We start from the raw sequence: 72,089 nt of genomic DNA, 5'->3' as shown, positions 1-72,089 counted from the left end.
CACCATGACCCACTCGTGCTGGTCCTCTTGCTGCCAGCCTACGTGCTGCAGGACCACGTGCTGCCGGACCACCTGCTGCCAGCCCAGCGGCTGTGGGTCCAGCGGCTGTGGGTCCAGCTGCTGCCAGCCTTGCTGCCGCCCAGCTTGCTGTCACACCACCTGCTGCCGGACCACCTGCTGCCAGCCCAGCTGCTGTGGGTGTAGCGGCTGTGGACACAACTGCGGTGGGTCTAGCGGCTGTCGGTCCAGCTGCTGCCAGCCTTGCTGCTGCCCAGCTTGCTGTCACACCACCTGCTGCCGGACCACCTGCTGCCAGCCCAGCTGCTGTGGGTCCAGCGGCTGTGGACACAACTGCGGTGGGTCTAGCGGCTGTGGGTCGAGCTGCTGCCAGCCTTGCTGCTGCCCAACTTGCTGTCATACCACCTGCTGCCGGACCACCTGCTGCCAGCCCAGCTGTTGTGGGTCCAGCGGCTGTGGGTCCAGCGGCTGTGGACAAAACTGATGTGGGTCCCGCTGCTGCCAGCCAGGTTGCTGAACCCCCGTGTACTGCACGAGAACCTGCTACCACCCCACCTGCTGCTGCCTGCCTGCCTGGGTGCCTAGCCCAGGGCTCTGGATCCTGCTGCCAGCCTTCCTGCTGCTGACTGCCTCGCCAAGAACCACCATCTGACTTGCCGCTTGGGAATTGGTCACCGCCAAGCGTTGCGGAAAGCCAGCCCGCAATCCCCAACATCTCGGTTAGTCGCCTGCCTGTCTACCGTCTTGTGAATCGGCCTGATGAAGTTGTGGACCGCTTCTCCCTGATTCGCTTCTTCTTTCCTTCCTCTGGGTCATGTGCCAGCTTCACCCATCCTGATACAGAGTTAGGATCTCTCTTTGGTCTCCATAGTCAAGAACTGTATCCCGTCCCTCTGAATCCGTCAGCGAAACAACTCCTCAGGAATGACCTATACCTCGTGGAAACTGCTGAAAGCCCACACCGGTATGTTTCCTTTCTCGGTGTACTCACGAAGCTTGTACGCCTCTTGCTGCCTGTCATGTTCCCTTTCAATGTCTCCCTAGACGCGGGGAGTCTCCCCTGTATCTCTTAATAAATCCTAGTCATTTGGAATCCCGTCTTGTCTTTGTGTTTTTGTACCCTGTTTCCCATGCGAGGTTTTGTACGTCCATTTGACATCACGTGCAGTGTCCGTGTGGAGCCATACACAGTCCTCCACAAGTCATCGTGCGCATTTTCAGCTGAGGAGATTTCACAGTGGAATGTCCCACAGCTGACATGGACACACTCGGATCCAAGACTGTGGTTCGGGCGCTTGCTTGAAGCGCACTTACGTTCAGATCTCCAGACGTGGTAGCGCACACCCTTAGTCTCAGCGCCGGCAAGATGTCCATCCGAGGCCTTCTTTGACCGCAGAAGTGTTATTCTCCTGTACAGGCGGGCCATCACTGGCACTAAGTTGTAGACATCAGTGTCCTACAGCTCAGCCACAGCGGCCGTATGTGAGGACAGCGGGACCTGCCCTTTAGAGCCCTGGGGAACACAGGATGCTCCTGTTGCCTTGGGTGGCATCCAGCCCCTCAGCACTCTTCTGCCTCACGTACAGGTGAGCCTGCGGTGTCCTCGTGAGCAGCAGAGGCAGCTGAACACGCTTGTGTTTGGGTCGTGCAAATCACATTCTTGCTTGGCCTCCTCGTCCCCAGGACCTGCTGGTATAGTAAAATGGCATCATGTGATTTTCTGCCAAACCTATGTATCTCCCCTCCCGTACGGCAGTTTGTCATCGTGATCAAAATGTTGCCCAGAGAGTTGACGAAGCATGGTGTCGGGGCCAGAGAGATCGTGCAATGGGCATGTAGGACTTTGAGTAATCCATGAGCTCTGAGCCATCTAAGGAAACAGGATAAGCTCTGGTATATTGTGGAGGAAGTGTGAGCAACCGAGGGGGGAAAAAACGGTGCCTCCTCCGTGGGGGTGAGGAGAATGTGAGGAAGAAGAAAGAGACAACGACGTGGGCATTCCTAGGAGTCGAGGACGAAGGCTGGTGCTCCTGGTCCAGAGCCACTGGTGCCGCCTCAGCACTCAGGGCCGTGAGGCCGATTCAGGCTCTGAGAGGAATAGGAGACAGGGCCCCGGGTCACTTCCTGGGAGCAGTGGAGGGACCTCTGATGAGCTTCGAAGGCCCCTATCCAGGACACATGCCACCACTGGAGACTAGGTACCCAGGATGCTCTGGAGAGACTGCCAAGGCCAAACGTGCCTACCGCTGCTGGTTCTCAAGAGCGCCATGTTGGCAAAATGAGATGAAAACCTGACACGACCCATGTTTCCGAATATTTGCTGGATGTTGACTAAATCCTTCCTGAGCATTCCCTTTAATTCGTGGAGGGATTTGCAAAGTAGGTATTAAGGTTCCCATTGTAGAGGTGAGGAAATTGAGACTGAGTGGGGTAAAGGAATGTCAGACTTTGGTTTTCCAGAAGCTCCTCTTAAGTAAAGAGTCCAGGAATGTGGATTCTTTGGGGAGGTCATATCACACTGGTCCGAGTGTGGGGAAGTGTCACAGGGAAGAAACACTTTGAGGCCCGCATCACAGTTTGCAACCAAAGCTTTAACCTGAAAGGTATCTCAGAAACGGAACAACTCCAAACACGCACGCACGCTCACACACACACGCTCACACACACACACACACACACACACACACACACAGGTTGAGATTCTCTTATTTCAGCCATGAGGGAGCTGGAGTCTTTATAACCCCACTCTCCGGAAGCAAGGGTTGAGTGTGTTTTCTCCGTGTGGCATGCTCAGGCAGCCTGACATTCTGCTGCGTGTGAAAAGGGCTCTTAGGCATTGAGGTGCAGAGCTGGTAGGCAGAAGTTGTCCCAAACACACCAGTACCCAAGAGATAGGTTTGGTGGCTTCAGACGTCTTGGGCAGACTATGGTTGTCACCCTTCACTCCACTATGTTCTTAATTAGCCGGGCGGATGGAGAAAATCATTGGAAGAAACAGAAGAAGATGGTGGAAAATGAATGGGGGGATGAGGAGAGGAGTAGGGCGAAAAGGAGAAGGGAGGGAGGAAGAAAGGAAGCACAGAAGGCAGGGGGGAGGGGGGAAGAGAGGGAGAAAGGGAAGAGAAGAAAGAAAGAAACTAAAGACTGAAGGGAAGGAAGGAAGCAAAGAAGGCACGGTGCGAGGAAGGGATGGACAGGCATGCAGGGAGGAAGGGAGAAAGGCAGAAAAAGAAAGACAGCCTGACAGAAAAAGGAAAGAGCAACCATAAATAAAGATGTAATGAGCTACGTGAGGACACTGACGAGGCTAGCTAACAAGGTTAGGACTAGAGTGCCCAACTCACCTGGTTTTGCCCATACTGCCCCCGCCTTTATGCCCCTGAAAGCCCCCCCCCCCCTCCGGTGAAAGCATTCGACCCTAGGAAACTCAGGGGTCCTGTTCAACAAGGACGTATATTGACTGATGCTTGCTTAGTCCCAGAGTACTGCTGCTGCTTCTCCCCACCTGCTTTGCTTCTGCCTTGCCATGTGGCAGAGAAAACCCCAGACATCGGCTACGCAAGGCTCTTTGATTGAACTGGGATACGCAGGTGGGGTTGGGTGCTACAGGAGACAGATATGCCTGTGGGCGTCTTGAATCCGGCTTCTGTGGGGAAACGGAACTGGGCTCAGGGATCTACCACATTTGTCCCAGTGAACATAGCAGCATCATGCCCCTCACCTCAGAGATCCTCGCAATCCACATACAGTCTAAGGGCAAAGCCTGGGGAGGGAACACTGCTGTGAGCCTAGCCACCCCAGCAGAACGTGATCACACGATGGATGCCATGATCACTGAAACAAGAACGATGCTGCTGATGTGCCCACCTTCCTCTCATTGGAAAATGTTGCTGTGAGTTATTGTCCAATAGGAAACCATTAGACACTTATTTTGTAACGATTCCTAACATTTAGGAAACAGCTTCCTCGTGTATGATTCCCCCAGTGACTATGGAAAACGATGTAAACACCAACAAGGAAAGTCCTGCCCATTGGCCTAACCTTCGGGGGTCCAGCGCATAAAAGCCCCAGAAGCGGAGGAGGCACCAGAATCTGACAACCTCACCTCCGGACAGGCCCTGCCCACCCTCCACCCCTGACACCATGACCCACTCGTGCTGGTCCTCTTGCTGCCAGCCTACGTGCTGCAGGACCACGTGCTGCCGGACCACCTGCTGCCAGCCCAGCGGCTGTGGGTCCAGCGGCTGTGGGTCCAGCTGCTGCCAGCCTTGCTGCCGCCCAGCTTGCTGTCACACCACCTGCTGCCGGACCACCTGCTGCCAGCCCAGCTGCTGTGGGTGTAGCGGCTGTGGACACAACTGCGGTGGGTCTAGCGGCTGTCGGTCCAGCTGCTGCCAGCCTTGCTGCTGCCCAGCTTGCTGTCACACCACCTGCTGCCGGACCACCTGCTGCCAGCCCAGCTGCTGTGGGTCCAGCGGCTGTGGACACAACTGCGGTGGGTCTAGCGGCTGTGGGTCGAGCTGCTGCCAGCCTTGCTGCTGCCCAACTTGCTGTCATACCACCTGCTGCCGGACCACCTGCTGCCAGCCCAGCTGTTGTGGGTCCAGCGGCTGTGGGTCCAGCGGCTGTGGACAAAACTGATGTGGGTCCCGCTGCTGCCAGCCAGGTTGCTGAACCCCCGTGTACTGCACGAGAACCTGCTACCACCCACCTGCTGCTGCCTGCCTGCCTGGGTGCCTAGCCCAGGGCTCTGGATCCTGCTGCCAGCCTTCCTGCTGCTGACTGCCTCGCCAAGAACCACCATCTGACTTGCCGCTTGGGAATTGGTCACCGCCAAGCGTTGCGGAAAGCCAGCCCGCAATCCCCAACATCTCGGTTAGTCGCCTGCCTGTCTACCGTCTTGTGAATCGGCCTGATGAAGTTGTGGACCGCTTCTCCCTGATTCGCTTCTTCTTTCCTTCCTCTGGGTCATGTGCCAGCTTCACCCATCCTGATACAGAGTTAGGATCTCTCTTTGGTCTCCATAGTCAAGAACTGTATCCCGTCCCTCTGAATCCGTCAGCAAAACAACTCCTCAGGAATGACCTATACCTCGTGGAAACTGCTGAAAGCCCACACGGGTATGTTTCCTTTCTCGGTGTACTCACGAAACTTGTACGCCTCTTGCTGCCTGTCATGTTCCCTTTCAATGTCTCCCTAGACGCGGGGAGTCTCCCCTGTATCTCTTAATAAATCCTAGTCATTTGGAATCCCGTCTTGTCTTTGTGTTTTTGTAACCTGTTTCCCATGCGAGGTTTTGTACGTCCATTTGACATCACATGCAGTGTCCGTGTGGAGCCATACACAGTCCTCCACAAGTCATCGTGCGCAGTGGAATGTCCCACAGCTGACATGGACACACTCAGATCCAAGACTGTGGTTCGGGCGCTTGCTTGAAGCGCACTTACGTTCAGATCTCCAGACGTGGTAGCACACACCCTTAGTCTCAGCGCCAGCAAGATGTCCATCCGAGGCCTTCTTTGACCCCAGAAGTGTTATTCTCCTGTACAGGTGGGCCATCACTGGCACTAAGTTGTAGACATCAGTGTCCTACAGCTCAGCCACAGCGGCCGTATGTGAGGACAGCGGGACCTGCCCTTTAGAGCCCTGGGGAACACAGGATGCTCCTGTTGCCTTGGGTGGCATCCAGCCCCTCAGCACTCTTCTGCCTCACATACAGGTGAGCCTGCGGTGTCCTCGTGAGCAGCAGAGGCAGCTGAACACGCTTGTGTTTGGGTCGCGCAAATCACATTCTTGTTTGGCCTCCTCGTCCCCAGGACCTGCTGGTATAGTAAAATGGCATCATGTGATTTTCTGCCAAACCTATTTTTCTTCCCTCCCTTAAGGCAGTTTGTCAGTTCTTCATAAATCTGGACCACTGGTTATCCAGGAAGTGTATTTATTGATGTTTTCTTAGTCTCAGTATACTCTGTGGTTTCTATCTTCCTCTTTGATTCTGCTTTCACATTTGGAAAAGATGTTGTCAGACATCCTCCACTCATGTGTCTTTGATTGAAATGGGATACCAAGATGGACTAGGGTGGTACAAGAGACAGGTGACTGTGAAAGGGTTGAATCAGGCTTTTGTGAGGAAACAGACTTAGTCAGGCATGAATTTAATTTTTTACTGTGAACATATCAACATCATCCCTCACTTCAGCAACATCCCAATCTGTGTTCAACCTATGGAGCAACCTGGGGATATCTACTGACCTCACCTACCAACCACACCCCAGGCCAGTAGGAATAATATCACATGATGAAATTATTGTAGCAAGAGTGTTGCTCTTGATGTGACCACCTTGCTTTTATCTGGATATTTATTTTCTTTCCTTCTCTCTTCTTTTTTTTTTATCATAGGCATTGTGCCCAACATGGAGCCCAATGTAGGTCTTGAGCTCATCTTCCTGAGATTAACATCTTAACTGGGTTCAAGAGTTGGACATTTATCCAATTAAGCCAACCCATAACCCTATATCTGAAAATTTTTCTATGAGTCATTCTCAAATAGGAAACACATTAAACACTTATTTTCTGTAAATCATAACATTTAGGGAACAGCTTCCTCATTTTTTCCACACCTCCCCCAGTGATCTTCGAAATCAATGTAAACAATAACAACAACAAGAAAAGCCATTCCCATGATCCAAACTTCAGGGGTCTAGGGCACAAAAGCCTCAGAACAGGAAGGGGCACTAGAATCTGAGAAACTTGCCTCTGAACAGGACCTGCCCACCCTCTACCCCTGACACCATGATCCACTCATGTTCCTTCTCTTGCTCCCAGCCTACCTTCTGCAGGACCACCTGCTGTGGATCCAGTGGCTGTGGGTCCAGCTGCTGCCAGCCTTGCTGCTGCCCCAGTTGCTGCTGTACAGCTTGCTCCCAGCCAGATTGCTCTATCCCTGTACTGCAAGAGAACCTACTACCACCCCCACGTGCTCCTGCCTGCCTGGGTGCCTAGCTCAAGGTTGTGCATTCAGCTGTTGTCAGCCTACTGCTGCCAACCTGCTACCACAGCCCCTGCTGCAGGACTACCTGCTGCTGCACTGTGTGTGTGTCCAGCTCTTTTTAGCCTTCCTGCTGCTGATCGACTTGTTGTAGACCCACCACTGCCCAAAGATATATTTCTAGACCAGTTTACCAAAGTTGCTGTTCCTGTAAGAACTTTCTCCCTAAACTTTACTGGGAACACATGCTTATTCTTCACTTTCATCATCTTTTACTGCAATGCTTGTGATTCTATTAAGGGAATGAAGTCTACTTAAATTTGATCTTATTCTTATTTTCTCTTGATCACTGTAAGAATTGCTGATCTACTCCATCTGGTCAACTCCAGATGCTGGTCAACATCTGTTGATTCATAGTTTCAGCCTTGGAAAAGTGACCATCACTTTTCACTTCTATGGCATTTAAATTGTCTTTTTATTTTATTTTTTGTTTACATTTTATTTAGTTAACATATAGTGAAATGTTGGTTTCAAGAATAGAATTCAGTGATTCACCACTTGCATACAACATCCAGTGCCCATCACAGCAAGTGCCCTCCTTAATACCTGTTACCCATCAAGCCTATCTCCCTCCCGCCTCCCTCTGTCAGACCATAGTTTGTTCTCTATCAGTAAGAGTCTCTTGTGGTTTATTTCTCTCTCTTTCTTCTCTTTTTTACCCTCCTCAATGTTCATGTGTTTTATTTCTTAAATTCCACATATGAGTGAAATTATATGGTATTTGTCTTCCTCTGAATATTTCACTTAGCAGAGTACATTCTAGATCCATTCACATCATTGCAAATGGCAAGATTTCATTCTTTTTGGTGGCTGAGAAATATTCTATTGTGTATATATATACCACATCTTCTTTATCCATTCATCAATCGATGGACATTTGGGTTCTCTCCATAGTTTGGCTATTGCTGATAATGCTGCTATAAACATTAGGGTGCATGTACCCCTTCAAATTTGTATTTTTGTGTCCTTTGGGTAAATACCTAATAGTGCACTTGCTGGGTCATAGGGTAGTTCTATGTTCAGTTTTTTAAGGAACCTCCATACTATTTTCCAGAATGGCAGCATCAGTTTGCATTCCCACAAACACCTGTTGTTTCTTGTGTTGTTAAGTCTAGCCATTCTGACTGGTGTGAGGTAATATCTCATTGTGGTTTTGATTTGTATTTCCCTAATGGTGAGTAATGTTGAGCATCTTTTCATGTGTCTGTTAGCCATCTGGATGTCTTTTTTTTTTTGAGAGACAGAGACAGAGACAGAGAGACAGAGAGATGGAGCACAAGCAGGAGATGGGCAGAGAGAGAGGGAGACACAGAATCCGAAGCAGGCTCTAGGCTCTGAGCTATCAGCACAGAGCCCAACGTGGGCCTCAAACTCATAAACCGCGAGATCATGACCCGAGCTGAAGTCAGTAGCTTAACTGACTGAGCCACCCTAACACCCCAGATGTCTTTTTTAGAAAAGTGTCTCTTCATGTTTTCTTCCCATTTCTTATCTGGATTATTTGCTTTTTGGTGTTGAGTTTGCTAAATTCTTTATGGATTTTGGATACTAACCCTTTATCAGATATATCATTTGCAAATATCGTCTCCATTCTGTAGTCTGCCTTTTAGTTTTGTTGGTTGCTTCCTTCACTGTGCAGAAGGTTTTTATCTTGATGAAGTCCCAATAGTTCGTGTTTGCTTTTGTTTCTCTTGCCTTTGGTAACATGTCTAGTAAGAAATTGCTCTGACTGAGGTCACAGAGGTTGCTGCCTGTGTTCTCCTCTAGGATTTTGATGGTTTCCTATATCATAGGCCAGTATCCCTGATGAACATGGATGCAAAAATTCTCAAAAAGATACTAGAGAATCTAGTTCAATAGTACATTAAAAGAATTATTCACCATGATCAAGTGGGATTTGTTCCTTGTTTGCAGGACTGGTTCAGTATTCACAAATCAATGTGACACACCACATTAGTAAAAGAAAGGATAAGAATCATAAGAATCATCTATCATCGATAGATGCATAAAAAAGCATTTGACAAAATACATCCATTCTTTATAAAAACACTCAACAAAGTAGGGTTAGATGACACATACCTCAATGTCATAAAGGCCGTATATAAACTACCCACAGCTAATACCATCCTAAGTGAGGAAAAACTGAGAGCCTTTCCCCTATGATCAGAAACAAGACAAGGATGTCCACTCTCACCATTACTACTTAACATAGTGCTGGAAGTCTTAGCCTTAGAAATCAGACACAAAAAGAAATAAAAAGCATCCAAATCAGCAAGGAGGACATCAAACTTCCACTGTCACAGATGACATGATACTCTATGTAGAAAACCCAAAAAACTCCACCAAAAAATTGCTAGAACTAATATGTGAATTCAGCAAAGTCACAAGATATAAAATCAACATGCAAAAATCTGTTGTATTTCTATATACCAATAAATAAGCAGCAGAAAAAGAAATAAAGGAATCGTTTCTATTTGCAATTGCACCAAAAACAATAAGATATCTAGGAATAAACCTAACCAAAGAGGTAAAAAATCTGTATTCTGAAAACTATAGAACACTTATGAAAGAAATTGAGGACACAAAGAAATGGAAAAGCATTCACTGCTCACATATTGGAAAGACAAACACTGTTAAAATGTCTATACTACCAAAAGCAATCTACACATTTAATGCAATCCCTATCAAAATACCGCCAGCATTTTTCAAGGAGCCAGAACAAACAATACAAAAATTTGTATGGAACCACAGAAGACCCTAAATAGCCAAAGAAGTCCCGAAAAAGAAAAACAAAACTAGAAGCATCACTATTCCAGATTTCAAGCTATATTACAAAGTTGTAGTCATCAAGATAGTATGGCACTGGCACGAAAACAGACACATAATGCAACAGAATAGAAAACCTAGAAATGGACCCACAACTATATGGTCAACTAATCTTTGACAAAGCAGGAAAGAATATCCAATGGAAAAAAGACAGTCTCTTCAACAAAAAGTGTTGGGAAAACTGTATGAGGACATGCAGAAGAATGAAACTGGACCACTTTCTTACACCATACACAAAAATAAATTCAAAATGGATGAAAAACATAAATGTGAGACCAGAAACCATTAAACAAATTTTTTTAAGTTTGTTTTTGGTGGGGGGAGGGAAAGAGAGACAGAGAGAGAGAAAATGTGAGTGGGGAGGAGCAGAGAGAGAGGGAGAGAAACCCAAGCAGATTCCATGCTCTCAGGGCAGAGCCCAATGTGGGCTCAAACTCGCAAACCATGAGATCATGACGTGAGTCAAAATCAAGAGTTGGAGCTTAACCGACTGAGCCAGCCAGGTGCCCCTAACCAACCTCTTACATGTGTATATTTAGCTCTCCACAGTGATCATTATTGATCATCTTTTTAGATATATGCATTATATTTAGTAGCTTCTGCCAGGTTACTATACTCTTCACAATGACTGAATTTTCTTCTTTCCATTCTTTCCTAATAAAATCTGTATTATCCTGCATCCAATGTTTGTGTGTTTGTGTGTTTGTGTGCATTTCCTTTATGAATTCCTTTTTGAAGCTTTTCTTTGGGTTTCATTCTTTTTTTTGGGGGGGGGGTCATTCTATATTTAATATCTCATTCAGTTATCACTATAGTCCTACAAATTAGGCAGAGCCAAGATTATAATTCCATTATCATTCTCAGTTCAAGGATCAGGAAATTATTTGCCATACAGCTATTAATTGACAAAAGGAAGTCCTTTTATTTCAGGTCAAAGATATTTTTATTTACCTTTCCGTAAGTAGAAATAACACTAGTGATGGGGCATGGGGAAGACGTACATTTTGAATTATTTCTCTAACAATGGAAATAAACTACTTCAGTCTACAAAGACCTTCCTAAATATTCTTCCCACCTTTATGACCAGTAAAGACTGCCTTTAAGAGTTTTAGTTAATGAAGGGAGGCTTTACATCTCTGGGTTCTAATCTGCCACTAGTGCAATCTGTCACCAAAAGTAACCTGAGTATCATTGGCCCCAAAAGTGTTCCTGGCCTTATTCTTGACTAAAGGAGCCTCTTCTTTGATGTTATGGATTGGCATACTGGTATCATTTCATTCATCCTAACAGAAATTGGGATGAAGAATTACATTTGGAAAGAACACAAGCTCAGGCCACAATTCCTGGTCTCCCAAACTTTGAGGCAATTTGGTCTCCTCACCTGGACATTGTTAACAGAAGATAAGTTTGTAGAGGCCTGAGAACTGAAGTACCCTGCAATATGCATATAACCCTTTTATCCCATCGTAATATTTGAGCTGTAAATGGAAAGAGAACAATTTATTGTGTTCTATGAGATAAAGACACATAAGCTAAAGGAAATCAAAATCAGAATTTTCAGGAAAAAGAGGAAAAAAGAGAAATGAAAAAAAGGAGAAGAAAGGATGCACTATTCAAACCCAAGATGGACATTAAGTTAGTTCCCAAGTGGAAGAAACCTGGATTTTTGTATTAAAAGCTGAATAATAAAGACAATAGCTAAGGCACCCAGCAGTACAAGGGTTAATATGGCTCTGTACAGAAAATAAGCAATTTTTATTATAACCATCTTCTTAAGAGATATAAAAATTCTTTGGATTAGTTAACACACTAGATGTGACAGAGAGTGTGATCTTCCTAGAGGGTGTATTGAATATTTTGCCAGATTACTAAACTTTACAATGTGGAGAATGGATGGGAAGAATTAGTAACATTTCCTGAGGGCCTACCACACACTGGCTACTGAGATAGATGCTTTATCTGCACTATCTTTCATTCTCACACAACCCTGAAAAATGGGTATTATTGCCCCCCATATTAGAGCTGAGGAAATCAGTGTTGAAAAATGTAACTTGTAGGAAATTTCATGAACATCAAAACCATCTTGGCTTCAAAAACAAAGCTTTTCTGTGGGGTACAGATGAAATCATAAAGATATAAATCAGTGGAACCCAATTCAGAGTCCAGAAAGAGACACACACTTATTATGCATTGATTTTTGAAGAAAGGTGCCAAGTTTATATTCACAGCAAGTGTGATCTTTTAAACAAATGGTGCTGGAACAATTAAACATCCACGGGCAAAAAAAAAAAAAAAGAATTTCAACCTGTAGTTTGTATCATATACAAAAGCCTATTCAAATGGATTGTAGACCTAAATTTAAAGCCCCAAACTACAAAACTTCTGGATAGAAACAGGAAAAAATTCTGTAGAGCTTCTAGCTTCCACCCCCACCCCATTAAGGAGCCTGCTTTTGTCATGCCACTTGTAAGATGCTTCTAGTTTGCATTATCCATTTGTTGTACTAAGATCCCTCAACAATTGTGCAACTATTCATCTCCAATTTTATCTTCAACTGTAAGTTCTTTATCATGGAAGAGAAGATGATAGATCTTGATTATGAGAATTAGAATCATATAGAAGAGTATTCAAATTCCGGTTCTGCTACTCACTAGCTATGTGTTTTGGGGAAAATATAGACTATGTTTATGCCCCTTTATGAAAGTTTCTCCTGTATTTTGTGTCATCTGTCCTTTATGTATCTTTCTTTTTCCCACTTCCACCTTAAATAGTATGTCCACCCATGGATTAGTCTGGAATCATTTCTTTCTCTTTTTTCCCCTCCTTTATTTTTTTAACATTTTTTAATGTTTGTTTTTGAGAGAGAGAGAGACAGAGACAGAGTTGAGCGGTGGAGGGGCAGAGAGAGGGAGACACAGAATCTGAAGCAGTTCCAGGCTCTGAGCTGTCAGCACAGAGCCCAATGCAGGGCTTGAACCCACAAGCCATGAGATCATGACCTGAGCGGAAGTTGGACGCTTAATCAACTGAGCCACCCAGGCACCCCTTTTTCCTTTCATTATGTCAGCCATTCTTTAGGCAGATATCTCTATAAGAGATCACAATTCTTATGTTTTCAAGGAATACAGCAGAAATAAATCTTATTCAAAATCCTTAATAACATAGAATGTATCTTTCTTTCCCTCAATAACCTTGGTTCTGCCTCCTTTATTTATCCTTGTGTCCATGACTTAGCATAAACTATACCTCAAATTTATAAATTAAACCTCCAGATCAAGGTACTATCAAGAAACAATATCACATACAGAGTTTGGTGCTGACTTCAGTGATACATGACTAAAGGGTACATGATTTGTTTACAAGCACATTTGATTCCTGTGGAAACCTAAAGTAATATGACATATGATCATGGAATACCTTGAATTTTATCAACTGATAGCCTTGGTAGCAGCTATTATGCCACATACAGAATTTTTACTACAACAGATCAACAATTTCTGGCCTGAAAAGGCAATGGAGAGTGGATATACTCCCAGTGAAAAGAGCTGTGAGCAGCACACATGGCTATGCATTTTGTTTGAAGGAAAATGGACTGAGGGAATGGTGTTCATGGCCTGTTGGCAAGTGGTAAAAAGCTTGATTGCTTGGTCTGAGATCTGAAAGCAGCAAGGTTGAAAGATTAGAGAATCACTAGACAGAGTTGGGTGTGTGGACATAAAGTGTTCCCTCTCTATGTCCCCAAATCACTGCCCACCAGAGAGTATCCATCTCTTGAGAGGCTTTGGATGAGTCTGGGATAATGTGCCCCATTTCTCTCCTCAGATGCTCCAGTACTTACACAGGAAACCATGAACTGAGTAGCCACATTGGCATGAATAGAGGCTTTGCATGGAACCAACAGCATGTGCTCTCTGTTGCCATGACTGTCTCTGCTGAATGTGCTGTTTTTCAGCAGCAGAGACTGATGTCGAGCCCTTAATTGGATAACATCCCTCCTGAAAATGAACCATACCACATTGAAGCAAGTTGGTTTAAAGTTTAAAGGATGCTACAGGATCTGTGTTTTGCAGGGAATTACTTAGTTCTTTTTTGCTCTAAAAAGGTACTCAGGAGAAGGAAGCCTTACAAGAATTTGATTTACATGATACCAAAGGACAAATCCAATAAATGAGTCTCTCTCTCATGAGGACACAATGGATGCTCAAAATTATTTGATGCAGAAGAATTACCCAAGGGGCTGGTTAAGCCTGAGACAGAAGATTTCCCTGAATGCATGAGAGCTCTTAAAGGCAACCACTGCTTGTCGACTGAAACATCTGCTCATTGATGCACACTGAGGTGTGGGGCACTGATTTGGGAAGAACTTGGTAAACACAAATATTATCTGCATACATAAGGGAATATTCCTTCCATTGTTAGGAATCAGTTTAAATGCATACCTTGCTGATATTCAGTCCCAGTTTCACCTCAACTTGTCCTGATAGGTAAATGTATGTGCCCTTGAATAGGAGCAGAAAAGCCAGTCTTTAACTTGAATCTGTTCATTTTTACCTACATACCATCACACAGTGAAATTTTCTCTTCTGAAAAATGGAAAATCTTACTTGAGGGATGCTGTCATAGGGCCCAGAATAAACAATGCATGAGATATGCAATATGTATATAGGTCCCTATGTCAGGAATACTGCACAGTGGAATGAAGCACAACTTGGGATGAAAATGGCAAAGATTTATTAAGAAATATAGGAAAGAGTTCCTGTGTCTATGAAGAAAATTCCAAGTGATCATGGAAAGAATAAAGTGGATTATATAAATCATAAATACATTAAAATGAAACATGATGAGATGATTATTATGAAGATAGTTGCAGAAACCTAAGAAAAACTCATGAGATTTGTTTGAGTTACATGGAGGGGGAAGATGAAGATCATGATCCAGTGTCAAAGCAGAGACCAATGCTTCATATTGAGAATTCACCAAAGTGGCACATGATTCATCTACACAGGAGGAAGAGAACTGGAGAAAGTACTCTACACTCTATCAAGCTGATTCACAAGTTCTCAAACAGACATATGAGTAACAGGAATTAAGGTGATAGTATGCTGGTTCTCAGCAAAGTCTAGTGAATTTGTTCTCCAGAGCAAAGTTGGTTAACAAAGGTTGTGTGCAGAGGAGAGTGGTTTGTAAGGAGGCAATCAGTGGCAGGAAGGCTGGCAGCAGTTAGACACACAACAAGGATGCCAGCAGATGGTACTATGGCAAGTGGTCTGACAGCAAGTTGGGCGGCAGCAAGGCTGGCAGCAGCTGGACCCCCAGCACGTGGGCTGGTAGCAGGTGGTCCTGCAGCATGTAGGCTGGCAGCAAGAGGAGCAGCACGAGTGGGTCATGGTGTCAGGGGTGGAGGGTGGGCAGGTCCTGTCCAGATGTGAGTTTCTCTGATTCTGGTGCCTCCTCCTGATCTGTGGCTTTTATGCATTGGATCCCCCAGAGTTAGAACAATAAGTAGAATTTACCTTGCTGTTGTTCATGCTGTTTTCAATAGTCACTGGGGGATAATAAAAGAGGAAGCTATTCCCTAAATGTTATTATGATCTTCAGAGAATACATGTTTAATGTGTTTCCTATTTGAGAATAACTCATGGAAACATTTTCAGATGAAAACAAGATGGTCACATCAGCAGCAACACTCTTGCTACAATAATTTCATTATGTGATATAGTTCCCACTAGCCTGGGATGTGGTTAGTGGGTCAGTTCAGTGGTCTTTCCCCAGTTCTGGTCCTTACATTGCATGTAGATTGGGAATATCTCTGAGGTGAGGAGTGTGATGTTGATGTGCTCACAGTGATGAATTAAAATCATGCCTGAGACCAAGTCTGTTTCCTCACAAAAGCCTGATTCAATATTTTCACAGGCATCTGTCTCTTGTAGCCCCCTAGTCCATCTTGGTATCCAACTTCAATCAAAGACACGAGTGGAGGATGTCTGACGTCATTTCTTCCACATGTCAAGGCAGAATCAAGCAGATAGATAGAACCCACAGTAGTACACTAAGACTAAGAAAGCATCAATCAACATACTTCCTGGATGACCAGTAGTCCTGATTTACCCAGAAATGAAGTCTTTCCCAGGATATGGGACTTTCAGTGATATAACTGGAGGAGTTTGGGAAAACCAGGATGAGGTGACATGACAGCATCCTTCCTTCCTTCCTTCCTTCCTTCCTTCCTTCCTTCCTTCTTCCTTCCTTCTTTCTTCTTTCCTTCCTTCTTTCTCTCTCACTCTACCTTCCTCTCTCCCTGCCTACCTCCTCCTCCTCTTTTACCTCTTCTCTTTTCCTCCTCTGTCTTCTCCTTATAAAAATTGTATCTGTCCACCATCCTTCAGAGTAAATATTGGGTGTGAGGGAAGAAAACTGTAGACTACAGATGGTGTCTTGAATATGCCATCATTATAACTTGTATATTAGTGTGTTTGGGGCAATTTCTACACACCAGATCTGCATCTCTATGTCTAAGGGCTCTTTTCATGACAGTAGAATGTCATGCTGCCTGTGGGTGCCACTCTGAGAAAACACTTAGCCCTTGTTCTGGAGATTTGGCTTATGTGACTTCAGGTCTCTTGCTCCTGAAATAGGGGAATCCCTACATGGGTGTTTGACATTATTTCTGATATATTTCTCAGGATTAAGCTTAATTTGAAAACTGTGACACTGGCCTCCTCTCCATGTCACTGCCTCACACTCCTACCTGTGTGATCTGACCTCCCCAAAGAAACTACATTCACTGGATCTTTTCTTCAGAGTAGCTTCTGGGAGAAACCAAACTCTGACATTACTTTACCCTGCTCAGTCTCAATTTCCTGATCTATACAATGAGAGACTTAACCTACTGTGACATTTCCTTCAAGAATTAAAATTAATGTAAATGAAGCATTTGGTCAATACCTAGAAAGTAGTAGGCAACATGAGTCATGTCAGTTCTTTAGCTGGTCATGAAAACACCCAGTTCTTAAGAACCAGCAGTAGGCAAGTTTGGTCTTAGCAGTCCCTCCAGAGCATCCTGGATACCTAGTCTCCAACATTGACATGTGTCCTGGACATGAGGCTTTACAGCTCATCAGAGGTCCCTCCACTGCTCCCAGGAGGTGACCCAGGGCATAGTCTCATATTCCTCTCAGAGCCTGAATCAAGAATCACATTCCTGGGGAGCCTGGGTGGCGCAGTCGGTTAAGCGTCTGACTTCAGCCAGGTCATGATCTCGCGGTCCGTGAGTTTGAGCCCCGCGTCAGGCTCTGGGCTGATGGCTCGGAGCCTGGAGCCTGTTTCCAATTCTGTGTCTCCCTCTCTCTGACCCTCCCCCGTTCATGCTCTGTCTCTCTCTGTCCCAAAAATAAATAAATGTTGAAAAAAAATTAAAAAAAAAAAAAAGAATCACATTCCTGAGTGCTGAGGTAGCACCATTAGTTCAGGAACAGAAGCACCAGCCTTCTGTCTAAATGACTTCTATGAATGCCCACCTTTTTTTCTCTTTCTCCTTCCTCACATTCTTCTCCCCCCTGCAATAGGCATCTTTATTTTCCTCAAATGCTTCATAGTTCCTTCACAAAATAATGGAGGGTGTTCTGTTCCCTTAGATGGTTCAGAGCTCATGGATTACTCAAAGTCATACATGCCCATTGCATGGTCTCTCAGTCCTTGATTCATCCTTCCTTAATTGTCTGGGTAACATTTTGATCATGATGACAAATTGCCTTATAGTTGGGAAGCATAATATGTTTGGCAGAAAATTACCTCATACCTTTGTACTCTGCAATTAGGTCCTGAAGACCCAAGGAGTCATATAAGAATGTGATTTCCACAATCCAAAAACAAGTGTGTTCAGCTATGTCTCTTTCTCAGGAGGATGCCACATTCTCACCTGTATGTGATGCAGAGGAGTGCTGAGGGGCTGGATGGCACCCAAGGCAACAAAGGATCCTATGATCATAAGAGCTGTAAAGGGCAGGTCCCACTGCCCTCACATTGGCTGCTGAAGGCTGATCTGTAGGACACTGATGTCTGCAACTTAGTTCCAGACATCACCTGCATATATAGGAGAACAATACTTCCATGGTCAAAGAAGACACTCGAATGAACATCTTGCTGGTTTTAACACTCAAGGTGTTTTCTAAATCATCTGGACTTATGAATGTAAGTGCACTTAAGCAAGGTTATAAGATGCAGTCTGAGATAGAAGTCTGTCCATATCAACATATGATATTCCCCTGTGAAATACATTCATCTGAAAATGGAGATTAAAATGTGTGGGGGCCTGTATCAGACTCCAACAGACACTGCATGTGATATGCAGTCTATGTATGAATCCCTATATTGGGAACACTGCACAATAAAACAAAGACAATATGGGATGCCGTATGGTATAGGATTTATTAAGAAATATAAGTGAGACTCCCTGCATCTAAGGAGACATTGAAAGAGACCATGACAGGAAGAAAGCAGCATACAGGAACCAAGAGTACACTGAGAAAGAAAACATATTAGAGTAGACTTTTCATAGTTGCAAAAACCTGTATGTCAATTATGAGGATTTGTTTCTCTAAGGTACTTCGAGGGACAGGATGAAGATCTTGACTATGCACTCAAAACAGGCCTCATGACAGGATCAGAATGCATGAAGCTGGCAGGTGACCCATAAGAAGATGGAAGAAGAGAATCAGGGAGAGGGAGTCCACACTTTATCAAGCTGATTCACAAGCTTGTAAAAAAGAGAGATAAATAACAGAGATATTGGGTATTGCATGCTGGCTTTCTGTAACGTTGAGCAGTGACTATTTCCCAAATGGTAAATCAGATGGTGGTTCTTGGTGAGGCAATCAGCAGCAGGAAGGCTGGCAGCAGGATCCAGAGCCCTGGGCTAGGCACCCAGGCAGGCAACAGCAGGTGGGGTGGTAGCAGGTTCTCGTGCAGTACACGGGGGTACAGCAAACTGGCTGGCAGCAGTGGGACCCACAGCAGTTTTGTCCACAGCCGCTGGACCCACAGCCGCTGGACCCACAACAGCTGGGCTGGCAGCAGGTGGTCCGGCAGCAGGTGGTGTGACAGCAAGTTGGGCGGCAGCAAGGCTGGCAGCAGCTGGAGCCACAGCCGCTAGACCCACCGCAGTTGTGTCCACAGCCGCTGGACCCACAGCAGCTGGGCTGGCAGCAGGTGGTCCTACAGCAGGTGGTCCTGCAGCAGGTGGTGTGACAGCAAGTTGGGCGGCAGCAAGGCTGGCAGCAGCTGGACCCACAGCCGCTGGACCCACAGCATGTGGGCTGGCAGCAGGTGGTCCGGCAGCAGGTGGTCCTGCAGCACGTAGGCTGGCAGCAAGAGGAGCAGCACGAGTGGGTCATGGTGTCAGGGGTGGAAGGTGGGCAGGTCCTGTCCGGAGGTGAGGTTGTCAGATTCTGGTGCCTCCTCCGGATCTGGGGCTTTTATGGCTGGACCCCCGAAGGTTAGACCAATGGGAAGGACTTTCCTTGTTGGTGTTTACGTTGTTTTCCATAGTCACTGGGGGCAATCATAAATGAGGAAGTTGTTTCCTAAATGTTAGGAATTGTTACAAAATAAGTGTTTAATGTGTTTCCTATTTGAGAATAACAAATAGAAACATTTTCAGATTAAAGGAAATTTGTCACATCAGCAGCATCATTCTTGCTTCAATGATCATTGCATCCATCATGTGATCAAGTTCTGCTGATCTGGGTAGGGTCAGAGCAGTGTTCCTTCCCCAGCCTTGATCCTTATATTATATTTGGTTTGGGAGTATCCCCAAGGTGAGGGGCATGATGCTGATATGCTCACTGGGACAGATTTAGTAGATCCCTGATCCTAGGTTGGTTTCCCCACAGAAGCCTGGTTCAAGACTCCCACAGGCATATCTGTCTCTTGTAACACTCTACCCCACCTGTGTATCCCAGTTCAATCAAAGACTCTTGGGTGAGATGTCTGGCATCATCTCTTTCATATGGCAAGGTATAACCAAAGTAGGTGGGTAGGAGCAGCAGCAGTTTACTGGGACTAAGCAAGCATCAGTTAATGTATCTCCTCATGACCAGTAATTTTGATTTATCTTGGAACAAATGGTTTCCCAGGATTTGCAGACTTCAGTTAAATAACTGGGTCAGTGGGCCAACCAGGATGAGTTGGCGACTTTACTTCTAACCTTGTTAACCAGCAGAGTGTGTGGCCTCACCTCACTGATAGCACATTTTCAGTTAATATTTGTTGTTTATATTTCTTTTTTATTTGCTTTCATTTGATATGGGAATTGGATTAGTTAAGGTGATACTTATTTTATCTTTTGGATCTAACATGTTTAAAATTTTTAGGTATACCATTCATTTAAAAAGTATGCAAGTTATTAATCCATCTTGATAGATTATCACAAAATGAACACACCCATATCAATATGACCAGAATAAGAAATAGAAATTAAATCCAGTCTCTCTAATTTATACTTCTTCACTTTTCCCCAAAGGTGACTAATCACTGTGTTGACTTGTAACCGTATAGGTCAGTTTGGGCTTTTTAAAACCTTCATATATATGAAATAGTATAGAATTGGCTCCCTTTACATTATGATTGAGAGACTACCAATGTAATTATTTGTTGTTTATTCTTTGTCATTGCTGTTTCTTTCACTGAATGAATATGACATAACTAATTTCTTGACTTTCCTGTTGATAAACATGTAAGTTTTTTGAAGTTTGGGACTATTAAAAAATAGTGCTTCTATGAATGTTTCTTTGCAGGTTGTTTGGTAAACATATATAAACATATCTTTGGAATCCACCTAGGAGCAGATTGCAGATAGAATTGCTTGGTCAAAATATTTATCTCATTTCTGTTTCATGTGCATGTCAATCTTTTGATTTTTCTGGAAATTTTTCTTATTTCTTTCCCATTATGGATGGGCCAAGTTGAAGGCAGAAACCTTCTTGAAAAGACCACAATTATTATATTTTCAAGTTTTACCACAAAACACATTGAATCCATTGTGCTTATTTTTAGTAGAGAGTAGTTTCTTCTCCCTTCATTCTTCCTGTGATAATCTGGCATTTTGTTTGTGTTGTTTAACTCTATATCCCTGACTCAACATAAATTGTACTTCAAATTTACAAATTATAAGCCTACATGTTCTCATTCTCCCTCCCAAAGTCCATATATTATAGAGAAAGGATAAGAGTATGTGAAAACAATAGTCATTCATATGTCATTGACCATAACATTTTTCCCCTTGGCCTTTTTATGGCATTATATGTAAGCAAGTGCCAAGGTTAACCTCACTAGATAAGGTGTTTTCTAGAAATGCAGTGTTTTGTAGTGGCCTACAGAACATGAACTGAGGATTCTAGAACTGCCTGGTAGACTACTGTGAATAGAGTCAAAAGGTTCAGAGAAACATATATGTTAGAATGGATTTATTTCATATCATCCCACAAACTAATCATGTTCCCTGAGAGGTCCCAAAATAGATTCCTTCACAGAAGCAGTAAAACAGGGGCACCTGGGTGGCGCAGTCGGTTAAGCGTCCGACTTCAGCCAGGTCACGATCTCGCGGTCCGTGAGTTCGAGCCCCGCGTCAGACTCTGGGCTGATGGCTCAGAGCCTGGAGCCTGTTTCCGATTCTGTGTCTCCCTCTCTCTCTGCCCCTCCCCCGTTCATGCTCTATCTCTCTCTGTCCCAAAAATAAATAAACGTTGAAAAAAAAATTAAAAAAAAAAAAGAAGCAGTAAAACATATGCATCATTGAAAAGGTCAGTGGTGGTAGTCATCTGTGGCCAGGATTGATGGTATAAACTGATGATGGAGAACTGGGAAATGGGGGATGACAGAGAGCAGAGTTGTGGTAGATATAATTACTAAAATAGGAAGAAATGTCAACCAGTGCTCCTTGACTCACAGAGATCTGACTAATAGACTATGGCTTCCTTAAAGGTGAGGTAATTATGCAGCCAACAAGAGTATTACCCTGACACCAGTATATACACCGGAAAAGGATCAAGGACAGGTGACTCAGAGGCTGCTGTTAGTGACTTCAATAGAAAATGATGACCTCCCATTCAGTTTCCAGACCCAAGTCAGTTCTCAGACTAGAGCCCTTCGATTGAAGGAGAGGGTTAGTCTTCTTGAGAAAGATACTGCAAGAATGAAGTGTGTGTGTGTGTGTGTGTGTGTGTGTGTGTGTGTAGCATTGTTCCCCCCAGTCCTTCCACAACGGATTTATAATCATATGCCAGAGTAACTGTACACTTGGGAAAGGTGAGAACCCAGATATATCTAAAGGTGTTGGATTCAGAGTTTGAGCAGACACTGATACCAGGACTCCTTGTGTTAAAATGCATGCATATGGAGGCCAGGTAATAAATGGAGTTCTGATTCATGTCCATCTCATGTGGGTCTAATTAGTGTTAAGGTCCATTTTATACTCATTTCCCTTCTACTTGAGTAGGTAGTGAGTGACAGAATCCTTCCATTGTGTATCATTTGGGTCCTCTGAGAATCAGACACTGAAACAGTGGTAAGAATGTAAGAAATTCACTGGGGAGTGATGCCTATGAAAGGTTTAAAAAGAATGGGGGAAATAAGGTGGATTAGACAGCAAAAACCTACAGACTGCCATGTAGATGTAACATCTTTCAAAAAAAGTACGAAAGAGGCAGCATTAGGCAAGGAGGATATAAGACTGCCATGCAGGTCTAACAAAACATTGGTCAACCCGATGGAGATATCCAGAGCAAAGATAGCCATTAACAAGTCTCATGTTGGGAAGAAAATGCTAGGCCCTAGTACCTTCATGGTGTGCAATTATCCAGGAGTTTACAGAAAGAACAGGCCTTATCTGTAAAGCTGATGTAGATCCTGAAGTTGCTAACAGTTGGAAACTCAGCTACCTGCACTCTTTGCAGCAGAAGTACATCTCCAGACATGTGAAATGAAAACCATAATAGAAACAAAGGCGAAATAGGAGCCCCTAAAAATTCCTTGCTTCCTGATCAATGTATTAACCAGAAGCAATAGCAATCCATGGAGTTTAGTGCTTCCTCAAAGACCTAAAGAATACAGGGATGGGGCGCCTGGGTGGCGCAGTTGGTTAAGCGACCGACTTCAGCCAGGTCACGATCTCGCGGTCCGTGAGTTCGAGCCCCGCGTCGGGCTCTGGGCTGATGGCTCAGAGCCTGGAGCCTGTTTCCGATTCTGTGTCTCCCTCTCTCTCTGCCCCTTCCCCGTTCATGCTCTCTCTCTCTCTGTCCCAAAAATAAATAAACATTGAAAAAAAAATTAAAAAAAAAAAAAGAATACAGGGATGGTAGCTCCCAGCACGACTGTATTTGATTGCCTGTCTGGCCCCTGCAAAAACCTAAAGGATCATGGTATATAATAATGGAATACCTTAAATTAAATCAATTGATAGACCCATTAATAGCTATTTTTTTCTGCAATAGTTCACCTTCTAACTTATGAGGATAAGGCCCCAATAATAGGGTTGATACTCTTTTAATAAGAGACAGAGACCAAAGCCCTCTCACTCTCTCCTTGCCATTTGAAGATACAGCCATAAAGCAGCCATCAGCAAACCAGGAAGAAGGTCCAACCAAACATGTAACCAGCCAGCACTTTGATCTTTGACTTATCAGCCTCCAGAACTGTGGCATATAAATATTACTGTGTGATCCAACCAGTCTATGGAAGTTCATTATAGCACCTGAAACTGACTGGCACAACTAATCATGTATCTTTGATCTCAGTGTGCTCAAGCCAACTTCCAGTTGCCACATATAAATCTCTGTGTCTAAGGGTTCTCTTCATGCAACAGAAGAAAGTCATGCTGTCTGTGCATACCATGTTGAGAAAAACCCAACCAATGATTCTGGAGAGTTGTCTATGAAGATTCCATCTCCATTTTCATCAAGTAGGGTAACTCTAAAATGTATATTTTACATCATTTCTGATAATTTTCACTCAGGTATAATCAGTTGCAAACAGTGATAGATTCATGTGCACCCTTACTCACCCCATTTCTTCAATTCTCTGTTAGTGTGCAGTGCACATCCTAAACAAACTGTATTTTATTCTTTTTCTCAAAATATATTCTCTGAGGTTACAAACTATGACTTTAATTTACCTCTCTTGGTCTTAATTTCTTCTTTTCTAAAATATTTAGAATATTTACACTTCCTTGAAAGTTTATTCAGATTTAAAGATAATGCACATAGAGCATTTGTTTAATACCTAACAAGTAGTAGACAACACACGTTGTGTCATTTCCTCATCCCATAACCTAAACACCTAGCTTTTAAGACCCATCGGTAGATACGTTTCACTTTGTCAGTCTTGCCAGAGCATCCCAGATACCTAGAACTCAAACATTGGCATGTGCCCTGGATATGAGGCTTCACAGCTCATCAGAGATCCCTCAACTGCTCCCAGGAGGTGACTCAGGGATTAAGTTACCTATTCTTCTTAGAGCCTCAATCAAGCCTCACATCCCTGTGTGCTGAGGCAGCACCATTAGTTCAGGACCAGAAATGCCAGCCTTCTATCACAACCCCTATGAATGTCCACATCATTTTCTCTTTATCCTTCTTCACATTCTTCTCACTTCCCTGGAACAGGCATCTTTTTCTCCCCTCAAATGCTTCACAGTTCCTTCACAAAATACCGGAGGTTGTTCTGTTCCCGTAGGTGGTTCAGAGCTCATGGATTACTCGAAGTCTACATCCCCAAGCATGACCTCTCAATCCCTGACGTCGTCCTTCCTTAATTGCTTTGGTAGCATTTTTTTAAATATGAAATTTATTGTCAAATTGGTTTCCATACAACACCCAGTGCTCATCCCAACAGGTGCCCTCCTCAATACTCATCACCCACCCTCCCCTCCCTCCCACCCCCCATCAACGCTCAGATTGTTCTCAGTTTTTAAGAGTCTCTTATGGTTTGGCAGCATTTTGATCACAATGACAAATTGCTTTACCGTTGGGGAGCAAAATATGTTTGGCATAAAATTACCTGATACCTTTTTACTCTGCCATTAGGTCCTGAGGACCAGGAAGTCATACAAGAATGTGATTTCCATGACCCAAACACAATTGTGCTCAGCTGTGTCTCTTTCTTGTGAGGACACTGGATGCTCACATGTATCTGATGCAGAGGAGTGCAGAGGGGCTGGACAGCACCCAAGGAAAAAAAGGATCCTGTATTCACAAGAGCTCTAAAGGGCAGGTCTCGCTGCTCTGACACGTGGCTGCTATTGGATGATTTGTAGGGAACTGATGTCTACAACTTAGTGCTAGATGTCACCTGCATATATAGGAAAACAGTACTTTTGTGGTCAAAGAAGACACTCAGATGAACATCTTGCTAGTGCTTACTCCCAGGGTTTTTCTAACTCATCTGGAGATATGAATGTAAGTGCACCTCAGTAAGGGCAAAAGACAGAGTCTGGGATCTTAGTCTGTTCATATCGCTTATGACATTCCACTGTGAAATTTCATCACCTGAAAATGGAGATCATGATTTGTGGAGGACTGTATGAGGCTCTAATTAGACATTGCATGTGATATTCCACCTGTGTATAAATCCTTACATGGGGAACACTATACAAAAAAAAAAAGACAAGTGGTGCCTTGGTGGCTCAGTAAGTTGAACATCCAACTCTTGATTTAGGCTCAGGTCATGATCTCATGCTCAGCATGGACCCTACTTCGGATTCTCTTTCTCCCTCTCTCTGCCCCTCCCTCGGTCTCTCTCTCTCTCTCAAAATAAATAAATGTTTAAAAAAAAGACTTGAAAAAATAAAATAAATTTTAAAAATTAAAAAAAAGACATTATGAGATGACAAATGGATTTATTAAAAAATATATGTGAGGCACCTAGGGAGACATTCAAAGGGATCATGACAGGAAGAAAGCAGCATACAAGAACCATCAGTGCACCGAGAAAGAAAACATATTAGTGCACACTTCCCATTTTTGCAAAAACTTAAGTGTCAGTTATGTGGGTTTGTTTCTCCAAAGTACTTGGAGGGACAGGATAAAGATCTTGACTACAGAGTTAGGCAGAAATCATGGTTGTATGAGGATGTGTAAAGCTGGCATGTGAGCCTTAAAGAGGAAGGAAGAAGATAATCAGGGAGAAGTGGTTGACTTTCATCAAGCTGATTCACAAGCTTGTAAACAGGCAGATGAGTAACAGAAATGTTTGTGATTGCATGCTGGTTTTCAGCAATGTTTGACAGTGACTTTGTTTCCCAAACAAAAATCAGTGTTGTGACCAGATGGTGGTTCTTGGTGAGGCAATCAGCAGCAGGAGGGCTGGCAGCAGGATCCACAGCCTTGGGCTAGGCACCCAGGCAGGCAGCAGCAGGTGGGGTGGTAGCAGGTTCTCGTGCAGTACACGGGGGTACAGCAAACTGGCTGGCAGCAGTGGGACCCACAGCAGTTTTGTCCACAGCCGCTGGACCCACAGCCGCTGGACCCACAACAACTGGGCTGGCAGCAGGTGGTCCGGCAGCAGGTGGTGTGACAGCAAGTTGGGCGGCAGCAAGGCTGGCAGCAGCTGGAGCCACAGCCGCTAGACCCACCGCAGTTGTGTCCACAGCCACTGGACCCACAGCAGCTGGGCTGGCAGCAGATGGTCCGGCAGCAGGTGGTCCTGCAGCACGTAGGCTGGCAGCAAGAGGAGCAGCATGAGTGGGTCATGGTGTCAGGGGTGGAAGGTGGGCAGGTCCTGTCCAGAGGTGAGGTTTTCAGATTCTGGTGCCTCCTCCGGATCTGGGGCTTTTATGCGTTGGACCCCCGAAGTTTAGACCAATGGGCAGGACTTTCCTAGTTGGTGTTTACATTTTGTCCATAGTCACTGGGGGAATCATAAATGAGGAAGTTGTTTCCTAAATGTTAGGAATCATTACAAAATAAGTGTTTAATGTGTTTCCTACTTGAGAATAACTCATACAAACATTTTCAGATGAAAGGAAAGTGATCACATCAGCAGCATTGTTCTTGCTTCAATGATCATCACATCATGTGATCTAGTTTCTGCTGGTCTGGGTAGGGTCAGAGCAGCTGTCCCTCCCAGCTTTGGTCCTAGGTTGTATGTGGTTTAGGAGTATCCCTGAGGTGAGGGGCATGATGCTGATATGCTCACTGGGACAAATTTAGTAGATGTGTGAGCCCAGGCCTGTTCCCCCCCAAAAGCCTGATTCAAGACTCCCACAGGCATATCTATCTCCTGTAACACCCTACCCCACTTGTATGCCAGTTCAATCAAAGACAATTGGGTAGCAGATATCTGGCCTCATCTTCTCCATATGGCAAGGCATAACCAAAGCAAGTGGGAAGAGGCATCAGCAGTACACTGGGACTTAGCAAACATCAGTTAGTGTACCTCCTATTGACCAGTAGTCCTGATTTACCTAGGCTTGAGTGTTTTCTCAGAATAAGGGAATTTCAGTGGTATAACTAAGGAAGTATGGGCATACCAGGGTGATTTGGTGACTCTAGTCCTAACCTTGTTAACTAGCCTGCACAGTGCCTTCACTGATGTAACAGATTACCTCTTTATTTATGTCAGTTCTTTTTCTTTCTTCCTCCCTTTGTTCCTTCACTTGTTTGTTCCTTTCTTCCTTCCTTCCTTTCTTCCTTCCTTCTTCCTTCCTTCATTCCTCTCATATCTTCCCTCTTCCTTTCTTTTGTTCTTTTGTTCTTGCTTTTTTATTTCTTTTCTTTCTTTCTTTCTCTTTCTTTCTTTCTTTCCTTCTTCCCTTCCCTCCTTCCTTCCTTCTTTCTTTCTTTCTTTCTTCTTTCTTTCTTTCTTTCTTTCTTTCTTTCTTTCTTTCCCTTTCTTTTCCTTCCTTCCTCCCTGGTTCCCTCTCTCCCTCCCTTCATCACTCTCTTTCCCTCCATTCCTTTCCTTCCTTCAAACTGTTCTTTCCTTTCTCCAATTTTCCTTTTATACCTTTCATTCCTTCTTCCTTTTTTGTCTTTCTTCCTTTTCCTCTCTTTTCTTTTCTTTTCCTCCGTCCTTCCTTTTCCTGTGTTTCCTCTTGATGCCTCCCTACTCCTGCTTCTGCCCTCCATCTTCTATTGTCTTATTGTTCTGTGTCTTCAAGAAATTGCATCTGCCCACCAATAGAATTAAGAAAATGTTGAAATGAGTGGTGAAAACGATAGACTGCCAAAGGTGTCTTGACTACACCAGGGCTATGTCTTGGATATTAGTATGTTTAGGATAATGTACCTACCATATCTGCACCTCTATGCCTAAGTGCTCTTTTCATACACAGCAGAATGTCAGGCTGCCTGAGCATGCCACATGGAGAAAAACACTCCTCCCGTGCTTCTGGAGAGTTGGTTTATAAAGACTCCTGCTCCCTCATTGCTGAAATAGGAGAATCTTAACGTGTGTGTGTGTGTGTGTGTGTGTGTGTGTGATTTCTGAGATATCTTTCAGTTTAGCTTTAGTTGCAAACTGTGATGCTGGTCTCAGAGTGCTTCTTCCCTGTGACATTTCGCTACACTCCGACCAGTGTGATGTGACCTCCCCAAAGAAACCACATTCCCAGACTCCTTTATTCAGGGTAGTTTCTGGGAGAAACCAAAGTCTGACATTCCTTTACCCCACTCAGTCTCAATTTCCTCACCTCTACAATGGGAACCTTAATACCTACTTTGCAAATCCCTCCACGAATTAAAGGGAATGCTCAGGAAGGATTTAGTCAACATCCAGCAAATATTCGGAAACATGGGTCGTGTCAGGTTTTCATCTCATTTTGCCAACATGGCGCTCTTGAGAACCAGCAGCGGTAGGCACGTTTGGCCTTGGCAGTCTCTCCAGAGCATCCTGGGTACCTAGTCTCCAGTGGTGGCATGTGTCCTGGATAGGGGCCTTCGAAGCTCATCAGAGGTCCCTCCACTGCTCCCAGGAAGTGACCCGGGGCCCTGTCTCCTATTCCTCTCAGAGCCTGAATCGGCCTCACGGCCCTGAGTGCTGAGGCGGCACCAGTGGCTCTGGACCAGGAGCACCAGCCTTCGTCCTCGACTCCTAGGAATGCCCACGTCGTTGTCTCTTTTTTCTTCCTCACATTCTCCTCACCCCCCCGGAGGAGGCATCGTTTTTTCCCCCCTCGGTTGCTCACACTTCCTCCACAATATACCAGAGCTTTTCCTGTTTCCTTAGATGGTTCAGAGCTCATGGATTACTCAAAGTCCTACATGCCCATTGCACGATCTCTCTGGCCCCGACACCATGCTTCGTCAACTCTCTGGGCAACATTTTGATCACGATGACAAACTGCCGTACGGGAGGGGAGATACATAGGTTTGGCAGAAAATCACATGATGCCATTTTACTATACCAGCAGGTCCTGGGGACGAGGAGGCCAAGCAAGAATGTGATTTGCACGACCCAAACACAAGCGTGTTCAGCTGCCTCTGCTGCTCACGAGGACACCGCAGGCTCACCTGTATGTGAGGCAGAAGAGTGCTGAGGGGCTGGATGCCACCCAAGGCAACAAGAGCATCCTGTGTTCCCCAGAGCTCTAAAGGGCAGGTCCCGCTGTCCTCACATACGGCCGCTGTGGCTGAGCTGTAGGACACTGATGTCTACAACTTAGTGCCAGTGATGGCCCGCCTGTACAGAAGAGTAACACTTCTGGGGTCAAAGAAGGCCTCGGATGGACATCTTGCCGGCGCTGAGACTAAGGGTGTGCGCTACCACGTCTGGAGATCTGAACGTAAGTGCGCTTCAGCAAGTGCCCGAACCACAGTCTTGGATCCGAGTGTGTCCATGTCAGCTGTGGGACATTCCACTGTGAAATCTCCTCAGCTGAAAATGCACATAATGATTTGTGGAGGACTGTGTATGGCTCCACACGGACACTGCATGTGATGTAAAATGTACGTACAAATCCTTGCATTGGAAACAGGGTACAAAAACACAAAGACACTGGATTATCTGTTTTTCGGGTGTTGAGTTTGGTAAGTTCTTCATAGATTTTGGATACTAACCCTTTATCCAATATGTCATTTGCAAATATCTTTTCCCATTCCATCGGTCATCTTTCAGTTTTGTTGATTGTTCCCTTTGCGGTGCATACGGGTTTTATCTTGATGAGGTCCCAATAGTTCATTTTCGCTTTGAATTCCCATGCCTTTGGAGATGCTTTTAATAAGAAATTGCTGTGGCTGAGGTTGAAGAGGTTGTTGCCTGTTTTGTCCTCTAGGGTTTTGATGGTTTCCAGTCTCATATTTAGGTCTTTCATCCATTTTGAGTTTGTTTTTGTGTATGGTAAAAGAAAGTGGTCTAGTTTCATTCTTTTGCATGTTGCTTTCCAGTTCTCCCAGCACCATTTGCCAAAGAGACTGTCTTTTTCCCATTGAATACTCTTCCCTGCTTTGTCAAAGATTAGTTGGCCATACATTTGTGGGTCCAATTCTGGATTCTCTATTCTGTTCCATTGGTCTGTGTGTCTGTTTTTGTGCCAATACCATAGTGTCTTGATGATTACAGCTTTGTAGTAGAAGCTAAAGTCTGGGTTTGTGATGCCTCCCGCTTTGGTTTTCAGTATTTCTTTTCAGTATTACTTTGGCTCTTCAGGGTCTTTTGTGGTTCCATACAAATTGTAGGACTGTTTCTTCTAGCTTTGAAAAGAGTGCTGGTGCAATTTTGATTGGGATTGCATTGAATGTGTAGATTGCTTTGGGTAGTATTGACATTTTAACAATGTTTATTCTTCCAACCCATGAGCATGGAATGCTTTTCCATTTCTTTGCATCTTCTTCAATTTCCTTCATAAGCTTTCTCTAGTTTTCAGCATACAGATCTTTTACCTCTTTAGTTAGGTTTATTCCTAGGGATTTTATCGTTCTTGGTGCAGTTGTAAGTGGGATCAGTTTCTTTATTTCTCTTTCTGTTGCTTCACTATTGGTGTCTAAAAACTCAATGGATTTCTGTACATTGATTTTGTACCCTGCGACTTTGCTGAATTCATGTATCAGTTCTAGGGGGTCTTCTTTTGGAGTCTTTTGGGTTGTCCATGTAGAGTACCATGTCGTCTGCAAAAAGGGAAAGTTTGACTTCCTCTTTGCCAATTTTCGTGCCTTTTATTTCATTTTTGCTGTCCGATTGCTAATGCTAGGGCTTCCAACACTATGTTAAACAACAGTGGTTAGAGTGGACATGCCTGTCGTGTTCCTGCTCTCACGGGGAACACTCTCAGTTTTTCCCCATGGAGGATGATATTAGCTGTGGGCTTTTCATATATGGCTTTTATGATGTTTAAGTATGCTCTTGACACAATGGACAGAAGACACAAATAGACACTTTTCCAAAGAAGACATCCAGATGGCCAACAGACACATGAAAAGATGCTCGGCATCACTCCTCATAAGGGAAATGCACATCAAACCACACTGAGATACCACCCCACACCGGTCAGAGTGGCTAAAGTGAACAAATCAGGAAACTACACATGCTGGCAAGGATGTGGAGAAACGGAACCCTCTTGCACTGTTGGTGGAAATGCAAAGTGGGGCAGCCGCTCTGGAAAGCAGTGTGGAGGTTCCTCAAAAACTTAAACATAGAACTACCCTATGACCCAGCAGTAACACTTCTAGGAATTTACCCAAGGGATACAGGAGTGCTGATGCCGGGGGCACATGACCCCAATGTTTCTAGCAATGCTTTCAACAATAGCCAAAATATGGAAAGAGCCTACATGTCCATCAACTGATGAATGGATAAAGAAGATGTGATTTATATATACAATGGAATACCACTTGGCAATGAGAAGAATGAAATCTGGCCATTTGCAGCAACATGAATGCAACTGGATGCATTACGCTGAGTGAAATCAGTCAGTCAAAGAAGGACAGATCTCCTACGTTATCACTCATATGTGGATCTTGAGAAACTGAACAGAAGTCCGTGGGGGAAGGCAAGGGCAAAAACAATAGTTACAAACAGAGAGAGAGGGAGGCAAACCACAAGAGACTCTGAAATACAGAGAACAAACTGAGGATGGATGGCAGGGGTGCGGGAGAGGGGAAAATGGGTGATGGGCATTGAGGAGGGCCCTTGTTGGGATGAGCACTGGGTGTTGTATGTTAGCCAATTGGAAAATAAACTATATTAAAATAATAAAATAAAATAAAATAAAATAAAATAAAATAAAATAAAATAATATAAAATAAAAAACAAAGACAATAGGTGATTCCAAATGATAGAGAATTTATTAAGAGATACAGGTGAGACTCCCCGCATCTAGGGAGACATTGAAAGGGAAGATGACAGGCAGCAAGAGGCATACAAGCTTCTTGAGTACACCGAGAAAGAAAACATACCCGTGTGGGCTTTCAGTAGTTTCCACGAGTTATAGGTCATTCCTGAGGAGTTGTTTTGCTAACGTATTTAGAGGGACAGGATAAAGTTCTTGACTATGGAGACCAAACAGAGATCCTAACTCTGTATCAGGATGGGTGAAGCTGGCACATGACCCAGAGGAAGGAAAGAAGAAGCGAATCAGGGAGAAGCAGTCCACACTTCATCAGGGTGATTCACAAGATTGTAAACAGGAGGATGAATAACCGAGATGTTGGGGATTGCGGGCTGGCTTTCCTCAACGCTTGGCAGTGACCAATTCCCAAGCGGCAAGTCAGATGGTGGTTCTTGGCGAGGCAATCAGCAGCAGGAAGGCTGGCAGCAGGATCCACAGCCTTGGGCTAGGCACCCAGGCAGGCAGCAGCAGGTGGGGTGGTAGCAGGTTCTCGTGCAGTACACGGGGGTACAGCAAACTGGCTGGCAGCAGTGGGACCCACAGCAGTTTTGTCCACAGCCGCTGGACCCACAGCAGCTGGGCTGGCAGCAGGTGGTCCTGCAGCACGTGGTTTGACAGCAAGTTGGGCGGCAGCAAGGCTGGCAGCAGCTCGACCCACAGCCGCTAGACCCACCGCAGTTGTGTCCACAGCCGCTGGACCCACAGCAGCTGGGCTGGCAGCAGGTGGTCCGGCAGCAGGTGGTGTGACAGCAACTTGGGCAGCAGCAAGGCTGGCAGCAGCTGGACCCACAGCCACTAGACCCACCGCAGTTGTGTCCACAGCCGCTACACCCACAGCAGCTGGGCTGGCAGCAGGTGGTCCGGCAGCAGGTGGTCCTGCAGCACGTAGGCTGGCAGCAAGAGGAGCAGCACGAGTGGGTCATGGTGTCAGGAGTGGAGGGTGGGCAGGTCTTGTCCAGAGGTGAGGTTTTCAGATTTTGGTGCCTCCTCCGGTTCTGGGGCTTTTATGCGCTGGACCCCCGAGGTTTAGACCAATGGGCAAAACTTTCCTTGTTGGTGTTTACATCGTTTTCCACAGTTACTGGGGAATCATAAATGAGGAAGTTGTTTCCTAAATGTTATGAATCATTACAAATAAGTGTTTAATGTTTTCCTATTTGAGAATAACTTGCAGAAACATTTTCAGGTGAAAGGGAGGTGGTCACAACAGCAGCATCATTCTCATTTCAATGACCATTGCATCATGTGATCTAGTTCCTGCTTGTTAGGGTTAGAGCAGTGGTCCCTCCCCAGCTTTTATCTTTAGGTTGTATGTGGATTGGGAGTATCCTTGAGGTGATGGGCCTGATGTTGGTATGTTCACAGGGACAAATTTAGTAGTGCATGAGCCCAGGTCTGTTTCCCCACAAAAACCTGATTCAAGACTTCCACAGGCAAATATGTCTCCCATAGCACCCTACTCAACTTGTATCCCAGTTCAACCAAAGTCTCTTGGGTAGAGGATGTCTGGCATCATCTCTTCCATGTGGCAAGACAGAACCAAAGCAGGTGGGTAGATGCAGCAGCACTACACTGGGACTAAGCAAGCATCAGTAAGTGTGAGTCCTTTTTGACCAGTACTCCTAATTTACCTAGATTGAATGCTTTCACAGGATGTGGGACTTTCAGGTGTTATAAGTGGGGCAGTATGGGCAAACCAGGGTGAATTGGTGACTTAGTCCTTACCTTGTTAGCTAGCCTTGTCAGTGTCTTCACGTAGCTGATTACACTTTTATGTACATTTGCTCTCTTTCCTTCCTTCCCTTCCCTTCCCTTCCCTTCCCTTCCCTTCCCTTCCCTTCCCTTCCCTTCCCCCTCCTCTCCTCTCCTCTCCTCTCCTCTGTTCTGAAGTTTCTTTCCTTTTCTTTTTCCTTTTCCTTTCATTTTTTCTTTTCTTTTCTGTCTCCTTCCTTCATTTCTTCCTCTCTCCTTGCCTCCTTACTCCTCCTCCTCCCCTTCCCCTCCATCCTCCTCCATCTTATCTTTGTTTCATCCAGAAAATGTATCAGCTTATTAATCAAATTAAGAAAACGTTGGAAAGAGTGATGAAAACCATAGATTGTCCAAGATGTATTGAATATACCAGCCATATATCTCAGAAATTTGTGTGTTTGGGACAATTTATACCCACCAGATCTGCATCTCTGTGCCTATGGGCTCTTTTCATGGACAGCACAATGTCATGCTACCTGTGTGTGCCACACTAAGAAAATACTCAACTCTTGCTTCTGGAGATTTGGTTTATAAAGACTCCAGCTCTGGGGGCGCCTGGGTGGCTCAGTCAGTTAAGTGTCTGACTTCAGCTCAGGTCATGATTTCATGGCTCGTGGGTTCGAGTCCCACATCGGGTTCTGTTCTGACATCTCAGAGCCTGGAGCCTGCTTCAGATTCTATGTCTTCCTCTCTCTCTCTACTCCTCCCCCACTTGCACCCTGTCTCTCTCTCTCAAAAAATAAACATTAAGAAAAAAAAGAACCAGCAGTAGGCAAGTTTGCCCTTGACAGTCTCTCCAGAGGATCCTGGATGCCTAAGCTCCAACGTTGGCATGTGTCCCAGACATGACCCTTTGTAGCTCATCAGAGGTCCTTCCACTGCTCCCAGGAGGTGACCCGGAGCATAGTCTCATATTCCTCTCAGAACTCGAATCAAGCCCCACATCTCTGAATGCTGAGGGAGCACCATTATTTCAGGACCAGAAGCACCAGCCTTCTGTCCATCATGACTCCTATGAATGCCCACATTTTTTTCTCTTTCTTCTTTCTCACATTCTTCTCACTTCCCTGGAACAGGCATCTTTTCCCCACCAAATGCTTCATGGTTCCTTCACAAAAAAAATGGAAGGTGTTCTGTTCCTTAGATGGTCCAAAGCTCATGGATTTCTCAAAGTCATACATGCCCATTGCATGGTCTCTCAGTCTCTGACATTGTTTTTCCTTAATTGTCTTGGTAACATTTTGATCATGATAACAAATTGCCTTACAGTTGGGAAGCATAATATGTTTGGCAGAAAACTAACTAATACCTTTTTACTCTGCCATTAGGTCCTGAGGACTAGGAAGCCATACAACAATGTGATTTCTTGCATGTGATTTTTGCTTCACATGCAAAAACAAGTGTGTTCAGATGTGTCTCTTTCCCATGAGGACACCGCCTGCTCACCTATATCTGATGCAGAGGTGTGCTGAGGGCCTGGGCAGCACCCAAGGCAACAAAGCGATCTTGTGTTCACAAGAGCTCTACAGGGCAGGTCCCGCTGCCCTCATATGTGGCTTCTGATGTCTGAATTGTAGAACACTGATGTCTACAACTTTGACCCAGAGTCACCTGCATATACAGGAAAACAATACTTATGTGGTCAAAGAAGACACTCAAATGAACATCTTGCTGGTGCTCAGACCCAGGGTGTTTTCTTTTTTTAATGTTTTTAATTTTTTTTTAAATTTACACCCAAATTAGTTAGCATATAGTGCAACAATGATTTCAGGAGTAGACTCCTTAATACTCCTTATCCATTTAGCCCATCGCATCTCTCACAACCCCTCCAGTAACCCTCTGTTTGTTCTTCATATTTAAGAGTCTCTTAAATTTTGTCCCTCCCTGTTTTTGTATTATTTTTGTTTCCCTTCCCTTATGTTCATCTGTTTTGTCTCTTAAAGTCCTCATATGAGTGAAGTCATATGATTTTTGTCTTTCTCTGACTAATTTCACTTAGCATAATACCCTCCAGTTCCATCCACGTAGTTACAAATGGCAAGATTTCATTCTTTTTGATTGGCAAGTAATACTCCATTGTATATGTATACCACATCTTCTTTATCCAGTCATCCATCGATGGACATTTGGGCTCTTTCCATACTTTGGCTATTGTTGATAGTGCTGCTATAAACATTGGGATGCATATGTCCCTTCAAAACAGCACACCTATATCCCTGGGATAAATGCCTAGTAGGGCAATTGCTGGGTCATAGGGTAGTTCTATTTTTAAGTTGTTGAGGAATCTCTATACTGTTTTCCAGAGTGGCTGCACCAGCTTGCATTCCCACCAGCAGTGCAAAAGGGTACCTCTTTCTCTGCATCCTCACCAACATCTGTTGTTGCCTGAGTTGTTAATGTTAACCGTTCTGACAGGTGTAAGGTGGTATCTCATGGTGGTTTTGATTTGTATTTCCCTGATGGTGAGTGATGTTGAGCATTTTTTCATGTGTCGGTTGGCCATCTGAGTGTCTTCTTTGGGGAAGTGTCTATTCATGTCTTTTGCCCATTTCTTCACTGGATTATTTGTTTTGGGGGTGTTGAGTTTGATAAGTTCTTTAGAGATTTTGGATACTAACCCTTTATCTGATATGTCATTTGCAAATATCTTCTCCCATTCCATGGGTTGCCTTTTAGTTTTGCTGATTGTTTCCTTTGCTGTGCAGAAGCTTATTTTGATGAGGTCCCAGTAGTTCATTTTTGCTTTTGTTTCCCTTGCTTCCAGAGACGTGTTGAGTAAGAAGTTGCTGTGGGCAAGATCAAAGAGGTTTTTGCCTGTTTTATCCTCAAGGATTTTGATGGCTTCCTGTCTTACATTTAGGTCTTTCATCCATTTTGAGTTTTTTTGTGTGTACGATGTAAGAAAGTGGTCCAGGTTCATTTTTTCTGCATGTTGCTATCCAGTTTTCCCAGCACCACTTGCTGAAGAGACTGTCTTTATTCCACTGGATAGTCTTTCCTGCTTTGTCAAAGATTAGTTGGCTATACGTTTGTGGCTCCATTTCTGGATTCTCCATTCTGTTCTATTGATCTGAATGTCTGTTCTTGTGCCAGTACCATACTGTTTTGATGATTACAGCTTTGTAGTATAGCTTGAAGTCTGGGATTGTGATGCCCCCTGCTTTGGTTTTCTTTTTCAAGATTGCTTTGACTTTTCAGAGTCTTTTCTGGTTCCAAACAAATTTGAGGATTACTTGTTCTAGCTCTGTGAAGAATGCTGGTGTTATTTTGATAGGGATTGCATTGAATATGTAGATTGCTTTGGGTAGTATTGACATTTTAACAATATTTGTTCTTCTTACCCAGGAGCATGGAATCTTTTTCCATTTTTTTGTGTCTTCTTCAATTTCTTTCATAACCTTTATATAGTTTCCATTGTATAGATTTTTCACGTCTTTGGTTAGATTTATTCCTAGGTATTTTATGGTTTTGGGGGCAATTTTAAATGGGATTGATTCCTTGACTTCTCTTTCTGTTGCTTCATTGTTGGTGTATAGGAATGCAACCAATTTCTGTGCATTGATTTTATATCCTGCAACTTTGCTGAATTCATGAATCAGTTCTAGCAATTTTTTGGTGGAATCTTTTGGGTTTTCCATATAGAGTATCATGTCATCTGCAAAGAGTGAAAGTTTGGCTCCCTCCTGGCCGATTTGGATGCCTTTTATTCCTTTGTGTTGTCTGATTGCTGAGGCTAAGACTTCCAATACTATGTTGAATAACAGTGGTGAGAGTGGACATCCCTGTCGTGTTCCTGACCTTAGGGGGAAAGCTCTCAGATTTTCCCCATTGAGGATGATATTAGTGTTGGGTCATTCATATATGGCTTTTATGACCTCGAGGTATGATCCTTCTGCCCCTACTTTCTTGAGGGTTTTTATCAAGAAAGGATGCTGTATTGTGTCAAATGCTTTCTCTGCATCTATTGAGAGGATCATATGGTTCTTGAACTTTCTTTTATGATGAACTTTGATATGATGAATCACATTAATTATTTTACAGATATTGAACCAGCCCTGCATCCCAGGTATAAATCCCACTTGGTCGTGGTGAATAATTTTTTTAAGTATTGTTGGATCCAGTTGGCTAATATCTTGTTGAGGATTTTTACATCCATGTTCATTAGGTAAATTGGTCTATAGTTCTCCTTTTTTGTTGGGTTGGTTTTGGAATCAAGGTAATGCTGGTTTCATAGAAAGGGTATGAAAGTTTTCCTTTCATTTCTATTTTTTGGAACAGCTTCAAGAGAATAAGTGTTAACTCTTCCTTAAATGTTTGGTAGAATTCCCCTGGAAAGCCATCTGGCCCTGGACTCTTGTTTTTTGGGAGATTTTGATTATTAATTCAATTTCTTTACTGGTTATGGGTCTGTTCAAATTTTGTTTCTTCCTGTTTCAGTTTTGGTAGTGTATATGTTTCTAGTAATTTGTCCATTTCTTCCAGATTGCCCATTTTATTGGCATATAATTGCTCATAGTATTCTCTTATTAATGTTTTTATTTCTGCTTTGTTGGTTGTGATCTCTCCTCTTTAATTCATGATTTTATTTATTTGGGTCCTTTCTTTTTTCTTTTTGATCAAACTGGCTAGGGGTTTATCAATTTTGTTAATTCTTTCAAAGAACCAGCTTCTGGTTTCATTGATCTCTTCTACTGCTTTTTGATTGCTATAGCATTAATTTGTGCTCTAATCTTTATTATTTCCTGTCTTCTTCTGGTTTTGAGTTTTATTTGCTGTTCTTTTTTCAGCACTTTAAGGTGTAAGGTTAGGTTGTGTATCTGAGACCTTTCTTCCTTCTTTAGGAAGGCCTGGATTGCTATATACTTTCCTCTTATGACCATCTTTGCTGCATCCCAGAGGTTTTGCGTTGTGGTGTTATCATTTTCATTGGATTCCATATACTTTTTAATTTCCCCTTTAACTTCTTGGTTAGCCCATTCATTCTTTAGTAGGATGTTCTTTAGTCTCCAAGTATTTGTTACCTTTCCAAATCTTTTCTTGTGGTTGATTTCGAGTTTCATAGTGTTGTGGTCTGAAAATATGCACGGTATGATCTCGATCTTTTTGTGCTTGCTGAGGGATGATTTATGTCCCAGTATGTGGTCTATTCTGGAGAACATTCCATGTGCACTGGAGAAGAATGTATATTCCACTGCTTTAGGATGAAATGTTCTGAATATATCTGTTAAGTCCATCTGGTCCAGTGTGTCATTCAAAGCCATTGTTTCCTTGTTGATTTTCTGATTAGATGATGTGTCCATTGTTGTGAGTGGGGTTTTGAAGTCTCCTACTGTTATGGCATTACTGTCAATGAGTTTCCTTATGTTTGTGATTAATTGATTTATATATTTGGGTGCTTTCACATTTGGCGCATAAATGTTTCCAATGTTAGGTCTTCTTGGTGGATAGACCCCTTGATTATGATATAATGCCCTTCTGCATCTCTTGATACAGTCTTTATTTTAAAGTCTAGATTGCCTGATATAAGTATGGCTACTCTGGCTTTCTTTTGCGTGATAGATGGTTCTCCATCCCCTTACTTTCAATCTAAAGGTGTCTTTAGGTCTAAAGTGGGTCTCTTGTAAACAGCATATAGGCGGGTCTTGTTTTCTTATCCGTTCTGTTACCCTATGTCTTTTGATTGGAGCATTGAGTCCATTGACTTTTAGAGTGAGTACTGAAAGATGTTAATTCATTGCCATTATGTTGCTTGTAGAGTTAGGGTTTCTGGTGGTGGTCTCTGGTCCTTTCTAATCTTTGTTGCCTTTGGTATTTATTTGTTTGTTTGTTTATTCATCTTTTCTCCCCTAAGAGAGTCCCCCTTAAAATTTCTTGCAGGGCTGGGTTAGTGGTCACAAACTCCTTTAATTTTTGTTTGTCTGGGAAACTTTTTATCTCTCCTTCTATTTTGAATGATAGCCTTGCTGGATAAAGAATTCTTGGCTGCATATTTTTCTGATTCAGCACATTGAATATATCCTGCCACTCCTTTCTAGCTTGCCAAGTTTCTGTGGACAGGTCTGCTGCAAACCTGATCTGTCTTCCCTTGTAGGTTTAGGACTTTTTTTACCTTGCTGCTTTCATGATTCTCTCCTTGCCTGAGTATTTTGTGAATTTGACTATGATATGCCTTGTTGGTGGTCGGTTTTTATTGAATCTAATGGGAGTCTTCTGTGCTTCCTGGATTTTGATGTCTGTGTCTTTCTCCAGGTTAGGAAAGTTTTCTGCTATGATTTGCTCACATAACCCTACTACCCCTATTTCTTTCTCTTCCTCTTCTGGGATCCCTGTGATTCTGATGTTGTTCCTTTTTAATGAGTCACTGATTTCTCTAATTCTTAAATCATTCTCTTTTGCCTTAATCTCCCTCTTTTTTTTCTGCTTCATTATTCTCTATATCGCTGATTCTCTGCTCTGCCTCATCCATCCTTGCCGCTGCAGCATCCATTCGAGATTGCAGCTCAGTTGTAGCATTTTTTACTTCATCCTGACTAGCTTTTACTTCTTTTATCTCTGCAGAAAGGGATTCTAATCTATTTTTGACTCCAGCTAGTATTCTTATTATCATGATTCTAAATTCTGGTTCAGACATCTTGCTTGTATCTGTGTTGGTTAAGTCCCTGGCTGTCGTTTTTTCTGGCTGTTTCTTTTGGGGTGAATTCCTTCATTTCATCATTTTGAAGGGAGAAAAGCAATTAATGAGGTAGAAAAAATGAAAATGAAAATGGAAAAAAATATTAAAATTAAACACACAGAAACACAAATCAAATAAATGATGGTAGATCCTAGGTGTGTTTTGGTCTGGGTATTGCAAGTGGCTTGATAAATTAAAGGAAAAAAAAGGAGAAAAAAAATAGTTTGAAAATTTGAAAAAATGAATACACTGAGGTAGACTAAAATGAAGTTATGGAAATAAAATATATTTTGAAAAACTTTACACAAAAGTAAAAACTATAGTAGAAAAAATTAAAGAAAAATATGTTTAATAAAAATTGAAAATAAAAATGAATTTTTTCCCTTTCTGTATTTAAGAAAAATAAAAGAAATGAAAAAGAGAAAAAAAAAAGAAAGAAAGAAAGTTGAATAGGTGGACCAGCTAACAGACTGAAATATGACTGAAATTACTTCATTTTTCCCTAGAAGTCAAATTATGAAGTACTTCATAGTCCATGAACTTAGCAGGCAGTGAGACTTGTGTTCTTGGAGAGCGAGGTTGGCCCAGTTGGGCGGAGCTTAGTGTAATGGCTCCGTTCTCCACTAGATGGCGCTGCTAGCCTACTGGGGTGGATTGTGGTGCTTGTAGGTACGTATGCGCAAGGGCGGGAGCAGTGAAAATGGTGTTACCCAACTACCCAGCCTCTAGTATGGGAACTCTGTTCTCCCCAATCAGCAATCGCGCACCTGTCCTTCGTCTTTGGCTTCCGTCCACTCTCTGCTTCCACACTGTCTATGACTGAGCCCCAGGCAGCACCTCCCTCCTGAGTTTTGTCTCAGATGCGGCTGCCTTCCCTGGCCCCCCACTTCTAAGGGACTGTGGCTTTGACCCTCTGCGGAGGATCTCACTGAGCAATGGCTGGGTGCCAGCTGCACCCAGGGACGCTTGCAGGACTGTGCTGCTGTCAATGCCCAGAGACTGGGGCCAGGTGCCAGCCCACCCCAGAAAAAGTTCATGAGACAGTGTAGCAGCACCACCTCAGGGATTATGGCAAATCACAACACACATCTGGCACCAGGCTTCACCCCCAATGACATCGTTCCAGCACCAGCGAATGTGGCTGTTCTCTGGGGTCTGCTGGGGCCAGGTGGCCTCACAGCCTCTACCAAATGTCCTTCCAGCAGTGGAACCGCTTCTCCCCATGTGGCTCAAGAACGTCCCAGACCCCACTCTGCTCCTGAGGATTCACCCTTCCCACCAGAGCACCTCCAGGTATTGAGCTGCGGAGTTTCAGACTCTGCACTCCCCTGTTTACAGTCTTAATGGAATTTAAACCCTCTTCTTTCTCCTTTCTCCCTGTTTAGTTCAGTCCTTGCGGCTGTTTCCACTTTTCCGCTTTCTCTCCAGCTGCTTTTGGGGAGGGGTGCTTTTCCCGTATCCACACACCCCCTGCTGTCTCCATCCTCTCTCCACATGCAAAAGCCGCTCCCTGCCCTCCAAGGCTTCTCTCTCCCCAGGTTCACCTCTCCACACTGTGTACCTGCTGAGTTCTGTGGTTCAGGTTGTGCATATTGTTGTGTTAATCCTCAGATCAGTTTTCTAGGTGTGCAGGATGGTTTAGTGTTGGTCTGGCTGTATTTCATGGATGCGAGACACACAAAAAACTTCCATGATGTTCCGCCATCTTGGCTTCTCCACCCAGGGTGTTTTCTAACACGACTGGAGATATGAATGTAAGTGCACTTCAGAAAGGGTAGGAGATGTAGTCTGGGATCTGAGTCTGTCCATGTCAGCTATGACATTCTGCTGTGAACTTTCCTTATCCAAAAGTGGAGATAATAATTTGTGGAAGACTATATGAGGCTCCAAATGGACATTACATTTGATAGGCAACTTGTGTATAAATTCTCACATTGGGAGCACTAGACAAAAAAAAAAGAGAGAGACAAAATGAGGTTCAGAATAGAACAGGATTTATTAAGAAATATAAGTAAGACTCTCTGCATCTAGGGAGATATTCAAAGTGATCATGACAGGTAGAAAGCATCATAGGAGGACTGAAATATAAAAATGATATGAAGTCTTTCATTATTTGGTGACACCCATGTATGAGTCATAAGGAATTGTTTCTTTATCTAGATACTTAGAGGGACAGGATGAAGACATGAGTCAAAGACCTGGGGTCAAAGCAGAGACATGGCTCCATAGCAGGATACATGAAGCAGGATACAGGGCATGTGATTCACAGGACATAAGGAAGAATATAATTTTAAAAAAGTGGTCCATACTTCATCAATCTGATTCACAAGCTCTTAAATAGGCAGATGAATAACAAAGAAGGCTTGGAGCAGCTGGACACAGCAAAGGCAGCAGCATGTGGTCCTACAGCAAGTGGACTGACAGCATATTGGGCAGTAGTCAGGCTAGCAGCGGCTGGATCCACAGTCCTGGGCTAGGCACCCAGGCAGGCAGCAGCAGGTGGGGTGGTAGCAGGTTCTCGTGCAGTACACAGGGGTACAGCAAACTGGCTGGCAGCAGTGGGACCCACAGCAGTTTTGTCCACAGCCGCTGGACCCACAGCCGCTGGACCCACAACAACTGGGCTGGCAGCAGGTGGTCCGGCAGCAGGTGGTTTGACAGCAAGTTGGGCGGCAGCAAGGCTGGCAGCAGCTGGAGCCACAGCCGCTAGACCCACCGCAGTTGTGTCCACAGCCGCTGGACCCACAGCAGCTGGGCTGGCAGCAGGTGGTCCGGCAGCAGGTGGTGTGACAGCAAGTTGGGCAGCAGCAAGGCTGGCAGCAGCTGGACCCACAGCCGCTACACCCACAGCAGCTGGGCTGGCAGCAGGTGGTCCGGCAGCAGGTGGTGTGACAGCAAGTTGGGCAGCAGCAAGGCTGGCAGCAGCTGGACCCACAGCCGCTACACCCACAGCAGCTGGGCTGGCAGCAGGTGGTCCGGCAGCAGGTGGTCCTGCAGCACGTAGGCTGGCAGCAAGAGGAGCAGCACGAGTGGGTCATGGTGTCAGGGGTGGAAGGTGGGCAGGTCCTGTCCAGAGGTGAGGTTGTCAGATTCTGGTGCCTCCTCTGGTTCTGGGGCTTTTATGCGCTGGACCCCCAAAGTTTAGACCAATGGGCAGGACTTTCCTTGTTGGTGTTTACATTGTTTTCCATAGTCACTAGAGGAATTGTAAAAAAGGAAGTTGTTTCCTAAATATTATGAGTTTTTACAAAATAAGTGTTTAATATGTTTTCTATTTGAGAATAACTCATAGAAACATTTTCAGATGAAAGAAAGTTTTTCACATCATCAACATTGGTCTTGCTTCAGTGATCATCACAGCATGTGATCAAGTTCCCACTGAGCTGGGTAGGATCAGCACAGTTGTTCTTCCCCAGGTTTGGTCCTTATGTTGTACGTAGAATGGGAATATCTCTGGGTTGAGGGGCATGATGCTGACATGTTTACACAGATGAACTGAATCATGCCTAAGCCCAAGTCTGTTTCCCCCACAGAGCCTGATTAAAGACTCCCATAAGCATCTGTCTGTTGTAGTACCCTCTGCTACCTACATATCCCAATCCAAGGATCTTTGGGTACAGGATGTCTGGCATAATATCTTCCATATGGGAAGGCAAAACCAAAGCAGGTGGGTAGAAGCAGCAGCAGTACACTGGGACTAAGCAAGCATCAGTCAGTTAACATCCTGAGTGATAAATGGTCCTGATATACCCAGAACTGAGGGCTTTCCCAGCACGTGGAATTTCATTGATATAACTGGGGTGGTTCGGGGAAAGCAGGATAAGTTCATGACTTAATCCTAATTCATTTTTTACATAGTCATTGACCTCATATAACTCATTATATATTTTTTTCTCCTACTTTCTTTTAATTGAAGGAGTAGTCTAGGTAAGATGACACCTAAGGTATTTGTGAGTTCTAAAATGTGCAAATGTTTTTATTTTTCATCTTATTTATTTTTTATTTCTTTAAGTCCAAGTTAGTTATATAGTGTAATACTGGTTTTAGGAGTAGAATTTAGTGATTTGTCACTTACATATTACATCCAGTGCTCATCCCAACAAGTGTCCTGATAAATGGGTCATGGACATTAACATTAATTTTAAAAAGTACTTCAATTGAGATGCCTGGGTGGCTCAGTTAGGTAAACAACTGACTCTTGATATCAGCTTGGGTCGTGATCTCTCTGTTGTGATCTCTCTATCGTGATCTTGTGGTCATGAGTTGAGCCCCACGTCGGGCTCTGCTCTGAGCATGGAGCCTGCTTTGGATTCTCTCTCTCCCTCTCTCTCTTTCTCTGCCCATCCCTTGCTCATACTCTTTCTCTCTCTCTCAAAATAAATAAACATTAAAAAAAATTTTAAGTTCTTCAATTTTTAAATTATAATGCATTAAAGTTAATCGTTTTAAATATGATAGAATATCACCAAATGAACATCCATGTCACTAATACCAGGTTAGCAAATAGAATTTTACTTCATCCCCTTCAAATTATATCCTTCATCATACCCAAAGGTAGGTTATCGTTCTATTGACTCACACATTGTATATGTTAATAGTCACTTCAAATGTTTTTAGATTTTTTTTATAAAGGAAATATAGAATTGGCTACTTTTACTTTATATTATGAATGTGAGATTTATATAGGAAATTCCTTCAATTCTGTTTCTTTATAATTTTCCAATGAATAAATATGATATAATGTATTTGCTTATCTACCATTGATATATATTGTGGTACATATATATGTATATTTATACCATTGATATATATTGTGATATATATTGTTGCAGCTGGGAACTATAAAAATATTACAAATATTGGGGCGCCTGGGTGGCGCAGTCGGTTAAGCATCCGACTTCAGCCAGGTCATGATCTCGCGGTCCATGAGTTCGAGCCCCGCGTCAGGCTCTGGGCTGATGGCTCAGAGCCTGGAGCCTGTTTCCGATTCTGTGTCTCCCTCTCTCTCTGCCCCACCCCCGTTCATGCTCTGTCTCTCTCTGTCCCAAAAATAAATAAACGTTGAAAAAAAATTTTTTTAAATATTACAAATATTAAAATGTTCTATTAATTCTATTGTATGAGTCTTATGATATATATTCGTTATTTTTTATTATTTTAAAGTTTTATTTATTTAAATTCAAGTCAGTTAACATACAGTGTACTGTTGGTTTCAGGAGTAGAACCAGTGATTTGTAACTTACAATATAACACCCAGTGTTCATCCCAACAAGTCCTCTCCTTGAGACCCATCACCCATTCAGCCCATCCCCCCACCCACCTCCCCTCCAGCAACCCTCAGTTTGTTCTCTGTGTTTAAGAGTCTCTTATGGTTTGTTTCCCTCTCTGTTTTTATATTATTTTTCCTTTCTCTCCCCTATGTTCATCTGTTGTGTTTCTTAAATTCCACATATGAATGAAATCATATATTTGTCTTTCTCTGACTGACTTATTTCACTTAGCATAAGTGAAGTTCCATCCACATTGTTGCAAATGGCAAGATTTCATTTGTTGATTGCTGAGTAGTATTCCATTGTATATATGTATACAATATATACACATATGTATAGATATGTATATAGATATGTGTATATATGTATAGATATGTATATATCTATGTATGTATCTATATCTATATCTATGTCTATATCTATCTATCTATCTAATCCATTCATCAATTGATGGACATTTGGGCTCTTTTCATAATTTGGCTATTTTTTTTAAGTTTATATGAGAGAGAGAGAGGGAGAGAGAGAGAGAGAGAGAGACTCCTAAGCAGGCTCTGAACTATCAGTGTGTGAAGCCCAACGCAGGGCTTGAACTCATGAACCATGAGATCATGACCTGAGCTGAAATCGAGTCAGATGCTTAACCAACTGAGCCACACAGGTGCCTCCATAATTTGGCTATTGTTGATATCGCTGCTATAAACACTGGGGTGCATGTGCCCCTTCAAATCAGCATTTTTTAATCCTTTGGATAATTACCTAGTAGTGCAATCGCTGGGTCGTAGGATAGTTCTATTTTTAATTTTTTGAGGAAACTCTATACAATTTTCCAGAGAGGCTGCACCACTTTGCATTCCCACAAACAGTGCAAAAAGGGTTCCCCTTTCTCTGCACCCTTGCCAACATCTGTTGTTTCCTGAGTTGTTCATTTCAACCATTCTGTCATGCTTGAGGTGGTATTATGGTTTTGATTTGTATTTCTCTGATGATGAGTGATGTTGAGCATCTTTTCATGTGTCTGTTAGCCATCTGGATGTCTTCCTAGGAAAAGTGTCTATTCATGCCTTCTGCCCATTTCTTCACTGGATTATTTGTTTCTGGGGTGTTCAGTTTGAAAAGATCTTTATAGATTTTGGCTATTAACCCTTTCTCTGATATGTCATTTGCAAATATCTTTTCCCATTCTGTTGGTTGCCTTTTAGTTTTGTTGATTGTTTTCTTCACTGGGCAGAAGTTTTTATCTTGATGAGGTCCCAATAGCTCCTTTTTGCTTTTATTTCCCTTGCCTCTGGAGACATGTCAAGTAAGAAGTTGCTGCGGCTGAGGTCAAAGAAATTGTTGCCTGTTTTCTCCTGTAGGATTTTGATGGTTTCTGTCTCGCATTTAGGCCTTTCATCCACTTTGAATTTATTTTTGTGTATGGTGTAACAAAGTGGTCCAGGTTCATTCTTCTGCATTTTGCTGTCCAGTTTTCCAATGAAACTAAAAGCTGGTTTTTTGAAATAATAAACAAAATTGATAAACTCCTACCCAGACTTCTCAAAAAGAAAAGAGAGAGGACCCAGATAGATAAAATCACAAATGAAAGAGGAAAGATCACAACCAACACCACAGATGTACAAACAATAATAAAAGAATATTATGGAAAACTATATGCCAACAAACTGGACAGTCTGAAAGAAATGGACAAATTCCTAGAAACTAACACCTACCAGAGCACAAACAGGAAGAAATAGAAAATTTTAACAGGGCCATAACCAGAAAATAAATTGAATTAGTTATCAAAACCCTCCCAACAAATAAGAGTCCTCAGCCAGTGGCTTCCCAGGAGAATTCTACCAGACATTTAAAGCAGAGTTAATACCTATTCTTCTCAAACTGTTCCAAAAAGTAGAAATGGAAATAAAGCTTCCAAACTCATTATGAAGCATTACCTTGATTCCAAAACCAATCAAAGACTCCACTAAAAAGGAGAATTATAGGCCAATATTTCTGATGAACCAGGATGCAAAAATTCTCAACAAGATACTAGTAAATCGAATTCAACAGTACATTAAAATAATATTCACTGTGATCAAGCAGGATTTATTCCTGGGCTGCAGGACTGGTTCAATATTTGCAAATCAATCAATGTGATACACCACATTAATAAAAGAAAGGATAAGAACCATATGATCTTTTCAATAGACGCAGAAAAAGCATTTGACAAAATAAAACATCCTTTCTTGATAAAAATCCCTCAAGAAAATAGGGATAGAAGAAACATGCCCTAACATCATAAAAGCCCATATGTGATAGGCCCACAACTAATATCTTCAGTGGGGAAAGACTGTTCCTCCTAAGGTCAGGAACACAACAGGGATGTCTCACCACCTTCGTTTAACATAGTGTTGGAAGTCCTAGCCACAACAATCAGACAACAAAGGAAATAAAAGGCATACACATTGGCAAAGAAGATGTCAAACTTTCACTCTCTGCTGATGACATGATACTCTACATGGAAACCCCGAAAGACTCCACAAAAAAAACCTGCTAGAACTGATGCGTGAATTCAGCAAAGTCGCATGATATAAAATCAACATACAGAAATTGGTTGCATTTCTATACACCAATTATGAATCTGCAGAAAGAGAAATCAAGGAATCTATCCCATTTACCATTGCATTATATATTCATTATATATGTACTTATTTATTTATTTACATGTTTTTGTTGGAGAAACACCAACAGGTGAATTGCTTATGTTATTTCTCTATCAGAATGTTTATATTATAGGAGCACCTAAAAATACAAAGTGAATATTAACATACCTAAAGGGAGGAATATACAACAATACAATAATAGTAGAGATCTTTAATACCCTACTTTTACCAATGGGTAGAAGATCCAGACAGAAATCAGTACAGAAACATGGGCTTTAAACAATGTTACAACAGATGGAGTTAACAGACATATATAGAACATTCCATCCAAAAACAACAGAACACATATTCTTCTCAAGTGCACATGGAATATTATCCAGGACAGATCACATATTAGACCACAAAGCAAGTCTTAATAAATTTAAGAATATTAAAATAAGGGACACGAGGGTGGCTCAGTTGGTTAAGCATCCTGACTCTTGGTTTCGTCTCAGATCATGATCTCACAGGTTGGTGAGTTGGAGCCTGCACTGACATGGGAAGCCTGCTTAGGATTCTCTCTTTCCCTTCTCTACCCCTCCCTTACTCATGCTGTCTCTGGCTCTCTCAAAATCAATAAATACAACTTAAAAATTTTATTAAAAAAGAATATTAAAATCATAGCAAGCATATTTTATGACAAGAGTCGAAACTGTATAAATCAATTAGAAAAAAACACTGCAAAATTCACAAATACGTGGAAACTAAGCAACATGCAGTGTACAACCAATGGGTCGAAGAAGGATTCAAAACAGAAATCAAAAACTACCCTGAGATAAATGAAAACTGAAATACAATGGACGGAAAGTTCCACGATGCAGCAAAAGCAGTTCTTAGAGGAAGTTAATAGTGATAAATGCCTACATCAAGAAACAAGAAAAATCTCAAATAAACAACCAATTTTACACCTCAAAGAACTTTAAAAATGAACAACAACAACAACAAAAACCAAAGTTACAATAAAGAAGGAAATAACAAAGATCAGAGAAGAAATAAAGGACACTTCCCATCTAACTATGCCCAAAGGAACATAGCAGGCAAAGGACAATTGTTCTGACCTTTGCTAAGCCAGCAGAAACTATCACATGACCACATCATGTCAAATGACCAGAAATGTAGCTGGTGTTGATTCCTGACTTTCTCATTTCTGGAAAAAGGTTCTTATGTAGTATTCTCAATTAAGAAAGTGACAAAGACTAAATTATTGAACCCTCAAAACACTTTAAAGGAATAACTTCCTCCTTGACAATTCTCCAGTTACTACAAAAACAAACAAACAAACAAAAAACATGTAAACAACACGGAAAGTCCTGTTCATTGGTCCGAACTTTGGAGACACCAGTGCATAAAAATCCCAAAACAGGAGGAAACATCAAAATCTGAGAAACTCACCTCTGAACAGGAACCCACACTCCATGCCTGACACCATGACCCACTCGTGCTGCTCCCCTTGCTGCCAGCCTACATGCTGCAGGACCACCTGCTGCCGGACTACCTGCTGCCAGCCCACATGCTGTGGGTCCAGCTGCTGCCAGCCTTGCTGTTGTGGGTCGAGCTGCTGCCAGCCTTGCTGCTGCCCAACTTGCCGTCATACCACCTGCTGCAGGACCAGCTGCTGCAGGACCACCTGCTGCCAGCCCAGCTGCTGTGGGTCCAGCGGCTGTGCACAAAACTGCTGTGGGTCTAGCGGCTGTGGGTCCAGCTGCTGCCAGCCTTCCTGCTGCTGATTGTCTTACCAAACACCATCTGCACATAACACCCTCCTGTTAACTGGCTTGCCATTTGGGGGCCAAATTTCCTTTCTAGATTTTGGTGAAAGCCAGCGTGCAATCGCCAACATTTTTGTTTCTCATATATGTTTATAAGCTTGTGAATCAGCTTGATGCTGTGCAGAGGACTTCCTCCAAGTCTCTCTCTCCCATGTATGTGGCTCATGTGCAGCTTCAGAAATTCTTGGTACTAAGTTATGGCCTTGGCTTTGATTCTGAAGTCAGGATCACCTGCTCCCTCAAAGTAACTTAAGAAAACAAGTTTTCATGTTTTTTTCATAGATTCCTGCAATTGATTAATAAACTTCATAATCATATTTTCAATGTACTTATGATTCTTTCTCCTACTTTCATTTTTTTATAATCATTTGAGTCATCTCGTTAAATGCAAGTGTTTTACATGCCTTATATGCCTCTTAATAAAGTCTATACCCTAATTCTCCCCATATTGTTTTGTTTTACTGTATTGATATCAGAACTTGTATACATATTGGGTACCATATGTATCATCAAACATGAGCTACACAACAGCCTAACATGAATTGTATTCCACATTTTTAGGTGAGAATATTTCACTGTGTAATTTCATATAGCCAATAATGGACAGACTCAGATTCAGGACTGGATATTTTTTTTTCCTGCTCAAAGGCAACTACTTTTACATGTCAGTAAAAGTAGCAATAATATTTAGTACTGAGGACTAGTAAGCTGTGCAAATGAGTTTCTCCTTTAACAATGGAGGAAATAACCACTCATGTATGCAGATAACATCTGTTCAAAAATCAGTTTCTCACAACTCAGCAAGCAGCAGATACATGTGAGGCCAGGTAGGACTGCATTTTGGAGCTGTCAAGAAAACAGGGAGCCTTTCCCATCTCCATATGTTCAGCCACACGTGCAATTTGTCCCCATGAAATCTTGTTAGCATCCATTGCGTCCTCACAATAGAGTCTCATCTAAACTAACTAATATCTTTGTTTTGTGCAAATCCAATTCAGAATAACCTCCTTCTACTAAACATCTACCACCAGAATGAGAAAATAAGTAATTCCCTGTAATAAAAAAATGGAGCATATATTGCACTCCCCCTAATGTTATGGCCATTTGTCATCCTGACCAAAATGCTATTAAGAAATTTAAGAAAGGGTCACCTGGATGGCTCACTCGGTTGAGTGCCCGACTTCAGCTCAGGTTATGATCTCACGGTTTGTGAGTTTGAGCTCTGCATGGGACTTGCTGCTGCCAGGGCAGAGCCCACTTCAGCTCCTCTGTCCCCCTCTCTTTCTGCCTCTCTCTCTCTCTCAAAAATGAAAAAACATTTAAAAAAATTCTTAAAGAAATTTAAGACAAAATTAAAGACTCAGAGACTGTACAATGAGCACATATGATTTTCTGAACCATCCAAGAAACTAAACAACCTCCTGTATTCTGTGAGGCAACTCTGAAGGATTTGAGGGGAATTAAGAGTGTGTTCCAGGAGGGTGAGAAGAATGTGAGGAAGAAGACAAATAACACAATGTGGGCATTCATAAGAGTTATAATAGAAAGTTGGCATCTGGTCCTGAAATAATGGTGCTTCCTCAGCACTCAGGGATGTGAGGCTTGATTTGGGCTCAAGACTTAGGAACATTAGGCCCCGAGTCACCTCCTGGGAGCAGTGGAGGAATCTTGATGAACCGTGAAGGTTCATTTCCAGGACACATGCCAACATTGTAGACTACATATCTGGGATTCTCTGAAGAAACTGCCAAGACCATGCGAGCCTAATACTGCTTCTTAAGAGCCAGATGATTGGGTGATGAGATGAAGAACTGACACAACCTAGTTCCTGCTACTTTCCAGGTATTGCCCAATCCTTCATGTATTTTATCTTTAATTCTTTAAGAAGAATGGAGAATTAGAAATTAATAATTTCTATGAAGAAATTTTCAACATAGGTATTAAGGTTCCCATTATGGAAATGAGGAAATAGGACTGAGAAGGGTAAAGTAATGCCAGACTTTGGTTTCTCCCAGAATCTACTCTGAAGGATAGAGTCCAGGCATGTAGTTTCTTTGGGGAGGTCAAATCACACTGGTAGAAGTGTGGGGAAGTGACACAGGGAGGGGGCACTTTAAGGACAGTGTCACAGTTTGCAAGTGAACCTTAAACCTGAAAAATATATCATAGATGATGTAACACACACATGATGGGATTCTCCTAATAGCCACAAGGGAGCTGGAGTCTTTTTAAATCAACTCTCCAGAATCGTTGGTTGAGCATTTCTCTCAGTGTGGTACACATAGAAAGCATGGCATTTTGCTGTTGCATGAAAACAGCCCTTAGGCATAGAGATGCAGGTCTGGTAGGTAGAAATTGTCCCCAACACACTTAGATCTATGACATACAGTGGGCATATTCAAGATATTGAGAAACTATGGTTTTCACCAGTCACTCCAATATTTTTTTCATCAGAGTGGTGGGCAGACACAATATCTAGAAGAAAAATAAGACTGAAGAGAAAACAGAGGAGGAGAAGCAAGAGGAATTGAAAGGGTAGAAGGAAAGGAAGGAAGGAAGAAGGAAGGAAGGAAGGAAGGAAGGAAGGAGAAAGCAAAGAGGGAAGAAAAGGGAAGACAAAAAGGGAAATAAGAGAGAGATGGACACAAAGCAGAGAAAGAAGAAGGAAGGAAGGAAGGAAGGAAGGAAGGAAGGAAGGAAAGAAGGAAGGAAGGAAAGAATTAAGAATTAAAAACAATTCAGCACAATAAAGATGTACTCTAAACATGAAGTCACTGACTAGGCTGGTTAACAAGGTTAGGACTAGAATCACCCAACTCACACTGGTTCGTCCATACTGCCCCAGTTACACCCCTGAAAGTCCTACATCCTGAGAAAGCACTCAATCCTAGGCAAATCAGCACTACTGGTCAACAAGGATGTACATTGACTGATGCTTGCTTAGTCCCAGTGTACTGCTGCTGCTTCTACCCACCTGCTTTGGTTATGCCTTGTCATGTGAAAGAGATGATACTGGACATCTCTACCCAAAGGTCCTTGGTTGAACTGAGTTACTACAAGAGACGGATATGCTTGTGGGAGTCTTGAATCAGGCTTTCGTGGGGAAACAGACCTGGGCTCACGCATCTACTAAATTTGTCCCCATGAACATATCAGCATCATGTTCCTCTCCCCAGGAATACTCCTAATCCACATACAACCTAAGGACCAAAGCTGGGGAGGGATCACTGCTCTGTCACTACCCAGTCAAACTGGAAATGAATACATGATCTGATGATCATTGAAGCAAGAGCGATGCTGCTGATGTGACAAATTTCCTTTAATCTGAAAATGTTTCTATGAGTTATTCTCAAATAGGAAACACATTAAACACCTATTTTCTAAAGTTTCCTATCATTTATGGAATGTCTTCTTCTACAAGCCCCCAGTGACTATGGAAAACAATGTAAACACCAACAAGGAAAGTCCCACCCATTGGTCTAAACTTCGGTGGTCCAACACATAAAAGCCCCAGATCAGGAGGAGGCACCAAAATCTGAAAACCTCACCTCTGCACAGGACCTGCCCATCCTCCACCCCTGACACCATGACCCACTCATGTTTCCCCTCCTGCTGCCAGCCTACGTGCTGCAGGACCACCTGCTGCCGGACCACATGCTGCCAGCCAACATGTGTGACTTCCTGCTGCCAGACCACATGCTGTGGGTCCAGCGGCTGTGGACAAATTCGCGGTGGGTCCACCTGCTGCCAGTCATGCTACCACCCAACTTGCTACCACACCACCTGCTGTAGAACCACCTGCTGCCACCCTTGCTGTGTGTCCAGATGCTGCCATCCTTCCTGCTGCTGATTGCCTTGCCAAGAACCACCATCTCCATGCAACATGGTTTGCCATTTGGAAAACAAAGTCACTGCCAATCATTGTTGAAAGTCAGCATGCAATCGCCAACATTTCTCTTATTCATCTGCCTGTCTACGAGCTTATGAATCAGTTTGATGAAGTGTGGACCACTTCTCCCTGATTCTCTTCTTCCATCATCTTATGAGTCATATGCTAACTTCATGCATCCTGATACCGAGTCATGATCTCTGCCTTAACTCTACAGTCAAGATCTTCACCCTCTCCCTATCAGTAACATAGAGAAAGAAATTCTCAGGATTCATACATAGGTGTCTGCAACTACTGTAAGTCTTCAAATTATGTTTTCCTTCTCAGTGTACTCACGGTCCTTGTATCCTGCTTTCTTCTTTGCATGATCACTTTGAAGGTCTCCCTAGATATAAAGGATCTCATCTATATTTCTTAAGAAATTCTGTACCATTCTGAATCCCATATGATCTTTGTTTCCTTGTACAGCATTCTCAATGTAAGGATTTATACACAGGTTGCATATCACATGCAGTATCTATTTGGAGCCTCATACAGTCCTCCACTAATTATTGTCTCCATTTTCAGATAAGGAAATTTCACAGTGGAATGTCATGTACCTGACATGGACAGACTCAGATCCCAGACTGTGTCTCCTGCCTTGATGAAGGGCACTTACATTCATCTCTCCAGACAAGTTAGAAAACATCCTGGGACTGAGCACCAGCAAGATGTTCATCTGAGTGTCTTCTTTGACCACAGAAGTAATATTCTCCAGTATATGCAGGTGACATCTGGGACAAAGTTGTAGACATTAGTATCCTACACTTCAGCCATCAGCAGCGTCATGTGGGGGCAGTGGGACCTTCCCTTTAGAGATCTTGGATCTTTTTGCTGCCTTGGGCTCCATCCAGCCCCTCAGCACTCCTCTGCATCAGATACAGGTGAGCATGCGGTGTCCTCATGAGCCACAGACGTGGCTGAACACACTTGTGTTTGGGTTGTGGAAATCACATTCTTGTTTGGCCTCCTAGTCCTCAGGACCTAATGGCAGAGTTAAAAGGTATCAGACAATTTTATGCCAAACATATTATGCTCCCCAACTGTAAGGCAATTTGTTATTGTGATCAAAATGTTACCAAGACAATTAAGGAAGGACAATGTCAGGGACTGAGAGTCTGTGCAATGGGCATGTATGACTTCAAGTAATCCATGAGCTCTGAACCATCTATAGAACAAACACTATCCATTATTTTGTGAAGGAACTATGAAGCATTTGAGGGAAATAAAGATGCCTGTTCCAGGGTGGTGAGAAGAATGTGAGGAAGAAAAAGAGAAAACAAGGTGGACATTCATAGGAGTTGTGATAGACAGAAGGCTGGCGCTTCTGGTCCTGAACTAATGGTGCTGCCTCAGCACTCAGAGGTGTGAGGCTTGATTCAGGCTCTGAGAGGAGAAGGAGAATTAAGCCTTGGGTCACATTCTGGGATCAGTGGAAGGACCTCTGATGAGCTGTGAAGGCTCATGTCCAGGGCACTTGCCAACATTGATGCCTACGTATCTGGGATGCTCTGGAGAGACTGCCAAGACTAAACTTGCCTACTTCTGATTCTTAAGAGCTGGGTATCTGTGTGACAGGATGAAGAACTGACATGACCCATGGTCCTACTACTTGCTAGGTATTGACCAAATGCTTCATGTACATTATCTTTAAATCTTTCCTTTTATTTTTTATTTTAATTCCAATATAGTTGATTTACCATGTCAAATTCATTTCAGGTGTACAATATAGTGATTCATCGTTTCCATACAGCACCCAATGCTCATCACAAATGCACTCCTTAATCCTCGTCACCTATTTCAACCATTCCCCCACCACTGTCTCCTCTGGTAACCATCGGTTTGTTCTCTCTAGTTAAAGAGTCTGTCTCTCTTTTCCTTTGCTCTTTCATTTACTTTTTTAAATTCCACATGAGTGAAACCATATGGTATTTGTCTTTCTCTGACTGACTTATTTCATTTAGCATTATACTCTCTAGTTCCATCCATGTCGTTACAAATGTAAGACTTCATTCATTTTTATGGCTGAATTATATTCCATTGTAGATATATACCACATCTTCTTTATCCATTTGTCTATCAGTGGACACTTGGACTGCTTCCATATACTGGCTATTGTAAATAATGCCGCTACAAACATAGGGTTGCATGTATCCCTTTGAATTAGTGTTTTTCTATTTTAGAGGTAAATACCCAGTAGTGCAATTACTGGATCATAAGGTAGTTCTGTTTTTAACTTTCTGAGGAAACTCCATACTGTTTTCCACAATGGAGCTACCAGTAGTACAGGAGAGTTCCCTTTCTCCACATCCTCACCAACAACTGTTGTTTTTCTGTTGTTGGTTGTAGCCATTGTGACAGGTGTGAGGTGCTATATCTTATAATTTTGAATTTCATTTCCCTGATGATGAGTCACGTTGATTATCTTTTCATGTGTCTGTAGGCCATCTATAAGTCTTCTTTGGAGAAATGTCTGTTCATGTCTTCTGTCCATTATTTAATTGGGTTACTTTTTTGGAGGTGTTGAGTTGTGTACATTCTTTACATAATTTGGATACTGACCCTTTTCAGATATGTCGGTTACAAATTCTCCCATTTCGTAGGTTGCCTTTTAGTTTTGTTGATTGTTTCCTTGGTTATGCAGACACTTTTTATTTTGATGTAGTCCTGATAGATTACTTTTGCTTTATTTCCCTGGCCTCAGGAGACCTATCTAGAAAAAATTTGCTATTATCAGTATCAGAGACATTACTGCCTGTGCTGTCTTCCAGAATTTTTATGCTTTCAGGTCTCACATTTAGGTCTTTAATCCATTTAGAATTTATTTTTGTGTATGGTGTAAGAAAGTGGTCTAGTTTCATTCTTTTTCCTGTAGCTATCCAGTTTTCCCAACACCATTTGTTAAAGAGACTGTCTTTTTCCCATTGCATATTTTTGTCTCCTTTGTCAGAGACTAATTGACCATATAATTCTTGGTTTATTTCTGGGTTTTCTATTCTATTCCACTGGTCTGTGTATCTATTTTTGTGCCAGTTCCATACTGTTTTGATTATTATGGCTTTGTCTTGAACTGTGATAACTCCAGCTTTGCTTTCCTTTTTCAAATAACTTTGGCTATTTGGGATCTTTTGTGGCTCCATACAAATTAGAATTATTTGTTCTAGTTCTATGAAAAATATGCTGTTGGTATTTTGATTGGGATTGCATTAAATTGGTAGTATCTTTAATTCTTGAGGAAATTTTCAACATAGGTATTAAGGTTCCCAATTGTGGAGATGAGGAAATCAGGACTGAGAAGGGTAAAGTAATGTCATAGTTTGGTTTCTCTAGCAAGCTACTCTGGGGAGGACAGATCACACTGGTAGGAGTGTGGGGAAGTGACACAGGGAGGGAGCACTTTAAGGCCAGTGTCACAGTTTGCAAGTGAACCTTAAACCTGAAAAATATATCAGAGATGATGTAACGCATACACACATTGGAATTCTCCTAATAGCAATGAGAGAGCTAGAGTCTTTATAAACCAACTCTCCAGAATCATTTGTTGAGCATTTCTCTCAATGTGGTATGTATAGGAAGCATGACATTCTGCTGTTGCATGAAAACAGCCCTTAGGCATAGAGATGCAGATCTAACACACTTACATCTATGAAATATGGCAAGCATATTCAAGATATCATTGACAATCTATGGTTTTCACCAGTCACTCCAATATTTTGTTCATCAGATTGGTGGACAGACACAGTATCTAGAAGAAAAATAAGACTGAGGAGAAAGCAGAAGAGGAAGAGCAAGAGGTATTGAAAGGGAGGAAGAAAGGACGGAAGGAAGGAATGAATGAACGAACAAACGAATGAATGAGTGAATGAACAAAGGAGGGGAAAGGGAAGAAAAGACAGAGAAAAAGAGAGACAGACATAGCATGAAAAGGAAGAAATGAAGAATGAGAGACAGGGAGAGGGAGGAAGGAAACAAAAGAGTTAAAAATTAAAAACAATTCAGCACAATAAAGTTGTAGTCAGCCACATTAAGTCACTGACTAGGCTAGTTAGTAAGATTAGGACTAGAATCATCCAACTCACCCTGGTTTGCCCATACTGCCCCAGTTATACCCCTGAAAGTCCTATATCCTGCAAAAGCCTTCAGTCTTAGGTAAATCAGGAGTACTGGTCAACAAGGATGTACATTGACTGATGCTTGCTTAGTCCAAGTGTATTGCTGCTGCTTCTACTCACCTGCCTTGGTTCTGCCTTACCATATGGAAGAGATGATGCCAAACATCCTCTACCCAAGGGTCGTTGGTTGAACTGGGATGTACAAGTGGGGTAGGGTGCTACAAGAGACAGATATGCCTGTGGGAGTCTTGAATCAGGCTTTGGGGGGAAAGAGATTTGGGCTCAGGCACGAATTTAATTCATCCCTATGAACATATCAGCATCCTGCTCCCCTACTCCAGGGATACTCCCAGTCTACATGCAACCTAAGAAACAAAGCTGGGGAGGGACCGCTGCTCTGACCCTACCCAGCCCAGCAAGAACTTGAATACATGATCTGATGATGACTGAAGAAGAATGACACTGCTGATGTGACCACTTTCCTTTAATCTAAAAATGTTTATATGAGTTATTCTCAAATAGGAAACACATTAAATATTTATTTTCTAAATATTCTTGAAATTGTGGAACTTCCTCTTCTACAAGCCCCCAGTGACTATGGAACACCATGTAAATACCAACAAAGAAAGTCCTTCCCATTGGTCCAAACTTTGGGGTCCAGTGCATAAAATCCCCAGAACAAGAAGAGGCACCAGAATCTGAGAAACTCACCCCTCAGAAGAAGCCCACTCTTCACTCCTGACACCATGACCCACTCGTGCTGCTCCCCTTGCTGCCGGATCACTTGCTTCCACCCCACGTGCCATTAGCCCAGTGGCTGTGGGTCCAGCTGCTGCCAGCCTTGCTGCCACCCAACTTGCTGTCAAACCGCCTGCTGCCAGCCCAGCTGTGGGCCCAACAGCTGTGGACAAACCTGTAGTGGGTAGAGCTACTGTGGGTCCAGCAGCTGCCAGTCTTGCTGCAGCCCAATTTTCTGTCAAACCACCTGCTGGAGGACCACCTGCTGTCAGCCCCGTGGCTGTGGGTCCAACTGTTGCCAGCCCAGCTGCTGCCAGCCCTGCTGCTGCCCAACCCATTGCCACACTACCTGCTGTAGGACCACCTGCTTCCACACTTGCTGTGTGTCCAGCTGCTGCCAGCCTTTCTACTGTTGATCCACATACTAAATCATTGTGTGACAGAGACCAAAGTTCTCTCAATCATCAGTTCTCCAATTACTGTCCCAAAGTCTACTACCAGGCTTCATTGGCATCCAGCATGCTGCCACCACCTTTATTAGTCATACTCGTGATTAAAAGGCTCTGCTAGTATGCATGTTGCTGCAAAGAACTTCAGTCTTATAGCCTTCATCTTTATTTGCTGTTTATCTCTGATAGCTGTAGGCATTCTTTCTCCTTGACCTACAGTCATTGTGGCAGCCTTGCAAAATGATCACCACTTTCCCTCTCAATATCACAAAGCACAAATTTATGATTTTTTTTGTTTCTTTCTTGTGTACTATTTCATTATAATCATTTTTATATACTTATTCTTCTTCTTTCTTGCTTCCACCTTTCATAATTACTCTGCATTGTCTTCCCAGATGTGGGAAAGCTTTTCTGGTTCCTTTCTAATAAAGTCTTTGCTATCTTCCAGCCTATATTATGATTTTGCTTTTTGTAACCCATTTATTTTAATGCCAAGCATTAATAGTTCATTTCACAAGTATTTTCTATGCTAAGCCTGACAATGACCTCTAAACTGGCAGAACTAGAAAGATCACCTCCCTTTTACAGATGAATAATGGCCACTTGGCTAGTTATGGACAGGATTTGGTCAAGGGCTATAGCCTCTAATTCTAGCTACAGGGTCTTACATTTGCAATGTACAAGAAAAACAGTGGTCTGTGCATTGGAAAGACATTTGTCTTGTATGGCATGTATATTACTGAAAATAAACCTTTCTGTGTGCAAATGATTTTTCTGTTCACAAATGTATTTTCCCACCTATTCCCCAAAGCTCAATGACCACTTGTACATGTAAGGACAGTAGGCAGGTTTTAAGAGCCATCCGACATGTTTAAGCATCCATTATATTGCTGGCAGTGTGCCAGCATACTGAAGCCTAAGGCCTATGTACAGATCCCTGTTGTTTGATGTCAGGGAATGGCATTCTGGCATGGTCTTTTTCATCTGGCCACATGTAGTGTGGAACATAGAAAAGAGATCAGGTAAAACCATAGCCTCAGCCATATTTCATGGACCTCTAAACTTCCATTCCATTTTTTCTCATATCCAGAACATGGACACAGCACTGGGAATTGAGCTAACCACACCATGGAAATTTTACCTTTGAGCCATCCACAATCTCTACAAAGCACCATGCTTGAGTTTTATCTGGTATTCTCTGAAGAGATGCCTGATTCATAACAGGGGACAGAGATAAATCAAGGTAACAATATTTGTTAATTACTTTTATATGTTCGTCTCAATTAGTGTTCCTAAACCTTGGCACTATTGACATTTTGGGCCAGATAATTATTTGTTGGCAGAGTGGAGGTACTGCTTTGAGCTCTGAAGCATGTTTAGCCGCATGCTGGACTCTACCCACTAGATGCCAGTAGCAACCCTTCTTACTTGTTTCAGACAGAGGTAAGATGGGGACAGAGAGTGGATAAATGGTAAAAACTCAAGAGTGGATTATTCTTCTATAAGAAGAAGAATTGTCTAAATGTATAAAATTGGATAATAATAAAACATGACATCAAAACTCATGGGATGCAATAAAAGCAGTGTTTTGATTCTAATTTGTATGTTTAAATCTTTATATTAGAGGAGAGGAAACCTTAAAATTAGAGTTAAATGGCCTATCTTAAGAAGCTAAAGGAAAGCAATAGAATTGTCCCCAAACTACATAGAAGAAATTAAATACTTAAAAAAAAAAGAGTGGAAATTAATAAAACAGAAAAGAAAACAAAAATAATGAAGTCCAACAAAGCTGAAAGTTTGGTCTTTTTTTTTAAGTTTTTTTTTTTAGTTTATTTATTTATTTAGAGGGTGGTGAGGGGAAGGACAGAAAGAGAGGGAGAGAGAGAGAATCCCAAGGACTGACAGTGCAGAGCTGGACACAGGGCTCGAACTCACGGATCGTGAGATCATGGCCTAAGCCAAAATCATCTCAGAGCTCTTGTTGGACGCTTAACCAACTGAGCCACAGGTGCCCCAAAAGTTTGGTCTTTAAAAGGTGAACAAAATAGATAAAACTGTGGGAAGATTGATCTGCTAAAAAACGAACAACAACAACAAAAAAAACAAAACAAAAAAATAAAAATGGTATGTAAGGAAAATTTTGGCATAAAATATAGATAGAACGGATTTTTATTTTTTGGATATAATTCATTGTCAAATTGGTTTCCATACAACACCCAGTAAGTACCCTCCTCCCTGCCCATCACCCATTTTCCCCTCTCCTCGACCCCCCATCTACCCTTAGTTTGTTCTCAGTCCTTAAGAGTCTCTGATGGTTTGCTTCCCTCCCTCTCTGTAACTTTATTTCCCCCCCCTTCCCCTCCCCCATGGTCTTCTGTTAAGTTTCTCAAGATCTACATATGAGTGAAAACATATGGTATCTGTCTTTATCTGCCTGGCTTATTTCAGTTAGCAAAATACCCTCCAGTTCCATCCACGTTGCTGCAAATGGCAACAAAATAAAATTATTTTAATTATCTGTTGCCATGTTACAAACTACTACTGAGGAACAACAATTGTTTACTATTTCTCATGACTCTGGGGCTGAATGAGCTCAGTTCTTTTGTCCCTCAGGGTATTGACTGGGAGAAAATATTCACAATACATACAAGGGACAAAGGATCAGTCTCAAGAACCTGTAAATAACTCCCACAAACTGGTACACATAAACAACCTCATAGAAAATTGGGTAATAAAATTTTTTTAATAAAATTGGGTAAAAGAAGTAGACAGGAATTTTATATTAGAGAAAATGCAAATAGTCAATAAACATAAAAAAAAATCAAAAGTGTAAGTGATCAAGAAATACAAATCAAGGGGCGCCTGGGTGGTTCAGTCGGTTAAACATCCGACTTCATCTCAGGTCATGATCTCACAGTCTGTGGGTTTGAGCCCCGCGTCGGCTCTCTGCTGACAGCTCAGAGCCTGGAGTCTGCTTCAGATTCTGTGTCTCCCCCTCTCTCTGCCCCTCCCATGCTCATGCTCTGTCTCTCTCTGTCTCAAAAATAAATAAAAACATTAAAATTTTTTTTTAAAAAATACAAATCAAAACCTCAACAAGATTTCCAACTTACACCACTATATTGGAAAACAATTTAAAATAATCTACATCAATCCCAAGAAGTAGAAAGGATGTGAATCCACAGAATCTCTTGCACGTTGTGGAGGGGGTGGAGGTGTGGATGTAGGTAACACTAATTTGTACCAGCCATTTAGGGAAACCAAGTGGCTTTTTCTACTAAATGATGGACCTGTCAATCAAACTTGCCAATAAACTCACTCCCTCAGCTTTGTTGACAACCAAACATTCTATTAATAATCTTGTTAAATCGTGAGCCTTCTTAGTGGAATGCAGCCTGCTTCGTTTTGATTTTTTCCTTCGGTATTTCCTGTGGATGCGTCTGCCAGCTGCTGGTCTGCTTCACGTATCCTTGATGTAAAATCATGATCTCAGCCTTGGAAAATGGCTCATTCCCTTTTCCTGTAAGAATCATAAAAAGCAAATTCTTTGAACTGTTCTCTTAAGTTTCTGCAACTGATCAATCTTTACAAATGATCGGTATCAACCCTGTTACATCAAGACACTCATTATTCCTGTGCCCAGCTCCTCTCTTTCATGATCACATAAAATCATCGTCCTAAAGTCTTTACTGTTGTAGACCATACACTGGGATTTTGTTTTATATGGCTATTCCTTTAAAGGTCCCTGCATGTGTATCGCATTTCATATTATTGCTTCTAATCTCACAGTAACCCCACAAAGCTGGGCAAAGCAAGAACCATCATTTCCATGGTACAAGTGGGAAGTCACTTGCCTTATGTCATACAGCTAGTAATTGACAGAATTAGGTCTCATAGCTAGATGGTCTGACTCCTGACTCAGGACATTTTATTTAGATTTTACTGCAAGTAGAAATAACTGTGGTGACTGAGGTTTGGGAAGGTGTACAATTTTAGTTTCTTGTCTCCTGATAGAAATAAAACATCTTCTACATGCAGGTCATTTATCTTCCTAAAACAGCAGTTTCCAACTCCCCTTCCCACAAACCTAGGAACAATAGTAGTTGGTTTTAAGGACTAGGGTAAATGAAGTGAGCCTTTCGTTATCTCAGAGTTCTGGTCTGCCACTGGCCAATTCATCTCCACCAAGTATTTTTAGTATTCGGTATTTAGTTCCCAGCACTATTCCTAGGACATTAAGAAGGACGCTCACCTAAAAATGTTTTTTTCTTCTATGTCATGGAAATGGCTGTCTTGCTTGGTCTCATTCACTGGTGTCACAGTTTGTATTTTCCTAAATCAACCACAACAGTAGCTACAGTCCCCCTGACTCTCCAGAGACTTATCAGATTCTCCCTGTGAATCTCAGCAAGGGTTGTGATTGTTCTGATAAAGAGAGGAAAGAAGAGGGATGGTATGTAACTTCCTGGCTAAATCGTTAGAAGGATGTCATTTTGTCCTGGCTGTCTGCCTCTTTGAGGAAGCTCGCCCTGGGGGGAGCCAGCTACCATGCTATAAGGAAAGAGAACACATGGAGGAAAAACTCAGCTCCCTCCTCCCCCAGCTGACAGCCAGCACAAACTGCCACACAGATGAATGAGCAAGCTTTCAGATGATTCTAGCCCCCAGACTTTGAGTATTCTTTTAAAAGAAAAAATGTGGGGGTTTTTTTGAGAGAGAGAGAGGAAGAGAGAGAGAGACAGAGTGAGAGACAAAATCCCAAGCAGGCTCCCTGCTGTCAGCCCAGAACCTGATGCAGGGCTCAATGTCACAACTGTGAGACCATGACATGAGCCGACATCAAGAGTCAAATGCTTAACTCACTGAGCCAACCGGGTGCCCCTGAATCTTCTAGCTGAGGCCCCAGACATCACGAAGCATCACAGTCTGAATTTCTGATCTGCACAATTTATGAAGACAATAAGCAGTTGTTTGTACCATTAAGTTTGGGGGTAACTAGTTATGCTACTTTAGACTAAAAAAAACTCTGCAAAGCACTCAAGGTACATTTTCAGTGCCTCCAAACTCTACATCAATTTAACTTCCTGATCAAAGCATTCTAAGGAGGTTATACATCTGTAGAATCCTAGGAATTGAAGTAACTGAGCAATGGGTGTATAACCCTCTGATCCAACCTGTTTCTGGATTTGGTGAGGCAGAGATGAAGCTGAAGAGGTTCAATATCAGAGTGTTAGCAGAAAGCAGGATTTGCTGAAGAAAAAAGGAAGCCATCATCCATGATGGGTGTAGTTCTCCAGAGTAGAAGCCAGACTTTCTGAAAAAGAACTGAACAATGAAGAGACAGCCAGATATTTACTGGAAGAAGACCTAATATTGGCTCTGGGAGGAAAAGAATAGTTGTGGCCAGAACCATCTCCTTCTGGTTAGGTCTTGGGAGACCTACCACTGCAAAGGGATTCTTGGAAGAGGCTGCCAGGTTATCCAACTTGCTAAGGGTTGGTTTCCCTGATGCATGACTTTAGGGGAGGGATGAGCTGAGGGGTTGTCATTCACTGAATGACTACAAATATTAGACTTGATATTTCTCATCATTTCTAGTTCATAACCCAGCAAGTTTTAATTATCCTCACTTTATAGATGAGGAAACAGAGGCTGAGAGATGAACTAACTTGCTCAAAGAGGCACCACTTGCCAGTGGTTTACCTGGCCTCAAACACTGGGCTGTTTGTACCTGTGAAAATCAATATAAGGAAACCTTGTTTAAAATGAAGTCAACAATGGGGTGCCTAGGTGGCTCAGTTGGTTAAGCGTCCAACTCATGGTTTTGGCTCAGGTCATGATCTCACGGTTTCATGAGTTCGAGCCCTGTGTTGGGCTTTGCACTGAGAGTGCGGAGCCTGCCTAGAATTCTCTCTCTCTCCCTCACTTTCTGCCCCTTCCCCACTCACACTGTCTCTGTCTCTCTCAAAATAAATAAATAAACTTAAAAAAAAATAAAATGAAGTCAAGAGCACATGAAAAGATGCTCAACGTCACTCATCATCAGGAAAATGCAAACCAAAACCACAGTGAGATTTCACCTCACACCTGTCAGAATGGCTAAAATCAACAACACAAGAAACAACTGACGTTGTTAAGGATGTGGAGAAAAAGGAATCCTCCTGCACTGTTGGTGGGAATGCAAATTGGTCCAGCCACTGTGAAAAACACTATGGAATTTCCTCAAAAAGTTAAAAATAGAACTACCTCATGATCCAATAGTTGCACTACTGGGTATTTACCCCCAAAATACTAATTCAAAGGGATACATGCATGCTTTTGTTTATAGCAGTATTATTTACAATAGCCAAGATATGGAAGCCGCCCAAGTGTCCATTGACAGATGAATGGATAAAGAAGATGTGGTATGTACATATAATGGAATATAATTCAGCCATAAAAAAGAATGAAATGTTGCCATTTGCAACAACATGGATGGAGCGAGAGAATATAATGCTAAGTGAAATAAGGCAGTCAGAGAAAGACAAATTCATATGATTTCATTCATATATGGAATTTAAGAAACAAACAATGAGCAAAGGAAAAAAAAGAAAGACACAAACCAAGAAATAGACTCAACTGTAGAGAACAAATTGATGGTTACCTGAGGTGGGGGAATAGGTGAACTAGGTGATGGGGCTTAAGGAGTGCACTTGTCCTGATGAACAATAGGTGATGTTTGGAATTGTTGAATTGCTATATTGTATGCTTCAAATTAATATAACGCTGTATGTTAACTATGCTGGAATTATAATTAAGTAAGGTTAGGTAAGGTAAGGTAAAGTAAAGTAGAGTAAAGTAAAGTAAAATAAAGTAAAGTAAAGTAAAGTAAAATCAAGTCAGGAGGCCATAGAGGGGAGTTCTACCACTTTTCATCATAAGGGAAGAGACATATCTTGCAAGTACCTTGCAAATCCATACTTTAGCTACTTTACTACCCCAGCAGGAGGAAGAAAGGTTTTCCTACCTCCCACAGCAACAGTCCAGCCAATGAGAGACCATCACAGTTCAGCCAATGAAAAGCCACTGTACTTAAAGCTCCCAGTTTGCTCTAATGTTTGCCTTTTTGTTTACAACAGCCCTCCCAACTTCCCTCTTTCTTCTCAGGACTTGGCTATGGTTTTGCCCTAGCTTACTTGTCCCAAATTACAATTCTGCTATATCTGAATAGACTCATTTTTGCTGGTAAGATAACTGACAGTATTTTTTTAAGTTTATTTATGTATTTTGAGACAGACAGAGACAGCGCAAGTTGGGGAGGGGAAGAAAGAGGAGATAGAGAATCCCAAGAAGGCCCCACGTTGCTAGCATGGACCCCAACGCAGGGCTCGAACTCACAACCAGGGAGATCATGACCTGAGCCACAACCAAAAGTCAGAAGCTTAACCGACTGAACTTCCTCTGACAGTTTTATTTTTAAGGTTAACGTGCCAAACTCACTGTGTGCCTATACTCTCTCCCCACCAGGCTGGGGAGAGAACATGGCCTACGAAGCCTTGAACATGAAAACAAATTGCTTGGTACTTTCACACATTGCCATGGAGTTACATCTAGATATTTATTTCAACAAACAAGAGTTACTTAGTATTTACTTTGTGTTAAGTGCTGTGTCAGGTCCTGGAACTACAGAAGTGAACAAGACATTCCAGGTCCTCACCCTCACTGTGCTTCTAATGGAATACAAACAGGAGATGAAATTTATACACCAGAAGTAGGATTGATGAGTCTTTGCCATGAAGGATATAGGAAGAATGGGTTGAGAGGTCTATACGTATGCAGGATTGTGTCTGGCCAACCCAGTCAGGAAGGGAAAGAGAAAAATTCCATATGGAACTCATGAATCAATTTACAATGTAGGACAGAAGGAGTGATATTGAAAGAAGAATTCAGGCACGACAGGAACTCCCCAACAATGTATATGCCAAAGACAATGAAAGATAGTTGGAATATATTAAGTAATTTTCCCCAAAGCCTACAGAACACTAATGATGTGAATACTCATCTACCTGATTTAAATCCTCATGGCCCAGCCTCTCCTGTCTTCTTCTGTAGTGGAGAAACTATGGATGAACATAGGAGAGATGCATAGATGGGTTCTCGTTATGTGGGCATGTGATAGCCTGCCTGGCCAGACACAGAAAATTGATGATGCCTTGAAAATGCAGATCACAAAATGGCTAGGAAAAGGGATACAAGGAAAAGGGATACAAGGAAAAGGGATGAAGGTACATCCAAATCTCTGGGGATTGCAAGAGGGCTCTCAGTGTAACTAAAACAGAATAGAAAATGCTTAAGCATCCAGATAAACCACTCCGAACTTGATTTTTAACAAGGAGGAGGATCTGGTGGGCAAAGTTAATGATGATAAAGGTGCTACAGAAGGACTATCTTAAAATATGTGATAACCAGTCAGGGAAATGTGTGCCTGACTGAAACTACATTCTACAGAGCAGAAAGATAATTGCCATGTTTAGAGGAAAAGGAACATGATTTCCTGGCACAAGGCACTGAAATGGAGAGCAGAGCTAATAAGGGTGGGGAAGTGCTCAGAAATGCTATTCTGATTGTGCAGTCACAGATGCTTCCTATGCAGGAAAAGTGCAGAGAGCCAAAGTGAACATAACGTAAAATGTGGAGACACTCTCTAAAAGAACTTCCCAAGGATGGGATGGACCACCCTGGGTTTATGAAAGTTTTATTACCAGACATTCAAGCATGGGAACTGACAACCACTTGGCAGCAAGTTTATCAGGATTCCTTCCATGCCGAAGATTCTTTGAGGTCCCTAAACACTCTCTGCCTTGCCCCATCATTATTTAATTGATTGCTCACTAACATGTTGTCCTTCTCTGAGGTCCACAATGCTTTAAAGAAAACACGCTCTGTGATAATAGGCATTCCCTTGGAGGCTGTTTTCCGAAAGGCATTCAGGGTAGAATTCGTAGCCTTGACAAAGTTAGCTATCAGGGACCTGCCTTGAGCCTTGCAGTCTCTAAGACCTGGACTTGTTTACATCCTATGAGTGAAGCCACCTCTTGGAGCAGACTCATGTTAGCAAAGCCCATAAAGCAAGGACGCCTATTTATGAACTTACAGAGAATTAACTGTAACAGGAATTTCTCAACCACCCCACGAGCAAGGAATCAGTACAGAAATTAAAGGAACTAAATGTCAGATGGCATTCGATGCCTCCATCAAATTTTTATAAAATTTTTACAATTTTTACAAAATTCACAGTCCCAGACGAAGTCTCCATCTCCCTTTGAACAGTGCTTGGTGGCACACTGCCAATGTTTGCTTCAGTGCTTGTCCTAACCCTTGAGTTTCCATGGTTCACCAACACCCTCAGTTAAGCTTCATATTTCTTACATCTTCAGTCAGATCTGAATCAATTGCCCAGACTTTGAAGATATCCTTCTTTTAAAAAAAATTTTTAATGTTTATTTATTTTTGAGAGAGAGCAAGAGAGAGAGAGAGAGAGAGCACACAAGCAGGGGAGGAGCAGAGAGAGAGAGGGAGACACAGAATCCAAAGCAGGCTCCAGGCTCCGAGCAGTCAGCACAGAGCACAACACAAGGCTCAAACTCACGAACTGTGAGATCATGACCTGAGCCAAAGTCAGAGGCTTAACCAACTGAGCCACCCAGGTGCCCCAAAGATATCCTTCTTTTTAAGATGACTTCACATAACAATGTAGATTCTGAGGCTCGGTGGTATGGCTTTGTAAGTCCTTGTTCATTCATCTTCATTTATATCACTGTATTGTGAGCATCCAAGATGACATTTCTGTTTTTGTTCCCTTCTACCATAATATCTATTGGCTGTTTAAGATATGTCTAATTGTATTTCAGGATGACTTTGGATTTATCTGCCTTTCTCTTCTCTACCAATTGGGAAAAAAAGAATCCTCAGTGATGTACAGTTATCATTAAAATGTTGCATTGACTCTTATTTTTGTGTGTCTTTGTTCATTGGGTTATAATCTAGCATGACCAGCTTGCTATGAGTGACACACCCATCGTATTCCTTCCTTCCCTTCTGTGAGTTACACCAGTGCTCACACTGTAGTTCATTTACTCTTCTTGCGATTTAGATAGAACATGAAAGCCAATCCCTAAGTGAGGCACTCTAGTGCAATGTAATACTGTTTAAGAAGGAACAGGGGTTTATTTCAGAAAAACAGTCTCAGTCTTTGCTCCGTTCAAAGGAGGGGAAAGCTTGGCTCTTTCATCACTGAAAACCTTCTCCTTGGGATCTCTCCCTAATGGGATCATGGTTCAGAAATTGTACTTTAGGATTTTTTATGTGTTATGTGCTTGAAATTACAAAGAATGTTAGATCTGAAGCCCAAACTCTGAAATAGGTTTAATTTAAGGAGAACAAGAGAACTTTTAGAAACAACACGAAAGAAGCGATTTAAAAGCCAAATTTGTCACAAAAGAAATAGGAAATCTTACAGGCTTGGAGGTAACTTACATAGAAAATACAAGATTAAGAATTAGAAATAGGGGTGCCTGGGTGGCTCAGTCGGTTAAGCGTCCAACTTTGTCTCAGGTCGTGATCTCACGTTCTGTGAGTTTGAGCCCGACGTCCAGCTCTGTGCTGACAGCTCAGAGCCTGGAGCCTGCTTCCGATTCTGTGTCTCCCCCTCTCTCTGCCCCTCCCCTGCTCATGCTCTGTCTCAAAAATAAATAAAAACACTAAAAAAAAAACCTTAAAAAAAAAGAATCAGAAATAAAATTAAATGATTCCCACTTCAATAAATATAAACATTAATCTACGAAAATGAAGGGTATTCTTCAAAGAGAAAATACAGATTATTAAGAATCGTTAGTTGAAATTGATCAGAGATATATTCACAACATTTTAGGCTTTATGACGCCCCAGCTCAGGTGGTTAGAATCTTTTGTAAATGATGACAAAATCTACTGTCCCAATGAGATTCCAGCTCAGTATTTTAATATTTCTTTAAAAGCCATTTCTTAGGGGCTCCTGGGTGGCTCAGTCTGTTACGCATCTGACTCTTGACTTCAGGTCAGATCATTGTCTCGCAGTCGTGAGATTGAGCCCCACATTGGGCACTGGGGATGGAACCTGCTTGAGATTCTCTCTCCCTGTCTCTCTCTGCCCCTCTCCCATTTGAGCTAAATAAATAAATAAATAAATAAATAAATATTATAAGGACATTGACATTTAGAATGGATGAAAACAGTGACCAAAATAATAAAAGTAAATTAAAATAAAAATTAAAAAATAAAAGCCATATCTTCAAGGCTGATTGTTCAGGCCCTAGCAAGTGTAATTGCTCAACATTTCCACAAAACAATGTTTTCCTCAATTGCTTCACTATTCTTATTTCTGTTTTCCTTTCTCTTATCATAACTTCGAGCAGTCTTCCTAGCTATAGTTGGACTTTTCTGATTAATTTCCTAATCATCTCTACTTATCTTAAAAATTCTGACTGATATTAGCCCTGAGTAATTTATTTATTTGTTTATTTAAATTTCAGTGTAGTTAACATACAGTGTTATATTCATTTCAGGTGTACATTATAGTGATTCAACACTTCCATATCTCAGTGCTCATCAAGATAAGTGTACTCTTTTTTTAATTTTTTAATGTTTTGTTTATTTTCAAACATGAAATTTATTGTCAACTTAGTTTCCATACAACACCCAGTACTCATCCCAACAGGTGCTCTTAATCCCTTTCACCTATTTACCCATTTCCCCACCCACCTACCCTCTGGTAACCATCTGTTTGTTTTGTATAGTTAAGAGACTGTTTTTTGGTCTGTCTCTTTTTGAACTCTGAGTCCTTTATTTTTTATTTATTTAAATTCAAGTTAATTAGCATACAATGTAATATTGGTTTCAGAAGTAGAACCCAGTGATTCATCACTTACATAAAATACCCAGTGCTTATTCCAACAGGTGCCCTTCTTAATGCCCATCACCCATTTAGCTGAACCCCTTTTGCACCTCCCCTCCAGCAACCCTCAGTTTGCTTTCTATATTTAAAAGTCTCATATGGTTTGCCTCCCTCTCTGTTTTCACCTCATGTTTCCTTCCCTTCACCTATGTTCATCTGTTGTGTTTCTTAAATTCCACATATGAATGAAATCATATGATATTTGTCTTTCTCTGACTGAATATAAATCTAAAAAGCCTAAATTGTACAGTGAGAACTCAATAGGAAAAGCCTGCAGGCTTCACTTACCCTTTATTCCCTCTGTGTTAGCAGGGGGCGTGGCTCCTTCCCTGTCCAGAAAACCTTCAGGGCCTCTTTCTAAACCAAAGCATTCTTCATCCAAGATAAGGGTCTAATAAAAACTAAGCAAGTGGTGCTGGGAAAACTGGACAGCAACATGCAGAAGAATGAACATGGACCACTTTTTTACACCATACACAAAAATAAACTCAAAATGGATGAAAGACCTAAATGTAAGACAGGAAGCCATCAAAATCCTTGAGG

At 42.5% G+C, this 72,089-nt stretch overlaps 4 protein-coding genes and 2 pseudogenes across 4 annotated transcripts; 3 read left to right on the top strand and 3 right to left on the bottom strand.

Annotated features, from left to right (window-relative positions):
- The window catches only part of LOC125158591 (keratin-associated protein 9-8-like), a 1,456-nt pseudogene extending 383 nt beyond the window's left edge, over window positions 1–1,073 (top strand).
- Window positions 1,074–3,774: 2,701 nt separating this feature from the next.
- LOC125158509 (keratin-associated protein 9-8-like) lies at window positions 3,775–4,800 on the top strand (annotated as a pseudogene).
- Window positions 4,801–18,765: 13,965 nt separating this feature from the next.
- LOC125158510 (keratin-associated protein 9-9-like) lies at window positions 18,766–19,284 on the bottom strand. Its single transcript, XM_047845715.1, has one exon. It carries the CDS (start codon window positions 19,282–19,284, stop codon window positions 18,766–18,768), a length of 519 nt encoding a protein of 172 aa, XP_047701671.1.
- Window positions 19,285–26,232: 6,948 nt separating this feature from the next.
- On the bottom strand, window positions 26,233–26,634 carry LOC125158511 (keratin-associated protein 9-4-like). The gene has a single exon (XM_047845716.1). The coding sequence runs from the start codon at window positions 26,632–26,634 to the stop codon at window positions 26,233–26,235; it is 402 nt and encodes a 133-aa protein (XP_047701672.1).
- Window positions 26,635–32,611: 5,977 nt separating this feature from the next.
- On the bottom strand, window positions 32,612–43,670 carry LOC125158508 (keratin-associated protein 9-2-like). Its single transcript, XM_047845713.1, is given in 4 exon segments — window positions 32,612–33,135; window positions 43,025–43,323; window positions 43,414–43,522; window positions 43,598–43,670. Coding segments are annotated over 4 exon segments (1,005 nt in total).
- Window positions 43,671–50,007: 6,337 nt separating this feature from the next.
- On the top strand, window positions 50,008–59,315 carry LOC125158690 (keratin-associated protein 9-1-like). Its single transcript, XM_047846021.1, has 4 exons — window positions 50,008–50,276; window positions 53,908–54,050; window positions 56,498–56,505; window positions 59,229–59,315. The coding sequence occupies exons 1-4, from the start codon at window positions 50,008–50,010 to the stop codon at window positions 59,313–59,315; spliced, it is 507 nt and encodes a 168-aa protein (XP_047701977.1).
- Window positions 59,316–72,089: the final 12,774 nt, after the last annotated feature.

Source organism: Prionailurus viverrinus, unplaced genomic scaffold, assembly GCF_022837055.1.
Source record: "Prionailurus viverrinus isolate Anna unplaced genomic scaffold, UM_Priviv_1.0 scaffold_35, whole genome shotgun sequence".
Classification (NCBI taxonomy): domain Eukaryota; kingdom Metazoa; phylum Chordata; class Mammalia; order Carnivora; family Felidae; genus Prionailurus; species Prionailurus viverrinus.
The sequence above is the reverse complement of the archived record's forward strand: the minus strand, read 5'-3'. Positions and strand labels throughout refer to the sequence as shown.

Bases quoted from the DNA above. Each gene is read 5' to 3' on its own strand.
- LOC125158510 (XM_047845715.1), bottom strand. From the start codon at position 19,284: ATGACCCACTCGTGCTGCTCCTCTTGCTGCCAGCCTACGTGCTGCAGG.
- LOC125158511 (XM_047845716.1), bottom strand. From the start codon at position 26,634: ATGACCCACTCATGCTGCTCCTCTTGCTGCCAGCCTACGTGCTGCAGG.
- LOC125158690 (XM_047846021.1), top strand. From the start codon at position 50,008: ATGACCCACTCGTGCTGCTCCCCTTGCTGCCAGCCTACATGCTGCAGG. The intron at 50,277-53,907 runs GTCCAGCTGCTG...ACCTCTGCACAG, and splicing joins TGTGGGTCTAGCGGCTGTGG to GACCTGCCCATCCTCCACCC.